At 43.0% G+C, this 72,089-nt stretch overlaps 2 protein-coding genes across 2 annotated transcripts; both read right to left on the bottom strand.

Annotated features, from left to right (window-relative positions):
- Window positions 1–13,752: 13,752 nt before the first annotated feature.
- LOC106584562 (hyaluronidase-5) lies at window positions 13,753–19,124 on the bottom strand. Its single transcript, XM_014169988.2, has 4 exons — window positions 18,903–19,124; window positions 15,944–16,906; window positions 15,168–15,257; window positions 13,753–15,024 (listed from the first exon to the last, which is right to left on the bottom strand). The coding sequence occupies exons 2-4, from the start codon at window positions 16,883–16,885 to the stop codon at window positions 14,620–14,622; spliced, it is 1,437 nt and encodes a 478-aa protein (XP_014025463.1). The 5' UTR covers window positions 16,886–16,906; window positions 18,903–19,124; the 3' UTR covers window positions 13,753–14,619.
- Window positions 19,125–21,820: 2,696 nt separating this feature from the next.
- hyal4 (hyaluronidase 4) lies at window positions 21,821–38,624 on the bottom strand. Its single transcript, XM_014169987.2, has 4 exons — window positions 38,468–38,624; window positions 30,261–31,258; window positions 29,810–29,899; window positions 21,821–24,246 (listed from the first exon to the last, which is right to left on the bottom strand). The coding sequence occupies exons 2-4, from the start codon at window positions 31,218–31,220 to the stop codon at window positions 23,779–23,781; spliced, it is 1,518 nt and encodes a 505-aa protein (XP_014025462.1). The 5' UTR covers window positions 31,221–31,258; window positions 38,468–38,624; the 3' UTR covers window positions 21,821–23,778.
- Between the last annotated feature and the right edge of the window lie 33,465 nt (window positions 38,625–72,089).

The following is a 72,089-nucleotide window of genomic DNA, read 5'->3' as shown; positions in this document are numbered from 1 at the left end:
AGAAGTGTACATGTGGTCGACAGGGGGCTCTGGGTGTGTCTGGTGCTGACTCACCTGGGGGGTCGATGTAGTGCTCTGCCTGCCCTCCGGACTCCTGGGGGGACCCCTCCAGCACCGGTCCACAGTGTGTCCTCTGCGTCCACAGTGGGTGCAGGAGAGGCCCCCTCCCTCCGGTCTTCCTCGGAGCAGCTCCTCCTATCTCCATGGGCAGTGGAGCAGGAGGGCTGGGAGGTGGAATGAACAGACCCCGACTAGAACGTCCCCGGGTATCCAGTAGGTGGTCCAGCCTGATGGATAAATCCACCAGCTGGTCGAGGGTGATGGCGTGGTCCCTACAAGCCAGCTCCCGACGGACATCCTCATTTAGACTGCAGCGCTAGTGATCCATCAGGGCCCGCTCATTCCACCCCGATCCCGCGGCGAGAGTCCGGAACTCCAAGGCGAAGTCCTGAGCGCTCCTCGTCCCCTGTCTCAAATGAAACAGTCTCTCACCCGCCGCCTTGCCCTCCGGGGGATGATCGAATACCGCCCGGAAGCGACCGGTGAACTCCGGGTAGTCGCCCCGAGCCGAGTCTGGGCCCTCCCAAACCACGTTGGCCCATTCCAGAGCTCTACCCGTAAGACAGGAGACGAGGACGCTCACTTTCTCCTCATCGGAGGGAGAGGGGCGGACGGTTGCCAGGTACAGTTCGATCTGGAGTAAGAACCCCTTACACACAGCGGCCGTCCCATCAAATTCCCTCGGTGGCATAATCCGAATCCCGCTCGAGCCCACTTCAGGGGGTGTCGGTAGGGGCGCTAGCTGAGCCACTGGAGCTGGTCTGGTGGAGGAGGTACCTCTCTCCCAGCTCTCCAGTCGGGTCAGTACTTGGTCCATCGCCGAGCCTAGGCGGTGGAGGAGGCTGGCGTGCTGCGACACCTGCTCAGCTACTGAAGTTGCTTCGGGTCCTGCTGACTCCATAATAATTGGAGGTGAGGGATTCTGTCACGGGTACTTAGGGCAGGAGGAAGGAGTAGAGTCAAATGCAGGAGATATCGTCCAGTAGCTCGAAGTTTATTCACACCCAAACACTAGGTGATCAAAAGGCACTGGGAGTGCACAATACCCAAAAGGGAAACAGGTAATCCACAAAGGGAAAATCACGCACGGGACGCAGCCCGACGAGAAAATAAATCCTCCAATATAAAAACGATAGAGAAGACACGGCCACAGCGTAAACCCGCTGACAAACGAACAATCCCGCACAACACACAAACCCAAAGGAACAAACTAAATACCCCCCCACTAATGACAGGAATGACAACAGGTGCGGACCTTTACAGACAAAACACAATGAACACAGAAACACAGATCGGCGGCAGCTAGTAGACCGGCGACGACGACCGCCGAGCGCCGCCCGGCCGAGGAGGGGCACCATTTTCTGTGGATACTGTGACAGTAACGATGTATTTGATAGAAAACAAGTGCTTATTGTGCAAATGTATTTATGTTTTCAATAAACACTTGAAGACTAAATAAAGTTTACATGTAGTCAATAATGCTTTGACAGTTGTTTTGCCTCAAAATTGTTGTTAAACAACCCACCCATCTACTTATACCATCTCTCAATGAAAGAATGGAGAATCTTGAGGTTAGTGTGTTTGATGCTTCAGTTCTCGAGTAACTCCATTCTGGCAGACCCATGCACTTGATTTCAGTATAGCCCTTAAAATGTAGTGTTACTAAATGTATGCATGATTAAAAAGAAAATTGTCATCTTCGAGGGCTTTATTCAAGTGTTATTTTTTTTTACTCCTAATTAGTCAAATATTAATGTTAGGAATCTACCCATTTATCCCCAGGCAAGTCAAATCAGTAGCTGCCACAAAATGAGACTTCAAAAGTTCAAACAGATTTTGTGTCAAAAAAACACAGTGCACAGTCTTAGCATTACCATAGTAACGTCACATTATTTCTCTGAGGATAAATTCAGACTAAAATTAAAGACACATCGGTCCTCATATGGCTTCTCTGTCAATGATGCTATTTTATGTACTTTCTGTACAAAGCCTCATGAGGTTTTGCATGTTTTGGGAGAATAATGATGATGATAGTAGCCTTAACTGTTCCCTATGCATTTCTGTATTGGCTGTTTAAAATCATATCCCACTTCCTATTTACATATGCAAGTCAGTTAAGAATATATATATTTTTTACGATGATGGTCTAAACCGGACCAATTGTCCGCCGCCCTATGGGACTCCGAATCACGGCTGTTTGAGATACAGCCTGGAATCGAACCATGGTCTGTAGTGATGCCTCTCGCACTGCCTTAGACCGCTGCGCCACTCGGGAGCCCTCTTCTTCTGTGTCAAAGTTAACAACTTTGTAGGCCTACGCTCCATTGGTCCGAAGGTGCAGCAAAAGCCCCATCCTCCACCTCCACCCTCCCAACACTGTATGTGGAAGACAATGAGGAATGGATGGGCTTGAGCTCCTCATATCACCAGGGAACTGGTCCATTGCCTTGACAGACCTACAGAGGCCTGTAAAGTGAAGCCTGCTGAAAGTCTGATGTTCTAGGGGGTCTGTCATTGCACCGTTGAACCCAACGGGGGCTGTGTAATTACATACACCCTTTATATGCCTCAAAGTCAAGAGGAAAGAACGTCCTTTCACCGTAATCTGTGATACAGAGGCAATATTAATGCTAAATGGGCTCAAAATGGACTGGACTTGCACCCTCAATCATGGGCTTTAGTTGCACTTACGCAAATGTCGGAAAACACACCCAAAAGAAATACTATAGAATTCAGTAAATGATCTATTTTATTCTGAGGATGGATGACAGTATAATGAGAAGAAGGAAAGATATACCCAACATAACACAGTTATATAGCACAGAGAGAATGTCGACCATTATTCTACATTATAGTGCATCAAAATGGTGTACTAATGCTGGAATACGACAGCATGCGGCCACAGAGGCTCTTTGTCTCATGGAGGCTAGCGCCTCTTTTTAAAGCTGCATGTGTCCAGACTGAGACTGTTCCTTGGGGGAGATGAGAAGTAACAAGATGACTAACATAACTTAAGGAAGGATCCAAGAGGCCAGAGGAAATATTGCTATAATCAAATGCACATTTTATTGTCGGGAGAATAGAGAGGGAAAACAGCTAAGCCAAGGGAGCTATTTTTAAAGGAGACAAGTATCTGCACACAGCACACGCCTCTGTGTGTGATAATTTACTGGTGTTCTATAGAACATTCTGGCTCACAATCAATTCAACACAATGCCATGCCACAGGTGCAATGCACACAATCTACCAGTCAATCACCAGTCAACTTTGTTTCTAAGGAACAGGGCTCATAACTCACCAATAAAAGTCCTCAAAGCAATATGTCCTCATTGTACATTTGGTAATATCACGGTATAAACTGGGAATCCAACTTCTTGCACTACATCCACTGAGATCTCTTTACATACAGTGCATTCGTAAAATGCGTTCAGACCCCTTGACTTTTTCCACATTCTGATACATAGTTTTTTTCCCTCATCAATCTACACACAATACCCCATATTGACAACATTTTTATTCACATTTAAATAAGTATTCAGACCCTTTACTCAGTACTTTGTTGAAGTACCTTTGGCAGCGATCACAACCTCGAGTCTTCTTGGGTATGACGCTACAAGCTTAGCACACCTGTATTTGGGGAGTTTCTCCCATTTTTCTCTGCAGATCCTCTCAAGCTCTGTCAGGTTGGATGGGGAGCGTTGCTGCACGGCTGTTTTCAGGTCTCTCCAGATATGTTCGATCCGGGCTCTGGCTGGGCCACTCAAGGACATTCAGAGACTTGTCCCGAAGCCACTGCTGCATTGTCTTGGCAGTGTGCTTAGGGTCATTGTCCTGTTGGAAGGTGAAGCTTTGTCCCAGTCTGGAGCAGGTTTTCATCAAGAATCTATACATTGCTCCATTCATCTTTCACTCGATCCAGACTAGTCTCTCAGTCCCTGCCACTGAAAAACATCCCCACAGCACGATGCTGCCACCACCATGCTTCACCGTATGGATGGTGCCAAGTTTCCTCCTGATGGGACGCTTGGCATTCAGGCCAAAGAGTTCAATCTTGGTTTCATCAGACCAGAGAATCTTGTTTCTTATGGTCTGAGTCCTTTAGGTGACTTTTGGCAAAATCCAACAGGGCTGTCATGTGCCTTTTACTGAGGAGTAGCTTCCCTCTGGCCACTCTACCGTAAAGGCCTGATTGGTGGAGTGCTGTAGAGATGGTTGTCCTTCTGGAAGGTTCTCCCATCTCCACAGAGGTACTCTGGAGCTCTGTCAGAATGCACATGCGTTTCTTGGTCACCTCCCTGAGGTCTATGGACAATTCCTTCGACCTCTTGGCTTGGTTTTTGCTCTGACATGCACTGTCAACTGTGGGACCTTATATAGACAGGTGTAATGATAATGGCGCCGGAGGAGATGGCTGCCGTTTTACGGTCCCCTAACCAATTGTGCTATTGTGTGTGTTTTTTCACGTTATTTGTAACTTATTTTGTACATAATGTTTCTGCCACCGTCTCTTATGACCGAAAAGAGTTTCTAGATATCAGGACAGCGATTACTCACCTGTACTGGAAGAATATTTTTTTCTTTAACGAATCGGACGCAAAGGATTTTCTCTAGACACCCGACAAGGCCCTCATCCCCGTCATTCGCAGGAGAAAGAGACAGAGATATCGGGGACGTAGGTCTGGGTGACTTGTAAGGATCCGACGGCGAGTGGGAAATCTGCCTTTAATATCTGTCCTATTAGCCAACATACAATCATTGGATATTAAAAAAAGACGAACTTTGAGCATGTATATTCTACCAACAGGATATTAAAAACTGTATTATCTTATGTTTCACAGAGTCGTGGCTGAAAGATGACATGAATAACATACAGCTGGTGGGTTTTATGCTTTTTCGGCACGATAGAACAGCCTCTGGTAAGACATATACAACAGATGGTGCACGAAATCTAAGGAAGTCTCGAGGTTTTGCTCACCTGAGGTAGAGTATCTCATGATAAGCTGTAGACGAAACTATTTACCGAGAGAGTTTTCATCTATATTCTTCGTAGCTGTCTATTTACCACCACAAACCGATGCTGGCACTAAGACCACAATCAATGAGTTGTATACGGCCACAAGCAAAAAAGAAAACGATCATCCAGAGGCAGCGCTCCTAGTGGTCGAGGACTTTAATGCATGGGAACTTAAGTCCGTTGTACCTCATTTTTACCAGCATGTTAAATGTGCACCCAGAGGGAAACAAACATGTATAAAGTTCTCCCTCGCCCTCCATTTGGCAAATCTGACCACAATTCTATCCTCCTGATTCCATCTTACAAGCAAAAACTAAAGCAGGAAGCACCAGTGACTCGGTCAATAAAAAAGTGGTCAGATGAAGCAGATGCTAAGCTACAGGACTTTTGCTAGCACAGACTGGAATATGTTCCGGGATTCTTCTGATGGCATTGAGTAGTACACCTCATCAGTCACTGGCTTCATCAATAAGTGCATCGATGACATCATCCCCACAGTGACTGTACATACATACCCCACCCAGAAGCAATGGATTACAGGCAACATCCGCCACTGAGCTAAAGGCTAGAGCTGCCGATTTCAAGGAGCGGGACTTATAAGAAATCCCGCTATGCCCTCCGACAAACCATCAAATAGGCAAAGTGTCAATACAGGACAAAGATTGAATCGTACTACACTGGCTCCGACGCTTGTCGGATGTGGCATGGCTTGCAAACTATTACAGACTACAAAGTGAAGCACAGCTGCGAGCTGCCCAGTGACATGAGCCTACCAGACGAGCTAAATTAGAGCCATGCTAGCTTCGAGGCAAGTAACACTGAAACATGCATGAGAGCATCAGCTGTTCCTGATGATCACGCTCTCCGTAGCCAATGTAAGACCTTTAAACAGGTCAACATTCAAAAGGCCACAGGGCCAGATGGATTACCATGATGTGTACTCCGAGCATGGGCTGACCAACTGGCTAGTGTCTTCACTGACATTTTCAACCTGTCCCTGACTGAGTCTGTAATATCAACATGTTTCAAGTAAACCACCATAGTCCCTGTGCCCAAGAACACTAAGGTAACCTGCCTAAATGACTACCGATCCGTAGCACTCACGTATGTAGCCATGAAGTGCTTTAAAAGGCTGGTCATGGCTCACATCAACACCATTATCTCAGAAACCCTAGACCCACTCCAACTTACATACCGCCCCAACAGGTCCACAGATGATGCAATCTCTATTGCACTCCACACTGCCCTTTCCCACCTGGACAAAAGGAACACCTATGTGAGAATGCTATTCGTTGACTACAGCTCAGTGTTCAACACCATAGTGCCCTCAAAGCTCATCACTAAGCTAAGGACCCTGGGACTAAACACCTGCCTCTGCAACTGGATCCTAGACCTCCTGACGGGCCGCCACCCAGGTGGTAAGGGTAGGTAACAACACATCCGCCACGCTGATCCTCAACATGGGGGCCCCTCAGAGGTGCATGCTCAGTCCCCTCCTGTACTCCCTTTTCACTCATGACTGCATGGCCAGGCACGACTCCAACACCATCATTACGTTTTCCAGTCTACACACAACAGTGGTAGACTGATCACCTACAATGATGAGACATCCTATAGGGAGGAGGTCAGAGACCTGGCCGTTTGGTGCCAGGACAACAACCTCTCCCTCAACATGATCAAGACAAAGGAGATGTTTGTGGACTACAGGAAAAGGAGGACCGAGCACGCCTCCATTCTCATCGACGGGGCTGTAGTGGAGTAGGTTGAGAGCTTCATGTTCCTTGGTGTCCACATCAACAACAAACTATCATGGTCCAAACACATCAAGACAGTCGTGAAGAGGGCACGACAAAGCTTATTCTCCTTCAGGAGACTGAAAAGATTTGCCATGGGTCCTCAGATCGTCAAAAAGTTCTACAGCTGCACCATCGAGAGTATCCTGACTGGTTGCATGACTGCCTGGTATGGCAACTGCTTGACATCTGACCGCAACGCACTACAGAGGGTAGTGCGTACAGCCCAGTACATCACTGGGGCCAAGCTTCCTGCCATCCAGGATCTCTATACCAGACGGTGTCAGAGGAAGGCGCTAAATATTGTCAAATTCTCCAAGCAACCTAGTCATAGACTACTCTCTCTGCTACCGCACGGCAAGCGGTACCGGAACGCCAAGTCTAGGTCCAAAATACTTCTAAACAGCTTCTACCACCAAGCCATAAGACTCCTGAACAGCTAATCAAATGGCCACCCAGTTTTTTTAAAACTTCATTGTTGGTTCAGGGCTTGTAAGTCAACATTTCACCGTAAGGTCTACACCTGTTGTATTCGGCCCATGTACCGAATAAAATTTCATTTGATTTGATTTTATGTGCTTTTACAAATCATGTCCAATCAATTGAATTTACCACAGGTGGACTCCAATCAAGTTGTAGAAACATCTCAAGGTTGATCAATGGAAACAGGATGTACCTGAGCTCAATTTAGAGTCATATAGCAAAAAATACTTATGTGAATAAGGTATTTGCTAAAATGTCTAAAAACCTGTTTTCACTTTGTCATTATGGAGTATTGTGTGTAGATTGATGAGGGAAAATGTTTATTTAATCCATTTTAGAATAAGGCTGTAACGTAACAAAATGTGGAAAGAGCCAAGGGGTCTGAATATTTTCTGAATGCACAGACAGTATGGCTTTATCTCATCCACTCTGGACAGGACAGCATCATGTTTTGCTAAAGTCTGGTATATAGCCCCCCTATTATATTAGCAGACAGCTGTTGCCACATAGGCCTCTGGTAACCTGCATTGACCTTATAAAATTACCATTCTCCACATGAAGTTGCAAGATGGCGCCGATGGACGTTACCCATCTCCAAATGCAGTTGCAAGATGGCGCCGATGGACGTTACCCATCTCCACATGCAGTTGCAAGATGGCGCCGATGGACGTTACCCATCTCCACATGCAGTTGCAAGATGGCGCCGATGGACGTTACCCATCTCCACATGCAGTTGCAAGATGGCGCCGATGGACGTTACCCATCTCCACATGCAGTTGCAAGAAGGCGCTGATGGACATCGCCCATCTCCACATGCAGTTGCATAATTGGACCAATGGACATGTCGGCCTTGTTTCAGGCTCCTAAGTATCTTTGCAGTATTTTTTTTGTTTGTTAGATATTAGTGCGCTGTTGGAGCTAGGAACAGAAGCATTTCGCTACACCCGCAATAACATCTACTAACCATGTGTGTGTGACAAATAAAATTTGAGTTGACTAATGGAAAACCACCATGGCACCAGGCGCACAGCCTGAATCCAAACAATAAAAACAACAGTCGTGTGTAGCTACATGATATACAGTTGAAGTCGGAAGTTTACATACACCTTAGCCAAATACATTTAAACTCAGTTTTTCACAATTCTTGACATTTAATCCCATTTAAAATTCCCTGTCTTAGGTCAGTTAGGATCACCACTTTATTTTAAGAATGTGAAATGTCAGAATAATAATAGAGATAATTATTTATTTCAGCTTTTATTTCTTTCATCACATTCCCAGTGGGACAGAAGTTTACATACACTCAATTAGTATTTGGTAGCATTGCCTTTAAATTGTTGAACTTGGGTCAAATGTTTTAGGTAGCCTTCCACAAGCTTCCCACAATAAGTTGGGTGAATTTTGGCCCATTCCTCCTGACAGAGCTAGTGAAACTGAGTCAGGTTTGTAGGCCTCCTTGCTCGCACACACTTTTTCAGTTCTACCCACAAATTATCTATAGAATTGAGGTCAGGGCTTTGTGATGGCCACTCCAATACCTTGACTTTGTTGTCCTTAAGCCATTTTGCCACAACTTTGGAAGTATGCTTGGGGTCATTGTCCATTTGGAAGACCCATTTGCGACCAGGCTTTAACTTCCTGACTGATGTCTTGAGATGTTGCTTCAGTATATCCACATAATTTTCTTTCCTCATGATGCCATCTATTTTGTGAAGTGCACCAGTCCCTCCTGCAGCAAAGCATCCCCCCCAACATGATGCTGCCACCCCCGTGATTCACGGTTGGGATGGTGTTCTTCGGCTTGCAAGCCTCTCCCTTTTTCCTCCAAACATAACAATGGTCATTATGGCCAAACAGTTGTATTTTTTTTTCATCAGACCAGAGGACATTTCTCCAAAAAGTACGATCTTTGTCCCCATGTGCAGTTGCAAACCGTAGTCTGGCTTTTTTATGGCGGTTTTAGAGCAGTGGCTTCTTCCTTGTTGAGCGGCCATTCAGGTTATGTCGATATAGGACCCGTTTTACTGTGAATATAGATACTTTTGTGCCTGTTTCCTCCAGCATCTTCACAAGGTCCTTTGCTGTTGTTCTGGGATTGATTTGCACTTTTCGCACCAAAGTACGTTAATCTCTAGGAGACAGAACGCGTCTCCTTCCTGAGCGGTATGATGGCTGTGTGGTCCCATGGTGTTTATACTTGCGTACTATTGTTTGTACAGATGAACGTGGTACCTTCAGGCATTTGGAAATTGCTCCCAAGGATGAACCAGACTTGTAAAAGCTTGCTAATGCAAGCTAGCTTGCTAATGCACGTGTTAGCATCAAGCTTCATCCCACAAACCACCAGCCCGTTCTCTATCACAGTGTCAGAGCACCTGAGATGACATTGTGATGGGAAATTAAATCATACTATTATTGCATAAAAGTTGTTCATGATGCTAAAGTGGCTCAGTAGACAATTAGGCCAATATTCAGCTCAGTTCACTTCAAGTTAGTTCAGTTAAACTCGACTCAATTCAGTCCAGATCAGATCAGTTAATTTTTATTCAGTTGAGTTAAATTCAGTCACTGAATTACAGCTTTGGGACTTGGGGAGGGATAAGGAACTTGATTATCAAAAATACTAAATACAAGCTTTATCTTGAACATAACCTTTTAAACAAAGGATATGACTAATCAAATGAGGATTTATAATGACACAATTAAGGATGGGATTCAGCTATCACTTACTATTATTATTACTTTATGTCATTAGCACTGTATTGAAAGGAATGTTAGCATGTGAGCTTTTCAATGATCAGGTAGAGCTATCAAAATGGACTCATGGTTGCGTTTGTAACAATCACTTTTCAGCTGTAGTTTCACCTTTCATGTGTATGTGTGTGAGTGTGTGTGTGTGTGTGTTTGTGTTTGTGCATGTGCTTGTGCGTGCGCGTGCGTGCATGAGTGAGAGAGGTTTCGAGCCACAGAGGCTCCCCAACAGATGGACAGAGCAGAAAGGGGGGGGGGCTTAAGGATGTATAGTATGTCACTGGGTGCCTTGATCCCCTTCTGCTATAGAACCTTGATCCACTTCTATTACAGAACCTTGACCCCCTCCTGCTACAGTATAGAACCTTGACCCCCTCCTGTTAAATAACCTTGATTGCCTCCTGTTATAGAACCTTAAACCCCTCCTGCTATAGAACCTTGACCACCTCCTGTTAAAGCACCTTGATCCCCTCCTGCTATCGAACCTTGAATCCCTCCTGCTATAGAACATTGATCCCCTCCTGTTATAGAACCTTGACCCCCTCCTGTTATAGAACCTTGACCCCCCCGTTATAGAACCTTGACCCCCTCCTGCTATAGAACCTTGAATCCCTCCTGCTATAGGACTTTGATTCCCTCCTGCTATAGAACCTTGATCACCTCCTGCTATAGAACCTTGACCCCCTCCTGTTATAGAACCTTGAACCCCTCCTCCTATAGAACCTTGACCCCCTCCTGCTATAGAACCTTGAATCCCTCCTGCTATAGGACTTTGATTCCCTCCTGCTATAGAACCTTGATCACCTCCTGCTATAGAACCTTGACCCCCTCCTGTTATAGAACCTTGAACCCCTCCTCCTATAGAACCTTGAACCCCTCCTCCTATAGAACCTTGACCCCCTCCTGTTATAGAACCTTGAACCCCTCCTCCTATAGAACCTTGAACCCCTCCTCCTATAGAACCTTGACCCCCTCCTGCTATAGAACCTTGAATCCCTCCTGCTATAGGACTTTGATTCCCTCCTGCTATAGAACCTTGATCACCTCCTGCTATAGAACCTTGACCCCCTCCTGTTATAGAACCTTGAACCCCTCCTCCTATAGAACCTTGATCCCCTCCTGTTATAGAACCTTGATCCCCTCCTGTTATAGAACCTTGACCCCTCCTGCTATAGAATCTTGATGCCCTCCTTCTATAAAACCTTGATCCCTTCCTGCTATAGAACCTTGACGCCCTCCTGTCCCCAGAATATGATTCTATGGGATGATAGATAAAAGCCTACACATAATGCTCCTTGATATACATGCACACACACACACACGTTTCTCTTTATTGAGACCTATGCAGATGTATTTCCTGGATGCTTTAGTGTGTTGGGAAAGGGCCTATGCAAAGGGACACGATAGCGTTCTCTACTTATCTTACATTCATTAAGTCGTGATCAACTTCAATCCTATCCTCGACCTTTCGAAGTTAAACATGGCAAAACTGGCTTGAAAAAAATACTTAATTTGTGGTTCCCAGATATTATCCAATGATAAGCTTTCTAGAGGGAAACAATGTGGATTATAGTTGTCAGGATTAACTTGATGATACTCCAGTATGTCGATAAGAAGTTTTGTTTTGTGACGGAAATTAGATGAGAATGTGATTAGAATTGTAACCATGGTGATATCGAGGCTCTCACTCTCTCTGTAGATGGCTATAGCTTAGGAGAGAGGAGATTGAGGTTTTCTGCAGTGGATTATAGAGATTTAACGATTCGTTCTTGTTTCTGTGAGTATCCCACACTGGGTTGGAACTTCATAGGCTCAGCTCTCTGTATTTGAAGCAGTCCTCTTGTATCTCACAGTCATACAGAAATCAAAGAAAACCCTTACGGAGAAACAATGTGAATTTCACATGTGATCACGTGACCTCGTGTTTTTTCCATAAGGGAAGTTCAATGCAGGCACAGGCAGCAGGTGTATAGCAAGGTTTGTTTTGTGTGTGTGTTTCGCTAAACACACACACACGCACACACACAAAACAAACATATGTTGACAAGAAGACAAGTACACATAAATATGCCCAAACCCTAGCCCCACCTCAGCACCCCACAAACACAGGTGCTTACAATTGCATACAGACACAGACATGGACACACGGACACACACACACGGACTCAGACTCACGGACAAACACCAGGGGCACATTACGTATTTGGTGTCTTATAATTTCTGCCATTTTCATTTCATATTCATCAAACATTAATTTGACTCCTGAAGAGAATGGAGTCCAAAGGGATTTGATCTCCACACATCAGCATGCTCTCCCTAATCTAAATCTTCAGAGACAAAGGGATTTGATCTCCCCTCATCCGCATGCTCTCCCTAATCTAAGTCTTCAGACAAAGGGATTTGATCTCCCCATATCAGCATGCTCTCCCTAATCTAAATCAATCAGTAGGACAATGTAGCATTCTCAGACCTCAGACTCATGAAATATAATAACCATTAGGGCTTACCCTGCAGCATAGTAGCTTTAAGGTGCTGTTATAAGAGAGTACATTATTTCATATTACTGCATTCCCCAGTCCTTTCTCTAAATTACTTATCTCTCTGTCAGATGTAACACTTCCCACTGGGCAGACACTGGTTGAGTCAGCGTTGTTTCCATGTCCTTTAGACGTTGAATTGAGTGCTCTGATGAAAGGAGTGGGTCACTCAAGACTGTTCCTGACATTACCCTGACATGGTGACATTCATACGACATTTTAGAAGAAATTGCTGAATGGTTTGTGCAGATACAGTGTCCGGCTATAGACCCCCTTTTGTGTTGCACTTGAGAGAGCCAATGCTGCTTAGGTCACTCTGTAGTTGTAAAGACCACCTCCACCCACCCTTGAGATGAGTGCAAACCCACTCTAATCGCAGACAGTCACACGGTGTCACATCAGTGTGTGTTGATGTGTCATGCTTAGGGCCCTGTCTTATGCTGTACAGTTAAACCATTTGCACTGTTTCATTCAGCTGGACTGTGGCTGCCCAGTATTAGAATGCCACCTGTGGAAGCAAGAACTTCACTGAATATCAAAAGTTTTACTGAATAGAAAAACACTTGATGGAGTTACTCTTGAACTCTTATTAAAGACACAATCTGGGATATGTCCTGCTGTTTAATGGTCATTTCAATGAATGATGAGTGTCATTGGTATGTGTCATTGCTATGTGAAATGATGTAACCAGTTCAAGTTGCCTTATTGGTTTCAAAATGTATTTCATTTAATCCATGAGGTGTTTCCCATGCAAAATGGGATATGTGAGGGGAATTGTTGTCACTGTTATCCCTTGACTAACCCAGAGGAATCAGTTCAAAAATACAGATTTATCGCCCCCTACAGTTACTTTACACTATCAGCAGGAGTTTAATTTACATTTCCCTTTTTCATGATGCATTCCCTTCCTGTCTGGCTAGGCGACTCTACTGGTTACATATTTTCAAATGGAGGAAAGCTAAGAGCAACCAGGAGCTCGGGTGGAACATAGTGGTATGGTCTGGTTTATTTGTTTACATTGTCCCTTTAGGGAGACACATAGGCACTCTAGCCAGAAGACACATGGATTCATGCTGTGGATCTGCAACGTCCAATAATATCTGTGAGAAATGACTGAAATCAAATCACATTTTATTTGTCACATGCCTGAATACATCAGGTATAGACTATACTGTGAAATGCTTACTTATGAGCCTTTTCCCAGCAATGCAGAGTTAAAAAGTATTTTCATGATCAATGTATTTAAAAAAAATCTGTCAGACAGTCACAAAGTTCCCTTGAGCTAAACAACAGGTTTTGAAAGCCATCTGGAGATTTGTGAACAGGAAACTTGTCATTGACAGGAAATGCCAGTAGCCAAATGCCAGTAGCCTATATACCTGATGAATTCTTACAGTGTCATAAGATATTGGGTACTGTATATCACATTAGAAACCTAGTTAAAGGTTGTGGATATACAGTATATCACATTAGAAACCTAGTTAAAAGTTGTGGATATACAGTATATCCAGTTACACTTGTGATCTTGTCTTTACTTGGAAATTATGGTATTTCATCATAATGTGTACTTTTACATCACCATCAAATGTATTTACACTTTTCACGGCAGTTTCAATTATGTTTTCGTATTTTCACCAAAGTGCAGTGTGTTCATACCTTTTACCTGAACTTTTTTATTCGAATTTTTTACATATGGTAGCAACCCAAACTAGTATCCCAAACATAAACTCAAGAAGCCCTGGAAACTCCAAGTGACAGTACAACACAGTACAACACCTCCTTTTGTCCACAATACACATAAATCACAGGTGGCTGGTGGCAACTTAATTGGGAAGGACGGGCTCATAGTAATGGCTGGAAAGGAATAAATCAAATGGTATCAAACATATGGTTTCCATATGCTTGATACCAATCCATTTACTCCATTCCAGCCATTATTAGCAGTCTTCCCTTCACCAGCTTCCTGTGATGTTGCACATCATTACAAAAAAACATACATAGTGTAGACAATAGAAGTCAGAATGACAAACGGTTGGAAGTATTGGGGAGTTCCATTGCTTTGGACAAATTTGGGGAAGGAGTTTAGAGTAATGGAGGACTGACATGGTTCATCAGAGTAGCACAAACAGTCAAATCTGTCAGCAAACCAGTCAATCTCATATTGGGACATTTCACCCTTCACAGCCAGATTGCCTGTTTTATATCTCTTGATCTGGAAGACATATGGGTTGAGGTGTAGGTAGTCGTCTCTGTTCCAGTGCTTTCTTATGCATCGGCCATTTGCCTGACACAAAGCCTCGCTGCACAGCCGCGATGCTGTGGAAACATTCAAGATGTATGGATTCATGATCTTCTCCAGGTGGCGTCTGGCAGCGAAGCAGGAGTCCTGTGAAAAGTTAAGGGCAGAATGATAAAGTGTTTTTGTTGTGTTTACATTAAATATTTGATTAAATGCATTTAGGTGTTAAAGACGTATGGATTGTTCTTAGAAGCATATGAAATAGATCTGTATAGAAATAGGGAGCATACCTCTGAGTCAGTGACGTTCATGTCCCCCCAGGAGATCACCCCAGCCGCTCCCAGGGCAGCTGCCTCCCCAATGGTGTTCACCAGGTCATACTGGAAACCACAGAGTTACAAAGCCATAAGGGGAAATCACTATGACACAATACACCCCCACCAAGTCATTTAAAAGATACAAATCACACCAAGTCATTCAAAGGATACACATTTTGCCAAGACAAAACACTAGCACTTCAAACACACTTCAAAAAATAACACGAGAGAAAATGAGACTAAACAAAGTTGTCATGTTGGTAGAACAGAGGATTAAAGGAAAATATCACTATGATTTTTTAGCTCTACCCTTCAGACATTTAGGCCAGTGGTCGGCAAAATATTTTAAGCAACAACAACAAAAGTTTTTAGCAACATAAAAAATATACGTCTTTTTTGTAGGATTTTAGTTTTATGTAAAAAAATACTAAAATCATCAGGATTCCAGTAAAACATTTGTTTAATTTAGGAAATCTGTTACATTATTCCCACAAATATAAAAAAAGACATATGTGATTGTGTCTCAATGTAATCAAGGTATGAAAGTATTGTTCTTTTGAAATACAATCTCTTTTTGGGCTTAGTTGTGGTCAATTATGCAGTGTACAAATTATTATAATTAAGTTCCATCCTCTCCCACGGCTGAATCTAGTTGCAGATCCCTGGGTTAGGCTATGTCTGATTTTAGGCCAGTTAGTGTGCTGTCAGGTACAAAATTGTTTTCAGATCTCTTGACAGTGTTCACTGACCTCTGACATGTAGTCATCACCACTATCTTTGAAAACTGGGCGGATGTAGGCGTAGACAGGAATGGCGTAACTTTGGTTGGGGAGCATGGATACTCTCATAGCTTCCTGAATGCGGTGGCGGACAAACAGGCGGGCTTGGTAGGAATCTCTCAGGATCAGCTCCAGATAGATGGATGGATAGAGAGCAGTGGACTCCTTCCATAGCCACATCAACTCATCGTTCCTCTCTTGCTCAAGCTCAGGACAACTCCCAGAATAATCACTCATATCCTGGTTGTAGTCGTAGTTGTAACAGTCCGGGTACAGATAGAATCCCCAAAGCCTGTTGGGTCTTAGCCTCTTCCCAACCAAGAGAGATCGGAGAAAGTATCGCTTTGCTGCTCGCTCAAACACTATCTTGGCTCTGTCTTCGGCCTCGTCGTCGGATAAGGTTGGGGTCTTGGTTTTCACAGTCTCAATTGAGAGATCTCGATAGATGTCCTTGCTGCCCCAGTTCCGGGCCCACTGTGGTCGCCACTCCTCAAAGTCAAGGATGGCGAGACCTGGTTGGTCTTCGGGGATGTAGTATTCAATGTCATCTTCGGCCTGCTCACGGTGTTCCTGGAAATCAATCAGCTGTGGAAGGCCTTCGTCGTACATTTCCCCTGTGTCCTCGTCCACGTAGGGGAAGAGGCCGAAACGGTCAGTGTAGAAAATGGAGATGCTTTGGTTGGTGGCAGACTTCAAAGTGCTGCTCACTAACTGGAAGTGGGAGAGGTTGAGAACCACGCCAAATCTGGTCTCGCAGAGTTCTGTGGGAGCGTTCCACATGAATAGGAAGGGGTAGTCAGGATCTACAGGTGGGTCTGTTTTAGGTAGTGCCCAGTTAGTGCCCAGCAGAGTCATGAGAAAAAAACACTCCATGAAGTGCAGTCCACGAAAGGAGACCCTGTCCAGATTCATTTTCAACTCTGTGTCTTATTCCTTAAGATGGGAAAACAGAGCATAATCAATCAAAGTTATTGTGAGTAATGTTTTGGAGCAGTATCAAAAGAAAGCACATCCAACCAAAATTTAAATGTGTTCTGCACTACCTTTCTTTTCAAAGCAGATTTCCTTTCAAAGAAGAAGTATTTGTTTTTGTTTGATGTAATTTTGGCAAATACAAACATAACTGTGACATCATTGATCAGCATTCTATCCTGCACCATCTACTCAAAAAAGCTTTTACATTTGAAGTGTTCAATTCAATAAAAATAATTACATTTTTCTGTGAGGGAACATCTTGTGTGGAGTGGAAAAAACAACCAAACACTGCACAAATGGTAAAAATAGAAGTAATAGTCAAAATGGAGGCAATAGAGAATGACATCAGCACAAAACTAAGCACATTGTATTCAATCATATCTGTGATTTCTCAACTGCTGAAAATTACCACCCCATTTCCCCGAAAGCAGAGTTAAGAATAATAAGAAATTCCATTATTATGTAAAGGGTAATTGATTTGGAGCATTTCCAAAGATCTGATCTATGTTCTGTTTTTCTCTTTCCTCAAGAAAACCCGTTGGCACTTGTACTATTTCACAATGTATTGTGACTGGAAGAGTGGGAATTGGAGTTGATGATCATTTATTAGCAATGCCTGACGTGTGAATTAGAGCTCAGTGATATGGACATAAATCCATAATACAATAAATTGCCTGAATTTATGTGATTATGATAAATAGAACGATACATTTATAACATTAATGTGCATCACATCACATATATATACTACATACTTTAAACTACAAATAGTTTGATGGTTGAAGTCAGCAATTGTAAAATGAACAATCACCCATATTAACAAACGTATTTCACATTTCTGTAGTAAATGCTACTTATTTGAATGAAGGATATCTGCAAAATGCCTGCGATAAGTGATTGGTATGGTCAGAGTTTATTGTCCCAGTTCTACACTCTTAGAAAAAAGGGTTCCATAAGGGTTCTGCGACTATCCACATACGATAACACTTTTTGGTTCCAGGAAGAACCCTTATTGGTTCAAGGTAGAACTATTTTGGGTTCCATGTAGAACCCTTTCCCCAGAGGGTTCTACATGGAACCCAAAATAGTTCTATCTGGAACCAAAAGGGGTTCTTCAAAGGGTTCTCCTACGAGGACAGCCAAAGACCCCTTTTTGGTTGTACATTGCATCTTTTTTTCTAAGAGTGTACATGTCTCTCTCACTTGAACTAATTAGGATGGTGGTTGTCCTGGAATAAAGTCCCATCCAGTTAAGCTGTCTCGTGTCCAAGTCTTTCTTTAACATAGCTGATGTTTCACTCTCTGAAACCTACAAATGGCGCGTTACATTACCACCATTTCAATTAGTTTACGTGGCAGACAGGAATTTAGACACACATCAGGCATTACTAATCAATGATCATCAACTCCAATTCCCGCTCTTACACACCAATGGAATTAACCACCAGAGGCACATTCCTCACATTAAATCACTATACTTTATATTTTATTATGGGTCATAAAATTGGAACTTATGTCACAACAGCCACAGGTGGCTTGACTTCAATGTTTTATCAGCACACATCTCAACAAGGCTAGAGAAAGGACAAGAGACAGGCGATCACTGGCCAAGACAAATCGCTCTTTTGTTTCTGAGAATTTTCCTGCACATCAGGAAATGCAAACTTGTAATGTATTCAAGGTTTAAAAAGGCTTCTAAAGTTTGTCATTTCCACTTTGAAAAATGAACCAACCCCTGCTCAAATGTCCATTAACTATAATCCACGTAAAAATGCACATTTCCTTTTGCTGCAGGATTATTTTCCTGCTGTTGCAAACTGGCTCAAATTAAGATCCTACATCTATACCACTTCAAACATACTTCAAACAATAACATGAAAGAAAATGAGACTAAACAAAGTTGTCAAGCTGGTAGAACAAAGGATTAAAGGTTACAACATGAATGTGCACACACCTGTTCCAGGGATTCTCACACAAATTCCTTGCAATCCAGCACACTCTGTATGTCTCCTTCTTCTGCTCAAAATGTTTGATCTCTTACTACAAGCCTCACCCCAGGTCTCATCTGGGAAATTTAAATAGTGTGTCTCTAAATATGTTCTGCAATAGCTTTGAGCGTAGCTTGGTGTTACACAGCAAACGCTTACGCAAACTTGTCAGCATGGAGAAGACAGACTTTGATTTATATGCTAGGTCTTGTGACTCCCTCAGGGGGTTCTATTTATTGGGATTCGTTGATATGAACAGGTTTAAAATGAAATTTTCTGTGCCTGGAGTGGGGTATGAGGAAACATGTTTATCACAACAATGTGTGGACACCACCAAATATCCTTGCTATGTGTCATGATTTGATATGATTTGTCCCTAGTATCGTTCCCTCTATATGCTTAGTCAGTTTAAGTAGGAAATGTACTGCTGAGTAATTGTACATTCGTAGCTAGTAATTTCATCATATCTGTCTGACCGAAACTGTTCATTCTTTGGCGTGTAAGACGTTGGGGGGGGGGGGTGCTAAGCTGAAATCAGAAATTGTTGGTCATACTATGGATCATTTAGCTATTTGATTTTGAATTTTAGGACCCGTTTAGGTATAAAAAAAAAATCTAGATATATAAAAACAGATGTAATTAAATATACATTTTGTGAAAAACACATTCATTAATGGCCAAAAGGACAGTCCAAAAATAAATAATAAGATACAAGGTTTTGAAGTGGTTGTCTTAATTCTAGGAGACATACAAAAAATCTCAGGAAATATATGGATATTTTTGGGGGGTAGGCACAAAACAAACTTTTTTTTACCTGTACCGGTTACCTTCAGACGAGTCCCGTGACACTTGTGGGAGTCGTAGAGCAAAACGGAGAACACCATCATGTTCAGGAGAATCCCATTAGTTTGAAACCCAAAGTGTTTGGACGCTACCAAGCAGAAGTTTGCACATCGACGGTACCAACTTCATTACGAGTCTCTTGACACTCGTGGGGGTCATAGAGCAAAATGGAGAACATCATTCGTGAGAGTCTCCCCCTTTCAAAAGACTGGTCATAATAGCTCAAGCCCTTCAGACACAAAAGACGTTTTTGTAAGACTGATTTTTTGGGATGTCTCATGGTCTGACAAACACCCTCTAGCTTTGCCACCTTTCACCACAGTTGTGGAAGTGCGACAGGCAGATGTGGGAAATTGAGACGCATCCAATGCAAAAAAAACATCTCTATCTTAAACTGACGGATTTTGATTGGGATTTTTTTGTTATGCACCGGTGCGTCAATCAACTCTAAGGGGTTAAAACACACTATTTCATCAACTTAATTATCACAGTAGCATTACTTAAAGCCCCTCAAAGGTTATGGGGTTAAAAGTTACTATCACGTTTCAGGTAAGACCCAAATGCAGACCGTGTTGAAGTAACAATGTTTATTACAGCAACAGGGGCAGGCAAGCAACAGGTCAAGACAGGCAGGGTCAATAATCCAGAGTAGTGGCAAAGGCACAGGATGGCAGGCAGGCTCAGGATCGGGGGCAGGCAGAGTGGTTAGGCAGGCAGGCTCAGAGTTAGGACAGGCAAAGGTCAAAACCAGGAGAGCGAGAAAAAGAGACTGGGGAAAATAGGAGCTGAGACAAAATGCTGGTTGACTTGACAAATAAGACAAACTGGCAGCAGACAAACAGAGAACACAGGTATAAGTACCGAGGCGTGACAGTAACAGGCTCTGCATACTGTCCAAAGCAGGACTCACCAACCCTGTTCCTAGAGAGCTACCATCCTGTAGCACACTTGAATCTAATAATAAACTGGATAGTTACAACTGTGGTTGGAGCGAAAACCTACTGGAGGGTAGCTCTCTCAGAACAGGGTTTGAGAGCCCTGGTCCAAAGGATACCAAATAATGGGCATATAATTCTAGGCAGAGTTGCAAAGAAAAAGCCATATCTCAGACTGGCCAATAAAAATAAAAGGTTAAGATGGGCAAAAGAACACAGACACTGGACAGAGGAACTCTGCCTAGAATCCCAGAGTCGCCTCTTCACTGTTGACGTTGAGACTGGTGTTTTACGGGTACTATTTAATGAAGCTGCCAGTTGAGGACTTGTGAGGCGTCTGTTTCTCAAACTAGACACTATAATGTACTTGTCCTCTTACTCAGTTGTGCACCGGGGCCTCCCATTCCTCTTTCTATTCTGGTTAGAGCCAGTTTGCGCTGTTCTGTGAAAGGAGTAGTACACAGCGTTGTATGAGATCTTCAGTTTCTTGGCAATTTCTCGCATGGAGTAGCCTTCATTTCTCAGAACAAGAATAGACTGACGAGTTTCAGAAGAAAATTATTTTTCTGGACATTTTGAGCCTGTAATCAAACCCACAAATGCTGATGCTCCAGATACTCAACCACTCTAAAGAAGGCCAGTTGTATTGCTTCTTTAATCAGAACAACAGTTTTCAGTTGTGCTAACATAATTGCAAAAGGGTTTTCTAATGATCAATTAGACTTTTAAAATGATAAACTTGGATTAGCTAACACAACGTTCCATTGGAACACAGGAGTGATGGTTGCTGATAATGGGCCTCTGTACACCTATGTAGCTATTCCATAAAAAAATCAGCCGTTTCCAGCTACAATAGTCATTTACAACATTAACAATGTCTACACTGTATTTCTGATCAATTTGATGTTATTTTAATGGACAAAAAATGTGCTTTTCTTTCAAAAACAAGGACATTTCTAATTAACCCCAAACTTTTGAACAGTAGTGTCTATCAACCAGTACAGCAGGTCCTGTACATTTCTGTAAAACTGCTGCTTTTACTGATATCTGGTCTCCTATCTCGTTTCTGCACTCTGGAAAACACAGATGCCCTTCAAGGCACCTGACCTCTTGAGTGTGCCGAGGATATCAGTGTTTGTCTGCAGTTATCAGCCTAACACATCGTGTGTAAGAGAAGGAATGTGTCCAAATACACATGCAATAGAATCCAAACTTTAAGGGTCACATTCAGGGCCACTTTAAGGGACAGTTAAAGGGCTACTAAGGGCTGATTAAAAACCATTCTCAATGGAGAATCTTCATTGATATGTTGTCAATTGGAAAATAGTCATCCATGTTTATTTCTTGATATCAGCCTCCATATAATGCCATTTAATAACATTTCTTGGCTTTGAAGCAGAATGTAGAAACAAATTGATTTATCCAAAATGATAGATATTTTTTATTTTTTTGCAGTTCATCTACATTCAAGCAACACTTGTCATATGTTGCATATAATCCTTGTGTATTTGGTTTACAATCTTGGAATCTTAAGTGCGGTCTAGGCAAAAGCACAACAGGGCTACTTTAGCTGAGATGGCTGAGATTATGAAATCATCCACACTGAGATGTATTTGTCTACAGTGAAACCACAGTCAGTAGACATAATGAAATAAATTGTATGAACTACTTATATGAGCCACTTGTCCATACACATAAAACATGAACAAAAAGTGAGTAAAGCAATCCAAAAAGAAATGTTGGCGGCTATCAAAATGCTGACATGCCTTATATTGATGCCAAGTCAATTATGGCTCTAGCCCTGGGTGCTTCACAGAAAGAACATCTGGAGTACATTTGTACAGTGCCATTGTGCATGGGTAAAGAACAACATGAATACAATTGGCAAGATTTGAAACATTTCTGTTCTTTACATTAAAATAACATACAGGCTATATACATAATGGTTTTACAGTCCAGTTTAGCATAACAATTGTACATCAAAATTATTTTACATTTTCACACATTTCAAGAGTAACCTGGGTAGAAGACACTCACTTTGGTGTTGCAAGAAAATACCTTGTAACTCTCCTACAGTAAACTACTAACTAAGGAGGACAGGCAAAAGGTGTTGACATTACATACCTTGTCTCTTCCGTTGCTGCTCAGTGTTAACCCCTGCCTACCTGAGCTTCAATGTCAGAGTGATACGTAAGGCTTTGGGTTCTTTTGAACATACACCTGTGAATCGATGAGATGTCCAGTTGAAAGATAACTTGAACACCAATGTTTGCAAAAAGGCGTAGGAAGGAAACAGCTGGCAACCTCCATAGCGCCTCTGTTACACAATGTTCCTATACGTTGCCTACTAAACAGTACTCCCTGTAGAAGGCCACGGGGCCCGAACGTGAAGTGGTTCAGAAACTTTTCCATGTAGATACACCAATTTGTTAAAGGCTTTTTCAAATTACACTGTGCCAAGGAACTTTTTAAAACTTTATTGTTCCTCCAGTAGTCAAATTAGATAATCCGTTCAAATTAATTAGCATTCAATGATAGCGTACAGTTAAAAAAATAATACACTTTGCGTTGTGGAATTACCAAGCTTATTGCTAGATGAAACTGCAAGAGTCCCAGATATCATTAAATTGTCAGAACTTACAATACTACCAATAGTTATGGTGTTTTGTGTGAATTAATAGGGTTTGGATGTTACCTTACTTTCAGCAAATACATGTCGTTGCTGGCAAAGGGAGCAGCGCATGCCTAATGGCAAAATGACAAAAAACAGCCCACAGTTTAAATTGACCCTAATATATAGTAAGGCTTAATGATAGCATAAAGTAGGTTTGATGACAGGATAAGCATTTAGGGTGGCAGGTAGCCTAGCAGTTAGAGCATTGGGCCAGTAACTGAAAGGTTGTTAGTTTCAATCCCTGAGCTGACAAGGTGGTACCCTTCAAGTAAAGTGTTACCCATTATAGTGAAGGACCCCAGTTGAAAAATGACAAAGCATTGCATGAAAGCAGTTCCCATGGAAGTGACTTCAAGCTCTGTCTCCACTACCGCAAATAATACATGGCACTTAAAGTGCTATCATCATACAACAGTCCCCACTAAGGATAAAGTTCAATAGGAGGAGCAACACCACCAAGCCAAGGGTGTTCCCAGTTCGTGAAGCCGCACTTTCCCTCTGCTCCTCCTCCCCCTCTCCCCCCTCCTCTTCCTCCTCTTCTTCCACCACCTTGTTCAGGCTGTCACACTTCTCCCCGGTGTGTCCCTCATAGCAGTGACAGCGGAACCTCTCGGCCAGTAGTTGGAGCTCGTGCTGTGAGTGCCAGCCAGTGACCACAAAGTCCCCTTCCCCTGAAGGCTGGATGTGGTAGCTGTCTCCGCTTAGGTGGAGGTAGTACGGGGCGTGGAGGTCCCTGCGGACACAGCGGCCGTTGCTCTGGCACAGGAAGTCACTGCAGACCTCTGCAGCCCGTGTCACATTGGTGATGTACTGACCCAAGCGCTGGTTCAGGAAGGACTTCACCTTTGTGCAGTTGTGCTGGAGACAAGAGAGAGAGAGAGAGAGAGAGAGAGAGAGAGAGAGAGAGAAAAAAAAAAAGGAATAGACAGTCAAACAAATAAGGGCATTGTGCAATCCACGATAATCCCTTATATACTTTAGAGAGCGCTGCCCTATACTGTCATAACTATTCTCTGTTGGTTTTCAGCTATTGTCAACCAACTATTGTCCTCCTTATAGCATTGGTATGTCTTACACCCAGATATATAAAATGCTTGAAGTTCCAACTCAAGCTCCAAGAGAACCCAGTAAGCAAAATGAAGTTGAAAATACATATTTTAGACTTATTTTCCAGATGTTGACGGTGTATTTTATCTGCTGAATGAAAGGTGAAAATACTTATTTTCCGGATGCAGAAAATATGTGTTATCCAGATGTCAAAAATACTTATTTTCCAGATGTTGAAAATACTTGTTTTCGGGACATTGTAATCAAGTGCATTTGAGGTGCTGAATGAAAGGAGAAAATACAAGTTTTCCGGACAAAGACGTCAAAAACATGTATTTTCCAGACATTGAAAAGAGATAATTTACAGATATTGAAATAAGTATTTTTTCAAATTTCAACTGCACATACATTATCAATGAAGTAAGCATTATATCACAATAATAATTTATTAAGCCTCTTAAAATAGGAACGGTGAGCCAAATGAAGATTGCAACATAATATGTATTACATTATTGTAAATGTAAAAACAAACACTTGCAAAGCGTGCTGGGTATTATTCTAATGAGCTCCACACCCAAACAACTACAAATGTGGTCTGTCCAACCGAATCATAGACGTCTAGGCTATGTTTCACAAGTTTGAACATCACAGTACTGCACAGTTTATATTTACATTACATTTTAGCAGACACTCTTATCCAGAGCGACATACAGGAGCAATTTGTGTTTCGTGCCTTGCTCATCAACAGATTGTCTTGCATATCGACAGATGGTTCACCTAGTCGGGTCAGGGATTCGAACCAGTAACCTTTTGGTTACTGGTCCAACGCTCTTAAAGCTAGGCTACCTGCCTCCCATATGTTTAGTAAAGTAGAGTACAGTTGAGTACAGTACAGTAGAGTTTAATTCAGTAGAATAGAGTACAGTAGAGTACAGTAAAGGAGAGTACAGTATAGTTTAATTCAGTAGAGTACAGTACAGTACAATAAAGTACAGTTTTGTACAGTACAGTACAGTTTAATTCATTACAGTAGAGTTTAATTAAGTGATAATGCCCTTGAAGCCAGTGTTTGTTGGATATATTGGCATGGGTGTTATTATCTTTATGCGGGGGCATTATCACCTTTATACAACGGGTTACCAACATATTAAAATAATGATTGACATATTTGACATATTTCATTAAAAATGTTATTTTGATTAATTTATTCGTACTATTTCATCCTTCCACAAGATATAGTCCTGACACAAATCTAGGGTTGCTAGAGGTGCAACCCAGTCGTTCGTTATTTTTGTTCTATATCTATGGACACGACCCAGTCGTTCATTCTTTTTGTTCTGTATCTATAGACACGATCCAGTCGTTCATTCTAAATGTTCCATTGCCATACTGACTGGCAACGTTCTTATCCCTTGCTTGCTAGCTAGCCAACTACGGTTAATTTACAGTCATGTCAAAAAGTGCAGCCAGAATAACAGCAAAGTAGCTTCATTTGCATTTGTTTAAGCTGTTTTCTAGCGAAGATGGAACAGAGTAAATAGGCATTTCAACATCATAGATTCAGTCAGTGGTAACTTGTGAAATAGACACCTGCTGGAATGCGGTTTTAACCAATCAGCATTCAGGATTAGACCCACCCGTTGTATAATTCAGTACAGTACAGTATAGTTTAATTCAGTAGAGTATAGTGGGGTGCAAAACAGTACACTATACTTTACTTTTCTATACTTTACTGTTCCTTAATGTGCTCTACTGTACTGTAATGTACTGTACTCTACTTTTCATAATGTGCTGTACTGTGCAGTCCAAACCGGACCGGATTAAATCTGAACCATTTATAGACGTCTATGTTTGGGCCAATTCCAGGTTAATCTGGACCGGACCAAATCAAAGCTGTACTGTGCAGTCCAAACCGGACCGGATTAAATCTGAACCATTTATAGACGTCTATGTTTGGGCCAATTCCAGGGTGATCTGGACCAGACCAAATCTGAACCAATTATAAACGTCTGTTTGGGCCAAATATAGGCAAGTCCGGAACAGACATCTGTGGATGTAGAAATCAAGGCTGGTCCAGACCTGACAAAATCTGAACCAAACATAGATGCCTATTTTCTGATCTGATCAGATCTTTCCAAGATGGCATAGCAGTCAGACGTCCTTTGTCCTCGTCTTGTCGTGTCCCATGTATATATATATATTTACATATTTTCTTCGCATATCTTTTTATATATATTTTTTCTAAAAACTCAACTTCAAAACACTCTCCTGCAACCCGCCTCACCGATTGTTTAAAAAAAGGATTATTCACCTCAAATCTGAAATCCACAACAAAAGCCAAACAGAAGTTAGCCAGTTCACTGGCTAGCTAGCTGCTATCCGAGTGACTATTGGCTAACGTCGGTCCCAGAGCAAACATCAATTATTCCGGAGCTAGCCAGCTGAAGAGTTCCATCAGCCACTCCTTGGCTACAATCACCTATCCGGACCCGTTTTATTGCCGATGCGGAGCCCCACCGGGCCTTCACGACTGGACTACCGACGTTATCTGCCCGAGGGAGTTATCCAACTGGCCCCTCCGTCGCGACGTAACCTGAACGCCCATCTGCGGCCCGCTAATCGTTAGCTGTCTTATCGGCTGCTATCTGAATAGGTCTATCGGACAATTTTCTTGGGCCACTATACCTATAACTACTTTGCCAATTGGATTGGTCCCCTCTACCACACAGAACCCCACTAATCTACCGACGGAAATGCATGAGGTGGCTAAAAACAGACCATCTTCTGCCAGCTTGCTACCCATGGCCCGGCTAGCTGTCTGAATCGCCGTGACCCCAACCAACCTCACTACTCACTGGACCCTTATGATCACTCGGCTAAGCATGCCTCTCCTTAATGTCAATATGCCTTGTCCATTGCTGTTCTGGTTAGTGTTTATTGGCTCATTTCACTGTAGAGCCTCTCTTTCTAAAATTATCTGCCGAAATTGATGCAACCCCTATTACTAGCCTAGTCAACCTCTCTTTCGTGTCGTCTGAGATTCCCAAAGATTGGAAAGCAGCTGCGGTCATCCCCCTCTTCAAAGGGGGGGACACTCTTGACCCAAACTGCTACAGACCTATATCTATCCTACCCTGCCTTTCTAAGGTCTTTGAAAGCCAAGTCAACAAACAGATTACCAACCATTTTGAATCCCACCGCACGTTCTCCGCTATGCAATCTGGTTTCAGAGTTGGTCATGGGTGCACCTCAGCCACGCTCAAGGTCTTAAACGATATCTTAACCGCCATCGATAAGAAACAATACTGTGAAGCCGTATTCATTGACCTGGCCAGGGCTTTCGACTCTGTCAATCACCACATCCTCATCGGCAGACTCAATAGTCTTGGTTTCTCAAATGATTGACTCGCCTGGTTCAACAACTACTTCTCAGATAGAGTTCAGTGTCAAATCGGAGGGCCTGTTGTCCGGACCTCTGGCAGTCTCTATGGGGGTGCCACAGGGTTCAATTCTTGGGCCGACTCTCTTCTCTGTATATATCAATGATGTTGCTCTTGCTGCTGGTGAGTCTCTGATCCACCTCTACGCAGACGACACCATTCTGTATAGTTCTGGCCCTTCTTGGACACTGTGTTAACAACCCTCCAGTCGAGCTTCAGTGCCATACAACTCTCCTTCCGTGGCCTCCAACTGCTCTTAAATACAAGTAAAACTAAATGCATGCTCTTTACATTTTTGTCATTTAGCAGATGCTCTCACGACTTACAGTAGTGAATGCATACATTTTTTTCTCTGTACAGGTCACCCGTGGGAATCGAACCCACAGCCCTGGCGTTGCAAACACCATGCTCTACCAACTGAGCCACACGATCGCTGCCTGCACCTGCCCGCCTGTCCAGCATCACTACTCTAGACGGTTCTGACTTAGAATATGTGGACAACTACAAATACCTAGGTGTCTGGTTAGACTGTAAACTCTCCTTTCAGACTCACATCAAACATCTCCAATCCAAAGTTAAATCTAGAATCGGCTTCCTATTTCGCAACAAAGCATCCTTCACTCATGCTGCCAAACATACCCTCATAAAACTGACTATCCTACCAATCCTCGACTTCGGCGATGTCATTTACAAAATAGCCTCCAATACCCTACTCAATAAATTGGATGCAGTCTATCACAGTGCCTTCCGTTTTGTCACCAAAGCCCCATCTACTACCCACCACTGCGACCTGTATGCTCTCGTTGGCTGGCCCTCGCTTCATACTCGTCGCCAAACCCACTGGCTCCAGGTCATCTAAAAGACCCTGCTAGGTAAAGTCCCCCCTTATCTCAGCTCACTGGTCACCATAGCAGCACCCACTTGTAGCACACGATCCAGCAGGTATAGCTCACTGGTCACCCCCAAAGCCAATTCCTCCTTTGGCTGCCTCTCCTTCCAGTTCTCTGCTGCCAATGACTGGAACGAACTACAAAAATCTCTGAAACTGGAAACGCTTATCTCCCTCACTAGCTTTAAGCACCATCTGTCAGAGCAGCTCACAGATTACTGCACCTGTTCATAGCCCATCTATAATTTAGCCCAAATTTACCTCTTCCCCTACTGTATTTATTTATTTATTTTGCTCCTTTGCACCCAATTATTTCTATTTCTACTTTGTACTTTCTTCCACTGCAAATCTACCATTACAGTGTTTTACTTGCTATATTGTATGTACTTCGCCACCATGGCCTTTTTTTGCCTTTACCTCCCTTATCTCACCTCATTTGCTCACATTGTATATAGACTTATTTTTCTACTGTATTATTGACTGTATGTTTGTTTTACTCCATGTGTTGTTGTATGTGTCAAACTGCTTTGCTTTATCTTGGCCAGGTTGCAATTGTAAATGAGAACTTGTTCTAAACTTGCCTACCTGGTTAAATAAAGGTGAAATAAAAATAAATAAAATAAAAATGTTTGGCCAAAATAAAGTTGAGACCAAAAATCTGCATCCTTGTACGCTGAAAACAAGGCCAGTCCAGACTGCACCAAAAAAAGACATCCAAAAGACGTCGCCATTGGTAAATGCTTAGTAGGAATAATGTTTGGAATACATTTAGGAATACATTACATTTCTTCTCAAAGCCTCATTTTGAATGGCAGATGTACACAGGCCTTGGAGGTGTTGACAGCAAAAATAATTCCAAACAGAATGAAATAGCAAGCACTTTATTTTCATAGCTTTAATTAAGGATTTGTCTTTTTCAGAGCAGTTCATTGCCCTAACGCCAGCCTTTTTGGCTCTTCTCTATTCTAGCTTGTGTAACACTTGGATGGTCTAACTTTAATGTGAATTATATTAGATAACAGTAAAGATGGAGAATCAGACTCACTCTGGATGAGGTGAGGTTGAGGTCTCCCCAGATCACAAAACCAGCAGCACCAAGAGCAGCACTCTCCCCAATGGTGTGGATCAAGTCTTTCTGCAATTCACATAGACACACAGACAGGATAATTCCACCACATTTTCAACTTATTTAAGCAGCCACAAGATGGTGCTAATGTCTCCTTAGGAAAAGCAGAATTGCCTGCACACAACTTATGATGCAGTACTCTAAATAGTGTTGACTGCTGAGAGGGAAACAAATTAGTGTAGGTTAAAGAATGCCAAAAATAAATAGTTCCCAGTCAAACAAGTTATGTCTAAACTGATCCTGTGTGTAAAGCATTCCAAAGTTTTGTAGTATCAACTAAGAATCAGTGAATTACCAGTCCCATTGGGATCATGTAGGATGAAAAGCATTTGATTTTAGACCTTTGGGTTATTAAGTGTGACAGTCTTACCGTGGTGAGGAAGGCCATTGCCTCGTCTCTGTAGCCCAGGCGTGTGTACACGAACGTGGGCAGATCATAGCCATGTGAGGTGAGCCCAGCTATCCTCAGAGACTCCAGCACCCTGAACTGGGAGAAATGGAGGTTGCTGACACTGTCTGTTTGGCTCTTCCTGATAGCCACTGAGGGAAACAGTGCTGTGCTGCTGTTCCACAACCAGAGCAGTTCGTCATTACGCCGGCTCTCCAGCAGAGGGCAGGAGCCTGTGTAGTTGTGCTCATACAGGTTGTAGTTGTGGCAGTCCGGATAGAGGTAGAAGCCCCAGAGTCCGTTGGGGCGAAGCAACGTCCCTAGCTGGACAGTCTTCTGCATGAACGCCCGAGCACTCTTCTCAAAGCGTTTGCTCGCCAGCTCTTCGATTTGTGATGAAGTCACGTTGACATAGGCCTGTGCGATCAGCTCCCTCGACTTCCGCCGGTAAATGTCTTTCTTGTGCCAGTTGCGGCTCCACTGTGGGCGCCAGTACTCCCAGTCAATGACCGCCAGACCGGCAAAGTCCTCCGAGGGGATAAAATGGTTGATATCCCTGTAGGCCTTGAGGAGATGGTCATTCATGTTGCAGTTTTGGGGCAGGCCTCCGTTGATAGGGATGCTGTGGTCCGTGTAGAAAGGGTAGAGGCCCAGCCGGTTGGCGTAGAAAATGGTAACGTTCTGGCCAGTGTGGACGGCCCGCGGACTGCCACTAATGTGGAAGAGTTGCTCCAGGTTGGTGTGGACATTGTACTTGACAGTGCACAGGTCCAGCGGTGCGTTCCAGGCAGCGATGAAGGGCTTGCGGCCCACCAGGGGCAGCTTGGCAGGTTTCTGGCTGAAGGCGGCATGAAAGAGTAGCAGGAGCCAGGAACAGGTGAGGGCGCAGGCCACAGGCACGGTGTGGTGAGGTTGGCCACTTCCGACGGGCACCATGAGCATCCTCGGGCTTGGGTCAATGGGAAGGGCTGTCAAACATCCTGAAGAGAGAAAAAGGAAGAGAGAGAGAGAGCGAGTAAGATAGTGAATGATACAGACAGAAGAAGGACAGAGAGTGAAAGGGAGTGAGAGAGAGTGAACAATATAGAGGAATGATGGAGAGAGAAAGAGTGGGTGAGGAAGAGAGAGAGAGAAAGAGAGGGATAGTGAGTGAGAGAGAAGGAGAAAGGAAGAGAGAGGACATTAGGGATTATAGATGAGGGGTCATTTTATCATATAGTGTTTCACAACAATGCTAATCGGCTTAGAGAATATCCCATACTGTGTACAACAATGTAGGTTGTTTGCACCTGTGCTTAAAGTTTTCTGCTGTTGAGCGAGTTTCTGTTTCTATTTGGTTAATTTATTAGCCATACACAAATAGATCAGAATGTTGGCATGCATGTTGCCATGACGCCTTGATGCCTTGTCAATTGACACCCAGGGATCTGACTAAACCATGAGCTGGGCAGACTGCTCATGTCCACACCACATCTAGCTGTACCCTGATCAGAGGGATGGCCACTGCATCCCTCACAGGCATGTTTGTACATTGTCACCAGATGCCTTTTTAGAGTTTTCTACCAGTGTTTAACGACAACTGTTCCCAACATTGTACCTGCTGATTTACCAAATGCCTGAGTCAGAGTTTCAAGCCGGGAATAAGATTATGTACCAGCACACTGAGTATACAAAACATTAAGAACACCTGCTCTTTCCACGAATCCAGGTAAAAGCTCTCTTCCCCTCCTTGCCTCTTTTGACCTCATTCTTTCCCAATCACCTCCAACTCACAAGGCAGGCAATACCCTTGACCTCATCTTTACTAGAGGCTGCTCGCCTACTAATCTCACTGCAACCCCCCTCCAGGTCTCTGATCACTACTTTGTTTCCTTTTCTGTCTCCCTTTCCTCCAACCCTAACCACTCAGCCCCTACCCAGATGGTCATGCGCATCACAATCTTTGCTCTCTCTCTCTCCCACTACTCTCTCCTCTTCTATCCTATCATCTCTCCCTTCTGCTAATAACTCTACCTACATGTACATATTACCTTCTCCCTCCTGTATCCTGCTTCTGCCTCTTTGACCCTACTCTCCTCCCTTTCAGCATCCTATGACTCGCACTGTCCCGTTTCTTCCCGGGCCGGCTCGGCCCTCCCCTCCTGCTCCGTGGCTGAGTGACTCATTGCGAGCCTACAGAACAGGGCTGCGGGCAGCTGAACAAAAATGGAGGAAAACTAAACTTCCGGAGGACCTATCATCCTTTCACTCCCTCCTCTCTACCTTCTCTTCCTCTGTATCTGCTACTAAAGCCATTTCCTACCACTCCACAGTGTCGCCTTCCCAGAGTGCAACAAACCTTGGCATGACCCTAGACAACACCCTGTCATTCTCTGCAAACATCAAAGCAGTGACTCGCTCCTGCAGGTTCATGCTCTACAACATCCATAGAGTTGTTGTAGCAGTGACTCGCTGCAACTTATCCAGAATGCTGCAGCCCGCCTGGTTATCAACCTTCCCAAGTTCTCTCATGTTACCCCGCTCCTCTGCACACTCCACTGGCTTCCAGTCAAAGCTCGCATCCACTACAAGACCATGGTGCTTACCTATGGAACAGCAAGAGGAACTGCCCCTCCCTACCTTACACCTATGCTCAAACCCTACACCCCAGCCTGAGCACTCCATTCTGCTACTCGATGAGGTGAACCAGCACTTGCACTTGACCCACCCCAGTGGTGTAAGTACCTAAGTAAAAATACTACAAAGTACAAGCTAAGTCGTTTTGGGGGGAGTCTGTACAATTCTATTTTTGACAACCTATGTAGTTTTGGGGGGTATCTGTACTATTTATATTTTTGACAACTTTTACTCTTACTTCACTACATTCCTAAAGAAAATGTTTTAGGAAAAGGGTCCAATTCACACACTTATCAAGAAAATATTACTGGTCATCCCTACTTCCTTTGATCTGGCGGACTCACTAAACACACATGCTTCATTTGTAAATTATGTCTGGAGTGTTGGAGTGTGCCCCTGGCTTTCCGTGAATAAAAAAAAATACATTTGCTTAATATCAGGAACTTGAAAAGATTTTTACTTTTACTTCTATTTTTGATACGTATATACATTTTAGAAATTACATTTACTTTTGATACTTAAGTCTATTTAAAACCAAATACTTTTAGACTTTTACTCAAGTTGTATTTTACTGGGTGACTTTCACTTTTACTTGAGTCATTTTCTATTAAGGTATTTTTACTTTTACTCAAGTATGTCAATTTCCCCCCGAGACCTCTCCCTGACCCCCTTTCTAGCTCTGACTCTACTCATAGCTACTTTATTGAGTAACCATGTACTTTCTATGCCTGTGATATGTGGTTGTCCCACCTAGCTATCTTAAGATGAACGCACTAAATTTAAGTTGCTCAGGATAAGGGTGTCTGCTAAATGACAGAAATATAAATGTCTATGATCCCTTATTGATGAAGGGGAGGAGACAGGTTAAAGAATCATTTCTAAGCCTTGAGACAATTGATACTGGATTGTGTGTGTGTGCCATTCAGAAGGTGAATGGGCGGGATAAAATATTGAGGTGCCTTTAAACTGGGTAAGTTAGTAGGTGCCAGGCGCACCAGTTTGTGTCAAGAACTGAAACCCTGCTGGGTTTTTCTTGCTCAACAGTTTCCCATGTGTATCAAGAATGGCCCACCACCCAAAGGACATCCAGACAACTTGACACAACTTTGGGAAGCATTGGAGTCAACATGGTCCAGCATCCCTGTGGAACGCTTTGATACCTTGTAGAGTCCATGCCCCGATGAATTGAGGCTGTTTTGAGGGCAAAAAGTCAGGGGTGCAACTGATGTCTGAGATGTTGCTTCAATATATCCACATCATTTTCTTTCCTCATGATGCCATCTATTTTGTGAAGTGCACCAGTCCCTCCTGCAGCAAAGCACCCCCACAACATGATGCTGCTACCCCCGTGCTTCACGGTTGGGATGTTGTTCTTTGGCTTGCATGCCTCCCTCTTTTTCCTCCAAACATAACGATGATCATTATGGCCAAACAATTATATTTTCGTTTCATCAGACCAGCTGACATTTCTCCAAAAAGTATGATCTTTGTCCCCATGTGCAGTTGCAAACCGTAGTCTGTCTTTTTTATGGCAGTTTTGGAGCAGTGGCTTCTTCCTTGCTGAGCGGCCTTTCAGGTTATGTCGATATAGGAGTCATTATACTGTGGATATAGATACTTTTGTACCTGTGTAAATGCTGGAGGAAACAAGGTCCTTTGTTGTTGTTCTGGGATTGATTTGCACTTTTCGCACTAAAGTACGTTCATCTCTAGGAGACAGAACGCATCTCCTTTCTGAGTTTGTACAGATGAACGTGGTACCTTCAGGCATTTGGAAATTTCTCCCAAGGATGAACCAGACTTGTGGAGGTCTACCATTTTTTTCTGAGGTCTTGGCTGATTTCTTTTGATTTTCCCATGATGTCAAGCAAAGAGGCACTGAGTTTGAAGGTAGGCCTTAAAATTCATTCACAAGTACACATCCAATGGACTCAAATTATGTTAATTAGCCTATCAGAAGCTTTTAAAGCCATGACATCATCTTCTCTAATTTTCCAAGCTGTTTAAAGGCACAGTCAACTTAGTGTATGTAAACTTCTGACCCACTGGAATTGTGATACAGTGAATTATGAGTGAAATAATCTGTCTGTAAACAATTGTTGGAAAAATGACTTGTGTCATGCACAAAGTAGATGTCCTAACCAACTTGCCAAAACTATAGTTTATTAACAAGAAATGTGTGGAGTGGTTGAAAAACGAGTTTTAATGACTCCAACCTAAGTGTGTGTAAACTTCCGACTTCAACTGTAGTATGTATGAGCTGGAAGTAGAAGCCTAAGTATTGTTGTCCATTAGTTTACTTCAATTAGGGGAGGGATGGTAGGTAAGGGGAAAATAATAAAGAAGGAAAATATATCTAAAACATATATATATATTTAAAATAATATATATGGGGGATTGGAAATGATGCAGACAATTACATTGATAGAAGCCACAATCTAACTGCAAGATTAAAGCTGATCTATCCCCCCCCAAAAAAATAACACTAACATTGACTAAGTGCAACCCGTTTTGAAATATTGCTAGGATTCAATGCCTTTTGCAGATGTTATTGTGTACATATGGTATAATAACATAATAAATGTAAATAATAAAATTGCCTTTTCCAAGAGAAGGCAAGCAACCACAGATGTTGTATATTGGAGGAAGCGTGTAAGTTTGGCGGACTGTCAAATTGAATGATTTATCTTTCTGCCCGGAACCCGCAGACCTATCTGGTAGCAATTAAGATAAGATTTTGTTGATGACTGTGGTTTACATGGAAGCCTTCTGACCAACATCAACAACTTCTAAAACTGAACTGTTTTTAAGTATCTGTTCTAGCCAATGACAGCTCATCTACAATTCATCCCTGCATACCTCACTTAGTGTTTAAAGATGTTGGAACATCTATTGGACCAAGAACTGTGACTGTAAACTCAAATGTGAACTTAAAGTGATTTGTAGGAGATATAGTGAGAAAATATTATTCCATTTCACTGTTCATTTAAAGGAATACTTCGATTTTGGCAACATCAGTCAGATCAGTCAGAACTTGTGGATACCATTTTTATGTCTGTGCAGTATGAAGGAAGTTAGAGGTAGTTTTGCAAGCCAATGCTAACTAGCATTAGCTCATTGTCTGGAAGTCTATAGGTATGTGTTAGCATGCTTCATACTGGACACAGAGACATAACAATGGTATCCACAAGTTCATCTAACTCTGGGGAAGTAGATAAAGGGCCTAATTGTCAAAATCCCTAAGTATCCCTTAAAGGTAACATGCAGACATTTTTATCTCACTATCAAATATTTTTTGGGTAGCAATTAAGTACCTTACTTTGATTGTTTACTTAGCAAAGGGCAATTTCTCAAGCAATAATTTTGCTAGGACTGTCTGGGAGTGGTCTGAGTGGGGAGGGGAAAACTGAAAGGTAGCTGTTATTGATAGAGGTTTGGAACTCTCTTTCTTATTGGTCTATTGACTAAATTGTCACCTGGTGATGTCACCAGGCAGGCCAAAACTTCATCCCACCAAAACAGGCAGAAATGTCAGGTGGTCTTTTCAAACAGCTCTTACACTAAAAGGGAATTAACATAATTTTCACCATTTTAGAGTATAATTCAAACATCACAGTGTGGAAATATATATAAAACACATGAAAAGTATTTTTGTTGACTGCCATGGGCCTTTTAAACAGTACATTTAGAAATATGTTGTAACAGCACCCGACATTGCCAGGGGTACTGGGAGAGGAGGATTAAGAAATGCTGAGCTAATCTACAGTACTGTTTTGTTTTGGTTTGAGGTGGATCCTTCCTTGCTGGATGGCTAAAACAGCCGAGGGGCTAGGGTCACTCTGTCCTATCTGGTGTAATTCTCCTGTTTTATCTGGTGTCCTTTGTGATCTTAAGTATGCTCCCTCTTATTCTCCCATCACTCTCTCTCTCTCTCCGCTCTCGGAGGACCTGAGCCCTAGGACCATTGCTCAGGACTACCTGGCCTGATGACTTCTGGCTGTCCCCGTCCCCAGTCCACCTGGTCATGCTGCTGATCCAGTTTCTGCTGTTCTGCCTGCGGCTATGGAACCCGGACCTGTTCACCGGACGCGCTAACTTATCCCGGACCTGCTGTTTCGACCCTCCCTCTCCCTCTCTCTCTGCCGCACCTGCTGTCTCAACCTCTTAATGCTCGACTATGAAAAGTCAACTGACATTTACACCTGAGGTACTGATCTGCACCCTCTATAACCCCTGTTATTTGACCCTGCTGGTCATCGATCTGGCCTTAATGGCCATGTACTCTTATAATCTCCACTGGGCACAGCCAGAAGAGGACTGGTCACCACTCAGAGCCTTGTTCCTCTCTAGGTTTCTTCCTACGTTCCTGCCTTTTATAGGGAGGTTTTCCTAGCCACGTGCTTCTACATTTGCATTGCTTGCTGTTTGGGGTTTTAGGCTGTGTTTCTGTAAAAGCACTTTGTGACATCTGCTGATGTAAAAAGGGATTTATAAATACATTGAGAGAGAGAGAGAGAAAGAAAGAAAATGATAGCAAATAGAAAGAGAGGGCACAGGAAGAGAGAGTGTGGCAGAGAGAAACACATATAACGCAACACCTCAGATTGTGCCAGAACCTTTACCCCGCGGTGAACCTACAGGAAGCAGCCCAAACATTGTCAACACAATCTGTCAGTCCTGCAGCGTGTCTGGCTCATCTCTCTGCTTGTGTGGGGGCATAACTCGTCCCTCGTCACTATCATCCCAGAGCCAGAGAAGCGCTTTATCCATGAGCCAAAATCCCCTCAGGTATTCAGGTATCTAACTCTCCTCCCAAAGGCCTCTTATTTTCATCTCTATAGGAGGCATTCTTACTGTTCGGTTTTAATTATGTGAAGAGAAGATTAAAAAATAGGCAACCCCAAACAAAATTGATGTTTTATAGGGGTTGTAATGTAATTTAATTCTGCAGTTAAACATGCTTGTCTCGCCAGCCTCGCTCCCACAGCTAAACTTTGAAATGTCTCTTTTATGTTCGTCATTAAGTGTGAACATGAACAAAGATGGCAAACATGAAAAGATGGGGTAGAAACCAGCGCTGTCTAAGGCACAGTGACTGACTTGTACTGTGCAGTATTGTAAGGCTGTGTTTAGATTCTGAACTGATTGGTCAAAAGACCAAATAGTGAAAGAAAATATCAGAAATTTGGGCTGCCTGTCTAAATGCAGTCTACGAGTGAACATTCCAGGTCAGACACAGCCCCTTTACTGGCACAAAAACATAACTTTAAAAAATGCCTCCTATTAATGAGTAATGAGTGTTTCTCAAGAGCAAAGGAAACCCAACATTATAGGCACAAATTGTCTCCAGCATTGTTCAGCTTGTTTGTGTCCAGTCCTGTAGTTAAGAGCTATTGGTCAGACCCAGCCCCTTGACAGGCACAAAAACATAACTTTAAAAAAGACATCCTATTCACGCTGCTGTTGTGCCATTAGTTTGAAAGCTGTTTAGTAAAAGCTATTTTTGTTCGTTTATATTATGTGGTTTGTGTGAGAGAAATGTCGGAATCTGACGAATCAGAGAGATCTCTCACCTGTAGATCCTGCACGGCGACCATCACATCAGCCAATCCCGGGGAGAGAGGGGGTGGGGGCAGGGGGTGGGGCACAGGAATTGTGCCCCTCTCCATCTGTCCTACACTCTAGTATTCCTTTACTCTGTCTGACACACAATCCAACCACCACACTTATATAGTGTAAAGGAAGAGAGAGCAAGAGGGAGAGAGAGAGAAAGAGAGAGTTAAAGAGAGAGAGAGTTTCCTGTGAGGGAGGAGAAACCACCACCAAGCTCGAACTAACACCACAACAGAGCGATTAGAGTAGGGAAGGAGAGGGGAGTGGAGGAGGAGGGAGGAGAGAACGATGGAGGGAGGGTATAGCCTTAAATAAATTACATTAAAACTGATCTGAATGTGTAAGTCTGATCATCTCTGGCACGTCTTATGCTTCTGTGTGTGTGTGTGCGTGTGTGGCCATGTGTGCGCGTGTGCATGTGTGAGTGGCTGAGGGTCTCCTGGCTCTCATGTGACCAAGTGTGCTTTAATGTAGCAGAACTAACCAGCCTTTATACCATCTAGTCTACGGCAATGTGCTTTGCAAGTTATACGTGCTACTTTTAGTGTGTCATTGAATTGATTCAATGCTATTGCATACCCACACACTCATTTAACTTGGCTTTAACATGAGAGTCCAATGGCTAACCACACTCATTTACTATGAGAAAAAGGCAGACCCCGCCCAAAACATTAAAATGTGCTGTATGTCAATGTACACATTAATTATTTGGCCTGGGTGTCTGTTCAAAATATGCTGGTTTGGCCTGACAGCATGGCCCACAGCCTGACAGCATGGCCCAATAACAATAGACCATTTTACTAATCAAAATGCTTATATCTGAAGCGAATAAAGTTATTGGCCTTGTAAAACAAAACCTCATTGAAGTAAGATATATTTAATCATTGCTTGTTTTGCTGTAGATATTATTCATCCCCTATATGACGTCATACTGCTTAATCCTCAGTTTACCATTATGTTTTAAATATTTCCAGGAAACAAATGTTCCGCTATGTTCACAGACAAAGAAAACGATTGTAAGTTGTGATCCTTTGTAAGTTAAGGCAACCAATGAGGGGCTATGACATAATGTTGACATCCAATAAGGATATATATAACAGGTTGTAGCTGCCAGAGCATTCAGACAGCCAATGGAAGATAGTATTAGCTGTGACTAGCTCGTTGGCTGTAAATAAATGGTTGCAGTAATGAGTGTTTCTCAAGAGCGAAGGCAACCCAACATTATAGGCACAAATTGTCTCAAGCATTGTTCAGCTTGTTTGTGTCCAGTCCTGTAGTTAAGAGCTATTACATGCAAAACTCATAGAAAAAGAATGAATAGAACGGGCTTGGAACCTATCCAACTCTGGCAATTTGAGTGGTAAACACATGGGTACACTCGCAATGTCTTCCTGGTATTGTGATGCAATTGTGATACAACACAGAGTTACACATAAACAAACGTACAGTCAATAACACAATACAAAAATCTATTTACAGTGTGTGCAAATGTAGAAGAGTAGGGAGGTATGGCAAAAAATAGGCCATAGAGGCGAAACATTTTGCATTAACACTGGAGTGATAGAGGTGCAGATGATGATGTGCAAATAGAGATACTCAGGGGCGAAAATCTGATATCAACTTTGGAGGGGACAATTACATGACATTTTCTCAAGAGCAATTCCTGAGGGGGACACCAAAAGTAGTGCTGTAACACATAGCCTACAGTGTAATATGGTAAATGTATATTGATGAACCAAAGAAATAAGGTGTTTGCCGTACTCCTAACTACCGGTACCCAAAACTACACAACTAATCACAACAGCAATACCATTGCCTTTAACAAATCTTAGTTCAGCCACCAGTTTAAGTTGAGAGTGGGGGTATCCATGGCATTTTCCAATTATGTTCCTATTTTACAAGTAAAAAAAATTGAGAACCTTTCATAATGTTGCCAAACAAAGACTCAACAAACTTACCTGAGACTCCCTGTCTCTGCCAGTCTGTCCCTGCATATCTGTCCCCAACTCTGCTGTCTGTGTGCCATCTGTTGCCTGCTCTGCCGAATGACATCATTGTGAAACATTTCCATTAGAATTTCATTTCTTTCTTATGAACATTTTATCAACTAGTCTTTGAGATATTAGGCTACTAGGGTTCTTACTTTGCATTTTGGTGTACTGAAAAATACTCTGATGTCCGTCTTTTATTTTTCTGCCATTTTTCTACCTGGCTGGCTGGCTACACACACACACAGTGTGTAGGTTATTTACAGTAGGAGATGGGCTTCTATCATCTTATCTTTTATCATTCTATTTGGGCTTCGATCTAAAAGGTAGCTAGCAAATGTGAAATGGATTAAAATGACAAGAGTTGACAGCTGTATGAGTTCACCATTTACACAACATATGCTGCAACCTTTTGTAATTTTAATAGTTTGTTTCATATTGGCTGGCTTCCAACAATAGCTGAATTTGCAAAGCTAGCGAGCACCAATTCCGTTTCAGTGGTATTTGCTATAATCTTTGCTAGGTGAAATAAAATAAATAAATAAAAGTTCCCTTGCGACAATTTAGCTTTTGTACCGAGACCATTAAATATATTTAAGACAATGGTAGAAGAGAGTGTAGTTCTGTTCAGTTTGGACTTCAGTTTATCGCTAACCTTATCACAGGGACTTTGAAGCACTAATTTACATCATCTGCATGCTGATCTTGGAATAAATTGACGATAGCAAAGATTCCATCTTTGACGAGGCCACATGAATGGAATAGGTACTAGCTAGCTTAATAGTTAATATTTGCGCCCTAGATCTGCATATTCAGCTAGTGTGTGTGCGCGATTGACTGGATTAACCTCACGTCCGTTACGTTCATTGAGTGCCTTTCAGATTGTAGATACGACCCCTCTGTTACCTTGCCAACTAAGTAACTGGCAGTGTATCAAACCATTGTGAGGCAAAGGGTGGGGGGTCGCAATCTTTTGAAATTTAAAAACGCGCTATTATGTGTCTATAATCAGCACAATTGCTTTCATTGCGTATTATTAATATTATTTAAATTACATAGTTATGTTTCAGTGATATATTGGGGGGGGGGAAATCATATTTTTCCCAGGATGGGGGGGTCGTGTCCCCCCCCCGTCCCCCCCGGGATTTCCGCCCCTGGAGATACTGGGGTGCAAAAGAGCAAGAGGATAAATAACAATATGGGGATGAGGTAGTTGGGTGTGCTATTTACAGATTGGCTGTGTATAGGTACAGTGATTGGTAAACTGCTCTGACAGCTGATGTTTAAAGTTAGAGACTGAGATATAAGACTCCAGCTTCAGTGATTTTTGCAATTTGTTCCAGTCATAGCAGCAGAGAACTGGAAGGAAAGGCGGCCAAAGGAAGTGTTGGTTTTGGGGATGACCAGTGAAATATACCTGCTGGAGTGCGGGCTATGGGTGGGTGTTGCTATGGTGACCAGTGAGTTGAGGTAAGGCGGGGCTTTACCTAGCATAGACTTATAGATGACCTGGAGCCAGTGGGTTTGGCGACGAATATGTAGCAAGGGCCAGCCAATGAGAGCATATAGGTCGCAGTGGTGGGTAGTATATGGGGCTTTGGTGACAAAACTGATGGCACTGAGATAGACTACATCCAGTGTGCTGAGTAGAGTGTTGGAGGCTATTTTGTAAATGGCATCGCCGAAGTCGAGGATTGGTAGGATAGTCAGTTTTACTAGGGTATGTTTGGCAGCATGAGTGAAGGAGGCTTTGTTGCGAAATAGGAAGCCAATTCTAGATTTAATTTTGGATTGGAGATGCTTAATGTGAGTCTGGAAGGAGAGTTTACAGTCTAACCAGACACCTAGGTATTTGTAGTTGTCCACATATTCTAAGTCAGAACCCTCCAGAGTAGTGATGCTGGTCGGGCGGGAGGGTGCGGGCAGCAATCGGCTGAAGAGCATGCTCTTAGTTTTACTTGCATTTAAAAGCAGTTGGAGGCCTCGGAAGAAGTGTTGTATGGCATTGAAGCTCGTTTGGAGGTTTGTTAGCACAGTGTCCAAAGAAGGGCCAGATGTATACAGAATGGTGTCGTCTGCGTAGAGGTGGATCAGAGAATCACCAGCAGCAAGAGCGACATCATTGATATGTACACAGAAAATTGTTGGCCCGAGAATTGAGCCCTGTGGCACCCCCATAGAGACTGTCAGAGGTCCGGACAACAGGCCCTCCGATTTGACACACTGAACTCTATCAGAGAAGTAGTTGGTGAACCAGGCGAGGCAGTCATTTGAGAAGCCAAGGCTATTGAGTCTGCCGATAAGAATGCAGTGATTGACAGAGTCGAAAGCCTTGGCCAGGTCAAGGAAGACGGCTGCACAGTACTGTCTTTTACTGTCTTTTCATGCACCCATGACCAGCTTGGAAACTAGATTGCATAGTGGAGAAGGTATGGTGGGATTCGAAATGGTCGGTGATCTGTTTGTTAACTTGGCTTTCGAAGACTTTAGAAAGGCAGGGCAGGATGGATATAGGTCTATAACAGTTTGGGTCTAGTCTGTCTCCCCCTTTGAAGAGGGGGATGACCGCAGCAGCTTTCCAATCTTTGGGGATCTCAGACGATATGAAAGAGAGGTTGAACAGGCTAGTAATAGGGGTTGCAACAATTTCGGAGGATAATTTTAGAAAGAGAGGGTCCAGATTGTCTAGACCAGCTGATTTGTAGGGATCCAGATTTTGAAGCTCTTTCAGAACATCAGCTGTCTGGATTTGGGTGAAGGAGAAGTGCTTGGGCAAGTTGCTGCAGGGGGTGCTGAGATGTTGGTCGGGGTCGGGGTAGCCAGGTGGAAAGCATGGCCAGCCGTAGAAGAATGCTTATTGAAATGATCGATTATTGTAGATTTATCGGTGGTGACAATGTTTCCTATCCTCAGTGCAATGGGCAGCTGGGAGGAGGTGGTCTTATTCTTATTATTGATCCTCTGCCATATTCAACAGTCTCCAAGCCTCTGCCATATTCAACAGTCTCCAAGCCTCTGCCATATTCAACAGTCTCCAGGCCTCTGCCATATTCAACAGTCTCCAAGCCTCTGCCATATTCAACAGTCTCCAAGCCTCTGCCATATTCAACAGTCTCCATGCCTCTGCCACCTCGTTGTTTCGAATAAAAACAGTTAGCAAACAATCTAAATAGCTAACTTCTCAGTTCAGTTGGTAAAATAACCGACTTGCCAGTCTTGCACTGAGTAAACTGTCTTGACACGCTCTCTTATCAAACGTATCCACTTTGGTGCTAAAAACACAGATATTGAATCTGTATATGTATCCTGTTTGAATGATATTCCAAATATTCGTGTGAGTTGTTTTTGAGTATCCGAAGGAGTATAAATACTGGTGCCACCCGTCTTGCATTACGTCAGAGCTGGGGCTCAATTGAGCTGAACATGATCCTGACTGTCAAGTCTGACTCAACTCAAAGCCAACTCAGAGTACAAGTTGCCTTTCTATCTGCTACTCAACACTTCTTCATGATGAACCTGCATCTAACACAGAACAGATGGTGGAGGTCTATTAGAAATCGGAGATTTGATGTGAACACACACACGCACTGTTTTCTAATTGTTCACGTGAATGTTAGTTTTGTATCAAATTCTCCTTTCATGCTATGCCCGCTGGGGACCATGGGACCACACCCCACCCTACCATCCTCCATCTTATCCACCCCCATTTCCCAGTGCCCCAGCCAACAGACATCCTTTGCGTGCAGTTAGTTTGGAGACAAGCGTCTTCCCAACAAGCGAGAGTCTGGGGGTGGGTGGTGGTTATGAGCATTTCAGAGAAAACCACATTCCCACATTCGGAGGGGTGGGATGGTTCTTTTGGCCTGGGGTTGAGATACTTGCTCCAGCCTCTAGATTCACTTTACAACCATCTTGGATGAAAGCCTGTCTCTTGACATTGGAGCCCCTAGCTCACTCTCTCACTCTCCAACTCTCTCTCTCTCTTTCTGGTTGGAAAATGTACTTGTCCATTGAAGATGCTATTTGAACTGAATTGCCATGTTTGTGTGAACATATGGCATGTGTTATGATTATGTCTATGGTTTCACCATGATGGAATTGGGCTCCAGATACAGTGTCTAGGTATAAGGAAAACGAACATCTCTCGCAATGTCTTGGTGTCCCACTGGTTATAGTGTGCATCCTGTACCTGAATACATTGCCCCAGTAAATCCTTTTTTACACTTCAACGAACAGCTGGCTGATGAAAGGTTATGTCGACCCTCTGATCAATTGAGTGAATGTCCCAAACCATGATGTCACGATAACAGATGTTACTCATACCTTTCACCTTTAAGGGCTGAGCCTCAAGAAAAAGGGTTCCAAAAGGGTTCTTCAGAACCTTTTCTGGTTTCAGTTAGAACTCTTTCTGGTTCCAGGTAGAACTATTTTGGGTTCCATGTAGAACCCTCTATGGAAAGGGTTTGACATGGGACCGTTTTAGGTTGTAGAATGTACCGTTTTCTCTAAGAGTGTAGGAAACAGTGGGGTTGAGAACACCCAGACCCATCCAGATTCAGTGGGGTTGAGAACACCCAGACCCATCCAGATTCAGTGGGGTTGAGAACACCCAGACCCATCCAGATTCAGTGGGGTTGAGAACACCCAGACTCATCCAGATTCAGTGGGGTTGAAAACACCCAGACCCATCCAGATTCAGTGGGCTTGAGAACACCCAGACTCATCCAGATTCAGTGGGGTTGAGAACACCCAGACCCATCCAGATTCAGTGGGGTTGAGAACACCCAGACCGATCCAGATTCAGTGGGGTTGATAACACCCAGACCCATCCAGATTCAGTGCGGTTGAGAACACCCAGACCCATCCAAATTCAGTGGGGTTGAGAACACCCAGACCCATCCAAATTCAGTTGGGTTGAGAACACCCAGAACCATCCAGATTCAGTGGGGTTGAGAACACCCAGACCCATCCAGATTCAGTGGGGTTGAGAACACCCAGACCCATCCAAATTCAGTGGGGTTGAGAACACCCAGACCCATCCAAATTCAGTTGGGTTGAGAACACCCAGAACCATCCAGATTCAGTGGGGTTGAAAACACCCAGACCCATCCAGATTCAGTGGGCTTGAGAACACCCAGACTCATCCAGATTCAGTGGGGTTGAGAACACCCAGACCCATCCAGATTCAGTGGGGTTGAGAACACCCAGACCCATCCAGATTCAGTGGGGTTGATAACACCCAGACCCATCCAGATTCAGTGCGGTTGAGAACACCCAGACCCATCCAAATTCAGTGGGGTTGAGAACACCCAGACCCATCCAGATTCAGTGGGATTGAGAACACCCAGACTCATCCAGATTCAGTGGGGTTGAGTACACCCAGACTCATCCAGATTCAGTGGGGTTGAGAACACCCGGACCCATCCAGATTCAGTGGGGTTGAGTACACCCAGACTCATCCAGATTCAGTGGGGTTGAGAACACCCGGACCCATCCAGATTCGGTGGGGTTGAGTACACCCAGACTCATCCAGATTCAGTGGGGTTGAGAACACCCGGACCCATCCAGATTCGGTGGGGTTGAGAACACCCAGATTCAGTGGGGTTGAGAACACCCAGACTCATCCAGATTCAGTGGGGTTGAGAACACCCAGACCCATCCAGATTCAGTGGGGTTGAGTACACCCAGACTCATCCAGATTATAGGTGGGGTTGAGAACACCCAGACTCATCCAGATTCAGTGGGGTTGAGAACACCCAGACTCATCCAGATTCAGTGGGGTTGAGAACACCCAGACTCATCCAGAATCATTGGGGTTGAGAACACCCAGACTCATCCAGATTCAGTGGGGTTGAGAACACCCAGACTCATCCAGAATCATTGGGGTTGAGAACACCCAGACTCATCCAGATTCAGTGGGGTTGAGAACACCCAGACCCATCCAGATTCCGTGGGGTTGAGAACACCCAGACTCATCCAGATTATATGTGGGGTTGAGAACACCCAGACTCATCCAGATTCAGTGGGGTTGAGAACACCCAGACTCATCCAGATTCAGTGGGGTTGAGAACACCCAGACTCATCCAGAATCATTGGGGTTGAGAACACCCAGACTCATCCAGATTCAGTGGGGTTGAGAACACCCAGACCCATCCAGATTCAGTGTAGTTGGGAACACCCAGACCCATCCAAATTCAGTGGGGTTGAGAACACCCAGACCCATCCAGATTCAAGAAGGCATGTATCATCAATCCTGGATGAGGACCAATACCACAGTTTGGTCAAATAAAAGGCCCGAAGTAATCCAAGTTTTCTCTTTTCTTTTTTTCACACCTGTTGTGAACAGCTAATGATTATTTTAGCAGCCTTTGTAAAGTTACCAAGACTCCTCTCTGACTGAAGGGAGAAACATGAGTTTCCTGGCCAACACAGCTTTTACAGTAAAGGATTGCAAAGTGTCACCGAAACCTGTTTTCTGTATGAATGAGTGAATTAGCAGTGTAATGATCAGTGATAGTAGCCTATTAAACACAAAAACTATATTTCAAGTGAGAATTAGGCAGGTTATTTACAGTGCCTTTAGAACTTATTCATACCCCTTGACTTATTCCACGTTTTGTTGTGTTACAGCCTGAATTCAAAATGGATTAAGTATTTTTTGTGTCTCACCCATCTACAAGCAATACCCCATAATGACAAAGTAAAAACATGCTTTTAGAAATGTTAGCAAATTTATTGAAAATGATTTACATAACTATGCACACCCCTGAGTCAATACTTTGTAGAATAACCTTTGGCAGCAATTAAAGCTGTGAGTCTTTCTGGGTAAGTCTTTCCACACCTGGATTGTACAACATTTGCCCATTATTATTTTCAAAATTCTTCAAACTCTGTCAAATTGGTTGTTGATCATTGGTAGAAAACCATTTTTAGGTCTTGCCATAGATTTTCAAGTAGATTTAATTAAGTCACAACTGTAACTCAGCCACTGTCTTCTTGGTAAGCAACTCCAGTGTAGATTTTGACTTGTAGGTTATTGTCCTGCTGGAAGGTGAATTCATCTCCCAGAGTCTGATGGAAAGCAGACAACCAGGTTTTCCTCTAGGATTTTGCCTGTGCTTAGCTCCATTCGGTAAATATTTTATCCCGAAAAACTCCCCAGTCCTTAACGATTACAAGCATACCCATAACATGATGCAGCCACCACTATGCTTGAAAATATGGAGAGTGGTACTCAGTTATGTGTTGAAATGGATTTGGTCCAAAATAATCATTTGTATTCAGGACAAAAAGTGAATTGTTTGCCAGATTTTTTGCAGTATTACTTTAGTGCCTTGTCACAAACAAGATGCATGTTTTGGAATATTTGTATTTGTATTATTCTGTACACCCTTCCTTCTTTTCAGTCTGTCAATTAGGTTAGTATTGTGGAGTAACTACAATGTTGTTGATCCATCCTCCCATTTTCATATCACAGCGATTACATTCTGCAACTGTTTTAAAGTCACCATTGGCCTCATGGTGAAATCCCTGAGCGGTTTCCTTCCTCTCCGGCGACTGAGTTAGGAAGTACGCCTGTATCTTTGTAGTGACTGGGTGTATTGATACACCATCCAAAGTGTCATTAATAACTTCACCATGCTCAAAGGGATATTCAATGTCTGCCTTTTTATTTTTACCAATCTACTATACCAATAGGTGCCCTTCTTTGCGAGGAATTGGAAGATCTCCCTGGTCTTTGTGCTTGAATCTGTGTTTGAAATTCACTGCTCGTCTGAGGGACCTTACAGATAATTGTATGTGTGGGATACAGAGATGAGGTAGTCATTCAAAAATCATGTTAAACACTATTATTACACACAGAGTGAGTCCATGCAACTTATTATGTGACTTGTTGAGCACATTTTTACTCCTGAACTTATTTTGACTTGCCTTAAATAACAAAGGGGTTGAATACTTACTGACTCAAGACATTTCAGCTTTTAATTTTTTACGAATTTGTAAAAATTTCATAAAATATAATTCCACTTTGACATTATAGGGTATTGTGTGTAGGTCAGTGACCAACAAATCTAAATGTAATCAATTTTAAATTTAGGCTGTAACACAACAAAATTTAGAAAAAGTCAATGGGTGGGAACACTTTCTGAAGGCACTGTAACTTACTAGTTGAACTACATGTACTGTAGGTAGCCTAGTGGTTAAGAATGTTGGGCTAGGAACTGAAAGGTTGCTGGTTCAAATCCCTGAGCCGACTATGTAAAATATCTGTTGATGTGCCCTTATCCAGAGCAATTAGGGTTAAGTGCCTTGCTTAAGAGTGTCTGCTAAAGGACAGAAATGTAAGATCTACTCCCCAACACTGGTAATGAGTCAGCTATAGATCTGAGTAGGTGACAATTAGCAACGACGGGTGTGTGGTGTGAGATGTGCCTCTTGTTTTTCTGAGAGAGTGCAAACATTTCCAGCGTGACATAAGCCTATGTTACAGTTATGCTGTGTTGTGAATCTACAGTATGCTGCAAAAGCTTGGCATCCATTGAGTTTTGAAAAGTTTTATCTGAAACAATTAGTCATGAAATATTCCAACGGTCACTTGTGGACGAGTAGCAAACTGTTCTTATTGTGCCGAATGGTGCCAGTTTCCCCCTTGTTATATTATTGTTGGTAGAGTCACTTGAATTTATAATTGTAAATTAATCTGCAATTGCCCAAAACTGTCCTGTCCGTCTCTTGTTTCTGTAACAGACATAGGTTCAAATATATATATATATATATAAAAAAAGAAATTGTGTGGGGTGGTGCTGCGCTTTATTGAGCTTGCCTGGCACTTTATTGAGCTTGCCTGGAACCAAAACATAGTCCCAAAAGAGCAAACAAAGCCCATCTGTCATTACATGCTAGCTCAGTCAAAACAAATAATATTTTAACCCCCATTACATCTGTAATGTTACTATGACTTTCTCATTGTCCTCTTTGACTGTGTATGGGTTGGAAATGGGCATTGCTTACCTCCTCAATCACATGAAATACTGCAGCATGGGTCCAGTGATTACAATACTCAATTTCCTTTGTTTCTGGCACACTATTATTCAATTCCAATACTTTACCGCCCCTGTTTTTCTTTTTTGAGCTATTTTTACCAACAAGTGTGAATGTAAGAGGCTATAATGGAAAATAAATGTTTCTCTTTCTATTTGTTTTGAATTTAATCCCAAAATATTTTTTTTGCACAACATAGACCTACGGCATAACATCTGAACTGCTACTATTTGATCAGATTAAATACTTTGTTTATCCTCAACAATTAAATAGTGTATCTTTTACAATCAATTAATGATAACTAGTTAATTTATTACCTTACTGACAGTCAAGTTGCGTGCTTTGTTTACGTCTGGACTTAAGTTAATGACGTGTTTTTCGGGAAAGGGGTCTTCAGACGTACAGGAAGTAAAACTCATTGCCTTGTCTCTGGCTCCAGGGGGTTAGGGAGCAGCAGCGACATCAGCTGCAAGGAGACATCATGTTGCATCTGAAGTTGTTGGTGTTTAGGCCTTGTAAAGTATTTGTGTAAGAATGGGCCTAAGATGTTTACCTCTGCAGTCTCCTTCTCTCCTCTAATTATCTCAAACAGATGAGCCTGATAGTCAGACCACAGAAATGAGAGACCAACAGATAAACAGACGGCTTACAGTAGAAAGGAAAGTCCATGTCAGAAAAGTCAATTTCCTCAACTAGTGCTGTGCAAGCGTGCGCACACACACACACACACACACACACACACACACACACACACACACACACACACACACACACACACACACACACACACACACACACACACACACACACACACACACACACTACTAAATTGTCACCCAGTTTGCTTAGTCTTGAGACCCCCCATCTATAATAAAACGGGGTTTATGTGTTTTGTTGATCGATGAAAATATCAGGACTCATGTTGGCAATATTATGACCTTAAGTTAGTTCCCTAAGCTGTCAATAACCATAATCCTTTAACAGTACTGAACACAAACACATGTCAAACTCGTTCACAAACTCTTTTTATGGACATGAGGGGACAATCATGTTGTATTTTTAACCATGAACAATAACCAATATATTGCTAAAGTTCTTTGACAGATACAAGTGCTCAATTAAATTGAAATATTACCTTTTATGTTTTTGTAATTTCTCCGCGTGGTGCATCACAAGTTTTAGGTTCTGGTGGTGGGGCAGGCAACTCGGATAGCAGTTTTGATTGAATATCGCCCTGGATCTGGACAGTCAACTTCACCTTGATGTTGACGGGCAACAGCATGCCTATACCTGAGTAAAAACCAAAGTGTATGACATTTGACCCAGTCAGCTGGCCGAGACCTAGTGTTAGTGGTGAATGGTAGTTTTGGAAAGGAGAGGTGGAGGGAGAAAATTGTTAGGGTGATCGCTTCATGCTTAATTTGTTATAAGCAGACTATTACAGTGGCTAGGCTTCAGTTGTATCCCTCCGAATCCAGTTTGGTATGAGTATAGTGGTGAGGATGATGGTGGTGATGATCAAAGGATACCCAAAAGTTATGGAAATGAATCACAAACTTAGTGTATGACATGTTCCTGTAAAAAACAAACTCACGCATGCACACACACACACACACACATTATTCCTTTGAAGTATCCCCAATGTGTATGAGGTTAGGGTCCTCATGCCCTTCATGTTGGGCGTTTCTTTCCTGTCTTCCCCCCTGTGGGTCTGTCTGCTTGTATTGGACGTGACCATCACACTCCACCAAAAGTCAAGGAGGAATTCTATAGTCTATAGATACTGTAGCCCATTCCTGTCACTGGATCTGTCTGCAGTCAAAAGCACAGCTGCTACCCTAAAACCTCTGATAGTGTGTGTTCAGAATGTTCAGTGCTGTTTTATGATTGTTTTAAGACTTATAAATGAACAGAGACTTAAAGGGGAATGGAAACACTTCAGGAAGTAAAGCTGAGCAAAGTGATGCGCTCAATCCACCAATAGAGGCTGCTTAGGGGAGGACGGGTCAAAATCATGGCTGGAATGGAGTAAATGGAATGGCATCAGACACACATGGAGTTCATGTGTTTGATGCCATTCCATTTACTCCATTCCAGCCATTACACTCCATTCCAGCCAAAATTATGAGCCGTTCTCACCTCAGCAGTCTCCACTGCAATCCACTAATACTAAACATGTGCTTGTAACTAAGAAAAATCTATACATATACAGTTGAAGTCGGAAGTTTACATACACTTAGGTTTGAGTCATTAACACTCGTTTTAGAACCACTCCACACATTTCTTGTTAACAAACTATAGTTTTGGCAAGTTGGTTAGGACATCTACTTTGTGCTTGACACAAGTTTTTTTTCCAACAATTGTTTACTGACAGATTTTTTTCACAATTACATTTGGTCAGAAGTTTACATGCACTAAGTTGACTGTGCCTTTAAACAGCTTGGAACATTCCAGAAAATGACGTCATGGCTTTAGAAGCTTCTGATAGGCTAATTGACATCATTTGAGTCAATTGGAGGTGTACCTGCGGATGTATTTCAAGGCCTACCTTCAAACTCAGTGCCTCTTTGCTTGACATCATGGTGAAATCTAAAGAAATCAGCCAAGACCTCAGAAAAAAAATGGTATACCTCCACAAGTCTGGTTCATTTTTGGGAGCAATTTCCAAATGCCTGAAGGTACCACGTTCATCTGTACAAACAGTAGTACGCAAGTATAAACATCATGGGACCACGCAGCCGTCATACCGCTCAGGAAGGAGACTCGTTCTGTCTCCTAGAGATGAACGTACTTTGGTGCGAAAAGTGCAAATCAGTCCCAGAACAACAGCAAAGGACCTTGTGAAGATGCTGGAGGAAACAGGTATAAAAGTATCTATATCCACAGTACAACGAGTCCTATATCGACATAACCTGAAAGGCTGCTCAGCAAGGAAGAAGCCACTGCTCCAAAACCTACATAAAAAAGCCAGACTACGGTTTGCAACTGCACATGGGAACAAAGATTGTACTTTTTGGAGAAATGTCCTCTAGTCTGATGAATCAAAAATAGAATTGTTTGGCCATAATGACCATCGTTATGTTTGGAGGAAAAAGGCGGAGGCTTGCAAGCCAAAGAACACCATCCCAACCGTGAAGCACAGGGGTGGCAGCATCATGTTGTGGGGGTGCTTTGCTGCAGGAGGGAATAGTGTACTTCACAAAATAGATGGCATCATGAAGAAGGAAACATCTCAAGACATCAGTCAGGAAGTTAAAGCTTGGTCGCAAATGGGTCTTCCAAATGGACAATGACCCCAAGCATATTTCCAAAGCTGTGGCAAAATGGCTTAAGGACAACAAAGTCAAGGTTTTGGAGTGGCCATCACTAAGCCCTGACTTCAATCCTATGGAAAATGTGTGGGTAGAACTGAAAAAGCGTGTGTGAGCAAGGAGGCCTACAAACCTGACTCAGGTACACCAGCTCTGTCAGGAGGAATGGGCCAAAATTCACCCAACTTATTGTGGGAAGCTTGTGGAAGGCTACCCTAAATGTGTGACCCAAGTTCAACAATTTAAAGGCAATGCTACCAAATACGAATTGAGTGTATGTTAACTTCTGACCCACTCGGAATGTGATGAAATAAATAAAAGCTGAAATAAATCATTCTCTCTACTATTATTCTGACATTTCACATTCTTAAAATAAAGTGGTGATCCTAACTGACCTAAGACAGGGCATTTTTACTAGGATTGAATGTCAGGAATTGTGAAAAACTGAGTTGAAATATATTTGGCTAAGGTGTATGTTAACTTCCGACTTCAACTGTATGTATTTTTGGTTAGCGAGGTATGGGTAGCGCCGTCTTGAAATGCCATAGTAACGACTGACCAGTGTTCTTTCCTAACAACAGCAGTCAAGCACCCAAGCTAACTGGCTAACATTGGCTAGCTTGCTAACTACTTCCAGACACTGACAATTTTACTCGCCCTAGCAGAGCTGGTTGGCTGTTTTTATGTTATCCATGTCACGCGGAATGACGCTGGAGAGACGAAGCATGTACGGGTAGTCAAACATTTAATTATAACGGACAGAGATGAGACAGGAACAGCGTCAGAAACAAATTCAAAAGACAAAAACAATACAATGCAGCAGCGGGGAACAGAGCTAGGCAACTGACAAATATAGGGGAGGAAATAAACAGGAGATAAGTGAGTCCAGGTGAGTCCAATAACGCTGATGCGAGTGATGAGGGAAGGCAGGTGTGCATGATGGATGGCAGGAGTGCGTGATGCAGGGTAACCTGGCGCCCTCAAGCGCCAGGGGAAGGGAAGAGCGGGATCTGCGACTGTCTATCAACAGTTGTCGCAGTGACATTTTATTGAAATGGTTACTTGCATAGTGGAGTCTTTTGTTAAGACATGTAGCTAGCTAGCTAGTTAAACAATGAACCATAATCCCAACTCATGACATTACTAGCCTGAATGAATCTGCAGGTAGCTAACCAACCAGGTTCAATGTTAGCTAGCTAATATTAAGCTATAACTAGCAAAGCAAATGGCTTTGAGAACAGAGTAATACGATTATATACATAATGTTAGCTAGCGAGCAAGCCAGTTAACGTTGAAATGAAAACAACTTTGTCAAAATTAGAAACACGCAATATCTGAAAATGTAGCTAGCTAGACTATTTTACCCGTATACATCATGGATGGATGCTTCTCGCAGTCACGGAAGCCATGGTTGCCCTTAGTTTGAAGATGTACTCCAGAGACAGGTGTTTTCTCCATCTCCTTAGCTATCATACTGTAATTCCACTGACTTCAAAACTCGGTCCTCCAGAAAGTGCAACACTTACGCAGTTCTACTACACAATATATTTGAAAGAAAGCCGCGTTAGACAGGATTACCTACTGATCAGCTCAAATAGACAGAAGCATGCTATTTGGCAGACCAATCCCAACTCATCTCTCGACATGTCCAGCCCACTCATTATCTCAGCCAATCATGGCTAGTGGGAAGTTTGCCGACTTTTTCTGTGGCTAAACCAAATAAGGCTCGTAATTTAACAATTGTATTCGTATTTATCAATGGCATACAAGTTTTTAAAATGTATTTTATTTTTTATTAAGGCACATGAAAGTTCACATGTTCCAGAAGGCATTTCTGAAGAAAAAAAAAACGCATTTTGATAAAAAAAACTTACGTTCAAATGGCTCTCCTGTGAAGTAGTGACCTGCGACATACGCCTAGTTTCCTGAAACGAGTCACATTTTAAAGGTCCCCATGACGGTGTAGAGAAATCTTTGCAATTTGTAAGTCAATTTCCTGCAATTCTTCAAATTTCTCCATGGAGCTGAGATAAATATTTGGAGTTTTAAAGGTCATTTCCTGCAATTCTATTTATTTTGCCATGCAGCGTCAAGAAAATGTTGACATTTTTAAGCACATTTCCTGTGATTCTACGTATTCTGCTATGGCTAATGCTGTGTTCTATCTATACTGCTAAATTCATTGTTTTTAGAATTTTCTAATCCCCCTGACTGTTTAGCTTTTATTTTGGTGATTGTTAGTTCTCAAATATTATATTATTTAAACATTTATAGGGCCATTATCTTTTCTACATACTTTATATCAGATTTTAATCATTTAAGTTTACACTGAAAGTGTTATTCCATCCCCAAAAGTTGTTTGAAAAAATAATAACAATGTTTGGACATAGGCAACCCGAAAAAACACTTGGGCCCAAGGTTTCAATGGCAGAAAAAAAACCTGTACTATTGAAGTAACAATTAGTTTTATGTTTTCCCATAGTGCCAACAACCCCCACAGATTCAGACTTGTCCCTCCTGTCCCACTACCAAGCAAGCAAGAGTTTATCCAGGGACATCCTTGCAAAGGGGTTGGTAGGAAACTTTTGTTCATACAGAATGGTAGATATTTCGGTCGCTACAAGTATTTTCCCTTTTCCTGATGAAAAATGAATATACAATTACATTGAGTTAGAATTGATACTATGAAAACTTGGTTTGGAAGTGCCCACTGACACTTGCACTAATAAGTGATTTCAATACATTTCAGTGATATGATATTTTTTCTCTCCCATCAGCATCAACACTGTGAAGTAACAGAACCATGGATGACTTGGACTACTTGCTGCATGATAAAAAACGGACCACCTAAAGTAAATCTCTGTTATGTAAAAATCCACGTTTTCATTTTAATTCACAATTAAAAACTTTATAAGGTAAAAGACTGTTTTGTAAAAAAAAAAAAATGTACAATGAAAACTGAACACTTGTAGAACTGAAATAAAACATACATATAAGGCCGGACATATACAGCTATCTACCAGCTCCCAGGAAAAACGCCTACATGGCGCCGCAGCGAATCACGAAATGAGACCAGTACTTGCCACACACAACAACTTTGAATGATGACCCTGTTGCCACGTCCCACACATGTAGGCCACAAAATGTTATGTACTGCTCCTGGTTCCCATCTTTCACCCCCTATTAGGAAGTCATCAGAGCCGGTATGACCGCAATGCATCCTAGGAGGTCATCAGAGCCTGTATGACAGCAATGCATCCTAGGAGGTCATCAGAGCCTGTATGACAGCAATGCATCCTAGGAGGTCATCAGAGCCTGTATGACAGCAATGCATCCTAGGAGGTCATCAGAGCCTGTATGACAGCAATGCATCCTAGGAGGTCATCAGTGGATATGACGGCAACACATATTTATGGCCCTGCTACTGTTCAGAGGTTCAATTCTCAATGGCTGACATTCATTCGATCTTGTGGATTGAAATAATGAGAAATAAAGTTAATTTGGTTGGTTTCTGGTGTAGCAGGTTGAACGTCACGTTGGCACAATGCTGATGGCAATGCATGTTGTGCAGCTGAAGGGTTAGGATGTTCATCATCATCATCTATGGCTGACTTTGTTTCCTTCATCCAACAGGTCCAAGCTATCCTGTGCATTACAGGTTTGACATTGGGAAAACATTAAACAAATTGTTACTTCAATAGTCCACGGTAAAATGCAATGTCATATTACCGTATACACCCCACTATATCCTGTGCATATGCCAAAAAAAAAACATTTATTTTGATCAAGACATTGATCTTGTTAACTTTTAACAAGGCACACCTGTTCATTGAAATGCATTTCAATTAGCAGGTGTGCCTTGTTAAAAGTTAAATTGTGGAATTTCTTTCCTTCTTAATGAGTTTGAGCGGATCAGCTGTGTTGTGACAAATTAGAGGTGGTATACAGAATATAGCCCTATTTGGTAAAAGACCAAGTCCATATTATGGCAAGACCACAGTCCATCATTACTTTAAGACATGTCAATCTGCAAAATTTAAAGAACTTAAACAATATTTTCAAGTGTAATCGCAAAAACCATCAAGCGCTATGATGAAACTGGCTCTCATGAGGACCGCTACAAGAAAGGAAGACCCAGAGTTACCTGCTGCAGAGGATAAGTTATTTAGAGTTACCAGCCTCAGAAATTGCAGCCCAAATAAATGCTTCACAGAGTTCAAGTAACAGACACATCTCAACATCAACTGTTCAGAGGAGACTGCGTGAATCAGGCCTTCATGGTCGAATGGCTGCAAAGAAACCACTACAAAAGGACACCAATAATAAGAGATTTGCTTGGGCCAAGAAACATGAGCAATGGACATTAGACCGGTGGAAATCTGTCCTTTGGTCTGATGAGTCCAAATTTGAGATTTTTGCATCCAATCGCCGTGTCTTTGTGAGACGCAGAGTAGGTGAACGAATGATCTCCACATGTGTGGTTCCCACCGTGAAGCATGGAGGAGGAGGTGTGATGGTGTAAAAGGGGGGTTTGCTGGTGACACTGTGTGTGATTTATTTACAAAAATGTAAATGTAAAAGGGGGGTTTGCTGGTGACACTGTGTGTGATTTATTTAGAATTCAAGACACACGTAACCAGCATGGCTACCACAGCATTCTGCAGCAATATGCCATCCCATCTGGTTTGCGCTTAGTGGGACTATCATTTGTTTTTAACCAGGACAATGACCCAAAACACACTTCCAGGTTGTTTAAGGGCTATTTGACCACGGAGAGTGATGGAGTGCTGCATCAGATGACCTAGCCTACACAATCAACTTACCTCAACCCATTTGAGATGGTTTTGGATGAGTTGGACCGCAGAGTGAAGGAAAAGCAGCCAACAAGAGCTCAGCATATGCAGTGGCGATTTTAGCATGTAAATCTTGGTGGGGCAAAAAAAAAAGTGGAATTCATGCCAGCAAACCACTACACAACACAACACTAAACAATACATTAATTGCACTATAACGGTGACAAACGGTGGCCACAAACTGTTAGGGCCTACATAAAGCTGTCCCAACAGCAGTCCAAACACTTTACCAATGCTACACCTGGCTATCAGAGGAGACTTGTCTGGCAGCGAAACAGTTCATTCAGCCTCATTTACTGCCATTTAAAAAAACATAGCTGATACTGTATGGCTGACGTGCTTAAACAAATGTGGTTTCTACTGACAGTTGAGATGTACAAACTATGGCATAAGGGGACGACAAGCAGATAAGAGGCAATCCATAATTTCGATTATGACTTTAATGAGCGAGCTAGGACGGACGTAGTCAAAATAAACTGCTGCTACTCTCTGTTATTATCTATGCATAGTCACTTTAATAACTCTACCTACATGTACATATTACCAGAGGTGTGGACTCGAGTCACATGACTTGGACTCGAGTCAGACTCGAGTCACAAATATGATGACTTGCAACTCGACTTTGACTTTAACACCAATGACTCGTGACTTAACTTGGACTTGAGCCTTTTGACTCGACCTGACTTGATACCCTCCCCAAGCCCAAATATTAAAAATGATGCTATTTAAAAAAGTGTGCAGCGCATCAACTCTTAATTTAACGGATTACAGTTTGAATCGGACAGCAGGCAATCCAAATTGTGCCAGCTGAGAAAAAGTTGCACGTGGCAGTGTAGAGGAACGTGGGCGAGTGAATTCAGATGGAGCTCTTGGGAAGATGATACCCCAAATTATTATTTTTGGATATAAAGACTACGCTGTATCAACAAAAAATGGATTGCAACTTGCAAAACACGCAGAAGAAAATGACAGACAACTTCCAACTTTGTACGACATTTGAAGCTGCACAAAGAATGGTAAGTTGTGGCTAATATAGCCAATTGCTATATCATTCATAACTTTGCTAGTGTAGCATGTTGGCTAGCCATGTTGGCCTCCACACGGTCAGTCAGTGCGAGAACGTGATCATTACACCCAAGATTGAGCTACAACTGGCTAGGCAGTTGGTAGCCTAAATCCTGCCTGATGTTACTGCTGTTCCTAAAGCCATTGACATATATGTGTGTGTGTGTGTGTGTGTGTGTGTGTGTGTGTGTGTGTGAAGGTTGGGCGATTGTGTACAAGCCTACATCGTCCGATTGTGCCCCATAGTGATCCTCGATAGTCGATCGCTATGGGGGGGGGGGGGTCTTTCTTATGCCTACCCATGTATTGCCATGGAAATATAAAGTTTATTTGGAAAGTGATAAATATATTTTTAAAAGCATTCATGATTTGCGTAAATGTAATATACTAACTATTACTCTTGCTAAAAATATGAAATGGTATTACATTATGACTTGTTTAGGACTCGAAACTCAAAGTTTAGGACTTGAGACTTGGCTTGAGACTTGTTGGTTTTGACTTGAGTCTTGACTCAGACTTGCCTGTCTTGACTTGGGACTTGACTTGGGACTTGAGTGCTAAGACTTGAGACTTACTTGTGACTTGTAAAACAATGACTTGGTCCCACCTCTGCATATTACCTCAATTACCTTGACTAACCGGTGCCCCCGTACATTGACTCTGTACCGGTACCCCTGTATACAGCCTCGCTATTGTTATTTTACTGCTCTAATTATTTGTTACTTTTATTTCTTATTCTTATTTTTTCTTATGCCTACCCATGTATTGCCATGGAAATATAAAGTTTATTTGGAAAGTGATAAATATATTTTTAAAAGCATTCATGATTTGCGTAAATGTAATATACTAACTATTACTCTTGCTAAAAATATGAAATGGTATTACATTTGGTGAAGAGCACATTATGACTTGTTTAGGACTCGAAACTCAAAGTTTAGGACTTGAGACTTGGCTTGAGACTTGTTGGTTTTGACTTGAGTCTTGACTCAGACTTGCCTGTCTTGACTTGGGACTTGACTTGGGACTTGAGTGCTAAGACTTGAGACTTACTTGTGACTTGTAAAACAATGACTTGGTCCCACCTCTGCATATTACCTCAATTACCTTGACTAACCGGTGCCCCCGTACATTGACTCTGTACCGGTACCCCTGTATACAGCCTCGCTATTGTTATTTTACTGCTCTAATTATTTGTTACTTTTATTTCTTATTCTTATTTTTTGTTTTACTACATTTTTGAGGAGGGCTTGTAAGTAAGCATTTTACTGTAAGGTCTACACCTGTTGTATTCGGCGCATGTGACAAATAAAATGTGATTTGATTTGATTTAACTATTTGTTCAGCACTTTTGAAATGTACAGCGACAGATTTCAGAACATGGGCCGTTCTTACAGTGTTCTCCCTGTACACAAAGTCTGAACCGTAGCATAAATAAAGGGGGCATATGAGCAGACAATGAAAGCTCTTACAATATTCGATGATTACATTTCTCAAAAACAGGTTATAGACTACATGTGCACCACCAAGTCAGAACAGTAGGTGAAATTAAGAGGTGAAAATAGACCATTTTTGGACTCACCTTGTTGTGCTGCGTTCACTTGAACCAGAAGGTGGAGCGGCGGTCCTTCGTGGGCAAATTTTGTCATCAAACTTTGTCATCAAAGTCTGGCATTCTCTGGATTCATGGTGCTTACAAGACAACTGGGAACTCGAGAAAAGAAAAAAAGGTTGAATCATGATGACGTCAGTGATCTTCAAGTCGTAGCTCTAGAAAGAGGCCCGAGTTCCCGATTTACAATTCCGAGTTGGATGAAAGTTCAAGACGTATTTTCCCAGTTGTAGCTCATTTTTCCTGAGTTTCCAGTTGTCTTGAACACACTAAAGTCAAATTTTGCAGTTCCGAGTTAGCAGTTGTTTTGAGCGCAGCACAAATCATGCTTCATTGACAACATGGCCAATGTTGAATGTTTATAATTTTAAACTAGGAAAAGAGGCCCTTAATATTAGACTTGGGACCGCATAGCCACTCCACTGAATAGCAGGCGAATGATTGTTTTGCAATTGATGCAGTTAGCCACTGATGGCAAGTTGGTGGTTGAAGATATCCCTCTAGTGGTGTGGGGGCTGTGCTTTGGCAAAGTGGGTGGGGTTATATCCTTCCTGTTTGGCCCTGTCCGGGGGTATCATCGGATGGGGCCACAGTGTCTCCTGACCCCTCCTGTCTCAGCCTCCAGTATTTATGCTGCAGTAGTTTATGTGTCGGGGGGCTAGGGTCAGTCTGTTATATCTGGAGTATTTCTTCTGTCTTATCCGGTGTCCTGTGTGAATTCAAGGATGCTCTCTCTAATTCTCTCTCTCTTTCTCTCTTTCTTTCTCTCTTTCTCTCTCTCTGAGGACCTGAGCCCTAGGACCATGCCTCAGGACTACCTGGCATGATGACTCCTTGCTGTCCCCAGTCCACCTGGCCGTGCTGCTGATCCAGTTTCAACTGCGGCTATGAAACCCGGACCTGTTCACCGGACGTGCTACCTGTCCCAGACCTACTGTTTTCAACTCTCTAGAAACAGCAGGAGTGGTAGAGATACTCTCAATGATCGGCTATGAAAAGCCAACTGACATTTACTCTTGAGGTGCTGACTTGTTGCACCCTCGACAACTAGTGTGATTATTATTATTTGACCATGCTGGTCATTTATGAACATTTGAACATCTTGGCCATGTTCTGTTATAATCTCCACCCGGCACAGCCAGAAGAGGACTGGCCACCCCTCATAGCCTGGTTCCTCTCTAGGTTTCTTTCTAGGTTTTGGCCTTTCTAGGGAGTTTTTCCTAGCCACCGTGCTTCTACACCTGCATTGCTTGCTGTTTGGGGGTTTAGGCTGGGTTTCTGTACAGCACTTTGAGATATCAGCTGATGTAAGAAGGGCTAAATAAATACATTTGATTTGATTTGATTTTGATTCCTTCCAAACCACTCATTGTTGAATTTGCGATTTCTAACTTATTGTATAATGTTTATGTCCAATGGCCAATGAGAACTGATACGTTTCTTCATATGACAATGATTAAAAAGGATTTGCCAGTAGATTGTCGCCTTTATTCATGATGATGACTGCTAGTTAAGATTTTGAAAGTATGATGTTGATGATGTTGATCAGTCCAATCTAAACTACTGTAGATATAACATGATTTGACATAATTTTGTCTGTGGCCAATGACCTTGAGTCTTCTTGGATGGGCACTTCTAATGTAACTCAATGGCAGCTCCCAAGGGGCTTGAATTTTCGAGCTCTACCCTTAGACTTGGCAGTGGCGTAGTGTCCCCATGAGTGACAGAACACTGAGCCAATCACAGCACAACGCTCTGTATTTTCTGCTGGCTTGCCCCACCACCACAGAAAGCACTGAGCTAGGCTGAAAAACCTGTATTTTGGAGCTCCCTTACTCAAGAAAACAAAAAAGAGACCATGTTTGTATGCGGCTTTATTAACTCAATGATATATATATATATATTTTTTTTTTACATTGTTTGCAAATTGATATGTGACACGTATTAATGCCAAAATAACATGCAAATCAGGTGGGGCACTGCCCTGAATGACGGGTTGCCACTGAGCATATGTGGGAACTCCTTCAAGGCTGTTGGAAAAGCATTCTTCATGACGTTGGTTGAGAGTATGCCAAGAGTGTGCAAAGCTGTCATCAAGGCAAAGGGTGGCTACTTTGAAGAATCTAAAATCTAAAATATATTTTCATTTTTTTAACACTTTTTGGATACTACATGATTCCATATGTGTTATTTCATAGTTTTGATGCCTTCACTATTATTCTACAATGTAGAACAACCCTTGAATGAGTAGGTGTGTCCAAACCTTTGACTGGTACTTTACATAGGATGTGGGGTTGTGTTGTAATCAGTGTAACATGTGTCATGCTAATATAACCATCCAATTACTTGATGGCCCATTGTTCACCAATATGTCATGCAGGCCATTGTCTACTTGACAGACCTCACTGGATATTCATTCAGTCGTACTGATAGAAATCAATGCTGTATATAGGCAGCCAATGTGCTGAATTGGTCAAAAGTAGCTAACTATTTTGGTCGATTACCAACAGAATCATTGTTGAATCACAAAGCATAACAGAAATGCATACAGCATTTCTTATCTCTCTCGATAGTGGGGTCACATTCACAACTTGTGATTTCAGGTTCCCTTGAAATCAGACTGTCTACACCAGTATCTCCCTGAGTAATACATTTTTGTTATGTTACTGTACCGAATTCTATAGCTAGATGCATTTTTTGGGGTGCAGTCGACCACTTAGTCAGCTAGCATTATCATCTACAAACCAAACACACTAATGTTAACAATCTACATATCAAGCTTCAACTAGCTATTTAACATTAGCTAGTTGAAATAAAGGCATGGGGCATCTTGTGGGGTTTGTGCAGTGTAGCTACATCAGGGATTGGGCGACTGACGTCACCCTTTTTGAAGGCCCACGGATCACCTTCCCACTTTTTATTTACTCAGTTGGGATCTCAACTTATTGTTGCAAGTTAGAATAGTAGAATACACAAAGTGCAATTTTGAAATTTGGTTGTGCATGAGCAGTTTTTCTCTTGTTATCTCAGTCGCTACAACCGCAAAAACATCTGCTAAATATGTGTACGTATGTGACAAATAACATTTGATTTGATTTGAATTAGCCCATGTCAGCTAATATGTTTAAGATTGCTAAAATAGTTGACAGCCATCTAAACTTGTTAAAATGGTTGAATTAACGGCCGGTAGGCCCCAATTGATTTTGTTTGTCAGTTTCACTCAGATATCATATTAAAAACTGCTAATATTTCTCACCACCCTATTGCGAAATGTGTAGAATTGCAGGAAATTAGCTGTCAAATAGAAAATGTTCCTCTCAGCCCCAGCGCAAAACGGTCTGAATACAGATGTTAGTTAGCTTGAACATTGAATACACTAAGGTTAGCAGCTAACTTCCATAGCAGGCCCAAAACACAATCCTACACTTACCTACCAGTCCATTAGAACAGTGGCCATTTTGGCATCATTCTTCCACCATTCAAAATTAATTCCAATGTTTATACGGTTTCTGTATTGGTCATGAGCAGTCTTTTTCTCACTTATTTTTGGGGTCGAGTTGATTCAGATTCAAGAACAGAGAATGATGCTTGTTTCTGTTGTCCCTGCTACAAGGACAGTTTATCTGCAAACAAGTTGGTTAGCTTATTGGCTAAGTCTGCACTGTGTTTGTTTCTGGCGGCTGTAATGTTAGCTTGCAAGTGACTTTCACTTCCTCTCCAGCTCTGGGGCAGCATGGTCATTTGAGTAGGCGGGATTTAACGCAAAGACACTCCTTGCCCAGGCCAGCGCACTGCGGCTCTGGGCTTAACCTCCTTGTTTTTGTTCAAAGCATAGAGAATAATAGAGGCCACTAGTGGCCAAAAGGCCATTTTAGCAAGGGCAGCGCCATTGAGGGTTTCCACTATTTTAATGTAATCATCTGGCTGGGTGCTCCAATTCCATTGAATGATTCCTCCTGGTGGCCCTGTTGGAGTCATATCCAACCAGGTCATCAGGAGGGATCAGCCAATCATGAGAGAATTGAGTACATTAACATTTCTGTAAAAAAATGTAACTTCAATGGGCTGACATCAGAGTTGGGATGTCCCAGGAATCCTGTGTAGACTTTTCCCTGCATTTTATTCAAAGCCTGTGTGATTCACTTGAGTTACAGTGCATTCGGAAAGTATTCAGACCCTGTGACTTTTTTCATATTTTGTTATGTTACAGCCTTATTCTAAAATTGATTAAATTGTTTTATTCCCTCATCAATCTACAGACAAAGCAAAAACTTTGTTGTTGTTGTGTGCAAACATATTAAAAATAAGAAACGGAAATATGACATTTACATAAGTATTCAGTCCCTTTACTCAGTACTTTGTTGAAACAAGAGCCTTTGGCAGCGATTACGTCCTCGAGTTTTCTTGGGTATGATGCTAAAAGCTTGGCACACCTGTATTTGGGGAGTTTCTCCCATTGTTCTCTGCAGATCCTCTCAAGCTCTGTCAGGTTGGATGGGGAGTGTCACTGCACAGCTATTTTCAGGTCTCTCCAGAGATGTGTCTTGGCTGTCTTGGCTGTGTGCTTAGGGTCGTTGTCCTGTTGGAAGGTGAACCTTCACCCCTGTCTGAGGTCCTGAGTGCTCTGGAGCAGGTTTTTGGTCTGACTGACATGCACTGTCAACTGTGGGACCTTATATAGAAAGGTGTGTGGTTTTCCAAATCATGTCCAATCAATTGAATTTACCACAGGTGTACTCCAATCAAGTTGTAGAAACATCTCAAGGATGATCAATGGAAACAGGATGCACCTGAGCTCAATTATAAATCTCATAGCAAAGGGTCTGAATACTTATGTAAATAAGGTATTTCTGTTTTTTATTTTCAAAACATTTGCAAAAATGTATCCTGTTCGGCACCGGTTAAGTTGATTAACAAGGAGGAACCTATCTTCTCAAAGGGTCATCTCCACTTCTTTATTGTCATCCTAAAAATGATGTCGTCACAAGTTTGATGTCTAATTTAAACATCTCCATTTATCTGATTTCCAATTTAAATCAAATCAAATCAAATTGTATTAATCACATGCGCCGAATACCACAGGTTTAGATCTTACAGTGAAATGCTTACTTACGAGCCCCTAATCAACAATGCAGTTTTTTTTTTTTCAATGAAAGAGCAGCAGTAAAATAACAATAGCGAGACTATATACAGGGGCATACCAATACAGAGTCAATGTGCGGGGGCACCGATTAGTTGAGGTAGTATGTACATGAGGTAGTATGTACATTAGTTACTATGCATAGACGACAACAGAGAGCATCAGTGGTGTAAAGGGGGGGGGGGGGCAATGCAAATAGTCTGGGTAGCCATTTGACTACATGTTCAGCAGTCTTATCGCTTGGGGGTAGAAGCTGTTTAGAAGCCTCTTGGACATAGACTTGGTGCTCTGATACCGCTTGCCGTGCTGTAGCAGAGAGAACAGTCTATGACTAGGGTGGCTGGAGTCTTTGACAATTTTTAGGGCCTTCCTCTAACACCGCCTGGTATAGAGGTCCTGGATGGCAGGAAGCTTGGCCCATGTGATGTACTGGGCCATTTGCACTAGCCTCTGTAGTGCCTTGCGGTCATAGGCAGAGCAGCTGCCATACCAGGCAGTGATGCAAACAGTCAGGATGCTCTCGATGGTGCAGCTGTAGAACCTTTTGAGGATCTGAGGACCCATGCCAAATCTTTTCATTCTCCTGAGGGGGAATAGGTTATGTCAAGCCCTCTTCACGACTGTCTTGGTGTGCTTGAACCATGTTAGTTTGTTGGTGATGTGGACACCAAGGAACTTGAAGCTCTCAACCTGCTCCACTGCAGCCCCGTCGATGAGAATGGGGGCATGCTCAGTCCTTCTTTTCCTGTAGTCCACAATCATCTCCTTTGTCTTGATCAGGTTGAGGGAGAGGTTGTTGTCCTGGCACCACACGGCCAGGTCTCTGACCTCATCCCTATAGGCTGTCTCGTCGTTGTCGATGATTAGGCCTACCACTGCTGTGTCATCTGCAAATTTAATGATGGTGTTGGAGTCGTACCTGGCTGTGCAGTCATGAGGGAACAGGGAGTACAGGATGGGACTGAGCACACACCCCTGAGTGGCCCCTGTGTTGAGGATCAGCGTGGCGGATGTGTTGTTACCTATCCTTGCCACCTGGGGGCGGTCCGTCAGGAAGTCCAGGATCCAGTTGCAGAGGGAGGTGTTTAGTCCCAGGGTCCTTAGCTTATTGATGAGCTTTGAGGGCACTATGGTGTTGAACGCTGAGCTGTAGTCAATGAATAGCATTCTCACATAGGTGTTCCTTTTGTCCAGGTGTGAAAGTGCAGTGTGGAGCGCAATAGAGATTGCATCATCTGTGGATCTGTTGGGGCGGTATGCAAATTGGAGTGGGTCTAGGGTTTCTGGGATGATGGTGTTGATGTGAGCCATGACCAGCCTTTCAAAGCACTTCATGGATATAGACGTGAGTGCTAAGGGTCGGTAGTCCTTTAGGCAGGTTACCTTAGTGTTCTTGGGCACAGGCACTATGGCGGTATTACAGACTCAGACAGGGTTAAAAATGTTAGTGAAGACACTTGTCAGTTGGTCAACGCATGCTCGCACTACACATCCTGGTAATCTGTCCGGCTCTGCGGCCTGGTGTATGTTGACCTGTTTAAAGGTCTTACTCACATCGGCTGTGGAGAGCGTGATCACACAATCTTCCAGTACAGCTGGTGTTCTCATGCATGTTTCAGTGTTATTTGATTCAAAGCGAGCATAGAAGTAGATTAGCTCTTCTGGTAGGCTCGTGTCACTGGGCAGCTCTCGGCTGTACTTCCCTTTGTAGTCTGTAATGGTTTGCAAGCCCTGCCACATCCGACGAGCGTCAGAGCCAGTGTAGTATGATTCGATCTTAGTCCTGTATTGATGCTTTGCCTGTTTGATGGTTCGTCGGAGGGCATAGCGGGATGTCTTATAAGCTTCCGGGTTAGAGTCCCACTCCTTGAAAGCGGCAGCTCCAGCCTTTATCTCAGTTTGGATGCTGTCTGTAATCCATGGCTTCTGGTTGGGGTATGTATGTACGGTCACTGTGGGGATGATGTCATCAATGCACTTATTGATGAAGCCAATAACTGATGTGGTGTACTCCTCAATGCCATCGGCGGAATCCCGGAACATATTCCAATCTGTGCTAGCAAAACAGTCCTGTAGCTTAGCATCTGCTTCATCTGACCACTTTTATATTGATCTAGTCACTGGTGCTTCCTGCTTTAATTTTTGCTTGTAAGATGGAATCAGGAGGAAAGAATTATGGTCAGATTTGCCAATTGGAGGATGAGGGAGAGCTTTGTATGCATCTGTGTGTGTGGGGTATAGGTGGTCCAGAGTTCTTTTTCCTCTGGATGCACAATTAACATTCTGATAGAAATTTGGTTAAAAGGATTTATGTTTCCCTGCATTAAAGTCCCCGGCTACTAGGAGCGCTGCCTCTGGGTGACCGTTTTCTTGTTTGCTTATGGTGGAATACAGTTCATTCAATGCTGTCTTAGTGCCTGCATCTGACTGTGGTGGTATGTAAACAGCTACGAAGAATACAGATGAAAACTCTCTCGGTAGGTAGTGTGGTCTACAGCCTATCATGAGATACTCTACCTCTGGCAAGCAATTGCTCGAGACTTCCTTAGATATCGTGAACCAGCTGTTATTTACAAAAATAAATAGTCCGCCGCCCCTTGTCTTACCATACGCCGCTGTTCTATCCTGCTGGTACATCGTATAACCAGCCAGCTGTATGTTGATATTGTCATCGTTCAGCCACGACTCCGTGAAGCAGAAGATTTTACAGTTTTTAATGTCCCGTTAGTAGTTTAATCTTATGCGTAACTTGTTGATTTTATTCTCCAAGAATTGCACGTTTGCTATCAGTGTCACAATTATCTTCGTCTTCTGACGATAATGCGAAATCGTCATCTGAGAATGTAGACCAATACGCAGCAGGTGTGCAGTTGTTCATTTTGAACATTTAATTAAATCAAAACGAATACAAAACAACAGACAAGAAAACGAACGATAAACTGACAGTCTGCAAAGCATAGGCTCAACACAGAACAATCACCCACAAATAACAAACACAAACACACCCTCATATATGGGACTCTCAATCAAAGGCAGATAGACAACACCTGCCTTCAACTGAGAGTCCCAACCCCAATTAACCAAACATAGAAACAGACATACTAGACTAAACATAGAATACCTGAAAACCAAACAGTGCCCAAAAACCCCGGAATACTTAAACCAAATGCCCCTTCAACAAAACACACCACCCCGAACCACATAAAACGAATACCCTCTGCCACGTCCTGACCAAACTACAATACCAATTAACCTTATACTGGTCAGGACGTGACAATCAGAAGGGAGGGAAGTAGGGGTTTATTCAGTCGCCTACGAATTCTCAGAAGGCAGCCCGCTCTTTCTCCGCCTCCTCTTCATGCAGATCACGGGATCAGGGCATGTTCCCGAGGAAGCAGTATATCCTGCGCATCAGGCTCGTCAGAGTCGTGAAAGGAATAAAAGGATTCTGCTAGTCCGTGGTGAGTAATCGCAGTCCTGATGTCTAGAAGTTATTTTCGGTCATAAGAGACTGTAGCGGTAACATTATGTACAAAATAAGTTTAAAAAAAGTTACAAACAACGCAAATAAACGAACAAAAAAACACAATCGGCTGGGGGCACGTAAAACGTCTGCCTTCTTCTCCAGCACCATCTCATCAACACCAATTGTAACATCTGAGCATCACTTCCGTTGACACAATCCCGTCAGTTCTTCAAGTCAGTCCACTCCCTTTTCAGACAAAATCCTTTATTTGACTTAGGATGATGCTGTGCCTGCCTACTGCACTACATGTCTAAATCATGTTTTATTGTCTTAGTGTTTGTACCAACACATTTACATTTACATTTAAGTCATTTAGCAGACGCTCTTATCCAGAGCGACTTACAAATTGGTGCATTCACCTTATAATATCCAGTGGAACAACCACTTTACAATAGTGCATCTAAATATTTTAAGGGGGGGGTTAGAAGGATTACTTTATCCTATCCCAGGTATTCCTTGAAGAGGTGGGGTTTCAGGTGTCTCCGGAAGGTGGTGATTGACTCCGCTGTCCTGGCGTCGTGAGGGAGCTTGTTCCACCATTGGGGTGCCAGAGCAGCGAACAGTTTTGACTGGGCTGAGCGGGAACTGTGCTTCCTCAGAGGTAGGGAGGCGAGCAGGCCAGAGGTGGATGAACGGAGTGCCCTTGTTTGGGTGTAGGGCCTGATCAGAGCCTGAAGGTACGGAGGTGCCGTTCCCCTCACAGCTCCGTAGGGAAGCACCATGGTCTTGTAGCGGATGCGAGCTTCGACTGGAAGCCAGTGGAGAGAGCGGAGGAGCGGGGTGACGTGAGAGAACTTGGGAAGGTTGAACACCAGACGGGCTGCGGCGTTCTGGATGAGTTGTAGGGGTTTAATGGCACAGGCAGGGAGCCCAGCCAGCAGCGAGTTGCAATAATCCAGACGGGAAATGACAAGTGCCTGGATTAGGACCTGCGCCGCTTCCTGTGTGAGGCAGGGTCGTACTCTGCGAATGTTGTAGAGCATGAACCTACAGGATCGGGTCACCGCCTTGATGTTGGTGGAGAACGACAGGGTGTTGTCCAGGGTCACGCCAAGGCTCTTAGCACTCTGGGAGGAGGACACAAGGGAGTTGTCAACCGTGATGGCGAGATCATGGAACGGGCAGTCCTTCCCCGGGAGGAAGGGCAGCTCCGTCTTGCCGAGGTTCAGCTTGAGGTGGTGATCCGTCATCCACACTGATATGTCTGCCAGACATGCAGAGATGCGATTCGCCACCTGGTTGTCAGAAGGGGGAAAGGAGAAGATTAATTGTGTGTCATCTGCATAGCAATGATAGGAGAGACCATGTGAGGATATGACAGAGCCAAGTGACTTGGTGTATAGCGAGAATAGGAGTGGGCCAAGAACAGAGCACTGGGGGACACCAGTGGTGAGAGCACGTGGTGCGGAGACAGATTCTCGCCACGCCACCTGGTAGGAGCGACCTGTCAGGTAGGACGCAATCCAAGCGTGGGCGGCGCCGGAGATGCCCAGCTCGGAGAGGGTGGAGAGGAGGATCTGATGGTTCACGGTATCAAAGGCAGCAGATAGGTCTAGAAGGATGAGAGCAGAGGAGAGAGAGTTAGCTTTAGCAGTGCGGAGAGCCTCCGTGACACAGAGAAGAGCAGTCTCAGTTGAATGCCCAGTCTTGAAACCTGACTGATTAGGATCAAGAAGGTCATTCTGAGAGAGATAGCAAGAGAGCTGGCCAAGGACGGCGCGTTCAAGAGTTTTGGAGAGAAAGGAAAGAAGGGATACTGGTCTGTAGTTGTTGACATCGGAGGGATCGAGTGTAGGTTTTTTTCAGAAGGGGTGCAACTCTCGCTCTCTTGAAGACGGAAGGGACGTAGCCAGCGGTCAAGGATGAGTTGATGAGCGAGGTGAGGTAGGGGAGAAGGTCTCCGGAAATGGTCTGGAGAAGAGAGGAGGGGATAGGGTCAAGTGGGCAGGTTGTTGGGCGGCCGGCCGTCACAAGACGCGAGATTTCATCTGGAGAGAGAGGGGAGAAAGAGGTCAAAGCACAGGGTAGGGCAGTGTGAGCAGGACCAGCAGTGTCGTTTGACTTAGCAAACGAGGATCGGATGTCGTCAACCTTCTTTTCAAAATGGTTGATGAAGTCATCCGCAGAGAGGGAGGAGGGGGGGGGAGGGGGAGGAGGATTCAGAAGGGAGGAGAAGGTAGCAAAGAGCTTCCTAGGGTTAGAGGCAGATGCTTGGAGTTTAGAGTGGTAGAAAGTGGCTTTAGCAGCAGAGACAGAAGAGGAAAATGTAGAGAGGAGGGAGTGAAAGGATGCTAGGTCCGCAGGGAGGCGAGTTTTCCTCCATTTCCGCTCGGCTGCCCGGAGCCCAAAACACTCCAGTGACTAGTCCCCTCTCTACAGTTTTAAACACTTGATGTTGAGTCAGAGGCCTAAGAACATGGCGTCTAATCAACACCATCATACCACATAGCCTGGACCCACCCCAATTTGCATTCCGCCCCAACAGATCCACAGATGATGCAATCTCTACTGTGCACTCCACACTACAGGAAACGGGGGGCTGAGCACGCCCCCATTCACATCGACGGGTCTATAGTGGAGCGGGTTGAGAGCTTCAAGTTCCTCTGTGTCCACACCACCAAGGATCTATCATGGTCCACACACACCAACATAGTCGTGAAGAGGGCATGACAACACTTCTTCCTCCACAGGAAACTGAAAATATTTGGCTTGGTCCATCAGATCCTCAAAAAGTTATACAGCTGCACCATTGAGAGCATCTTGACTGGCTGGATCACCGCGTGGTATGGCAACTGCTTGGCATTTTGACTGCAAGGCGCTGAGGGTAGTGCGTACAGCCCAGTACATCACTGGGGCTGAGCTCCCTACCATCCAGGTGGTGTCAGAGGAAGGCCATAAAAATTGTCCAGACACCCAAGTCATAGACTTTTCTCTCTGCTACCACATGGCAAGTGGTACCAATGCACCAAGTCTGGAACCAACAGGACCCTGAACAGCTTCTACCCCCAAGCCATAAGACTGCTAATTATTTAGTTTAATATTTAACCA

Source organism: Salmo salar, chromosome ssa23 (genome assembly GCF_905237065.1).
Source record: "Salmo salar chromosome ssa23, Ssal_v3.1, whole genome shotgun sequence".
NCBI lineage: Eukaryota > Metazoa > Chordata > Actinopteri > Salmoniformes > Salmonidae > Salmo > Salmo salar.
Note: the sequence above shows the minus strand (reverse complement) of the source record. Positions and strands in the feature narration are given on the sequence as shown.

What these genes read in the sequence shown, in the direction of transcription:
- LOC106584562 (XM_014169988.2), bottom strand. Translation starts at nt 16,885, where the DNA reads ATGAATCTGGACAGGGTCTCCTTTCGTGGACTGCACTTCATGGAGTGT. An exon ending in GTGATGACTACATGTCAGAG is followed by an intron (nt 15,258 to 15,943) that starts GTCAGTGAACAC and finishes TGTGGTTTCCAG; the next exon opens with TATGACCTGGTGAACACCAT. An exon ending in TGAACGTCACTGACTCAGAG is followed by an intron (nt 15,025 to 15,167) that starts GTATGCTCCCTA and finishes AACTTTTCACAG; the next exon opens with GACTCCTGCTTCGCTGCCAG.
- hyal4 (XM_014169987.2), bottom strand. Translation starts at nt 31,220, where the DNA reads ATGCTCATGGTGCCCGTCGGAAGTGGCCAACCTCACCACACCGTGCCT. An exon ending in CAATGGCCTTCCTCACCACG is followed by an intron (nt 29,900 to 30,260) that starts GTAAGACTGTCA and finishes TGTGAATTGCAG; the next exon opens with AAAGACTTGATCCACACCAT. An exon ending in TCAACCTCACCTCATCCAGA is followed by an intron (nt 24,247 to 29,809) that starts GTGAGTCTGATT and finishes TCTTGTCTCCAG; the next exon opens with CACAACTGCACAAAGGTGAA.